General features: G+C 35.3%; 1 protein-coding gene across 1 annotated transcript; it reads left to right on the top strand.

Annotated features, from left to right (window-relative positions):
- Positions 1–25,884: 25,884 nt before the first annotated feature.
- Positions 25,885–60,863, top strand: LOC131060653 (BTB/POZ domain and ankyrin repeat-containing protein NOOT2). Its single transcript, XM_057993965.2, has 3 exons — positions 25,885–26,776; positions 27,619–28,961; positions 60,406–60,863. The coding sequence occupies exons 1-2, from the start codon at positions 26,336–26,338 to the stop codon at positions 28,591–28,593; spliced, it is 1,416 nt and encodes a 471-aa protein (XP_057849948.1). The 5' UTR covers positions 25,885–26,335; the 3' UTR covers positions 28,594–28,961; positions 60,406–60,863.
- Positions 60,864–72,089: the final 11,226 nt, after the last annotated feature.

Genomic DNA, 72,089 nt, shown 5'->3' with positions numbered 1-72,089 from the left:
CTTGCATGGAATAAATTAATTAATGCATTAACGTTTGACACTTTAAATTTTATTTGCTCTAATAATTAATAGTAATACCTTGCAAATCGTGTTAATATTGAATTAATAGATTTAAGAAATTAATTAAGTTATAAATGAAGAGGTTACAATACCAATGTAATGGGGATTGCCTGATATACCTCTACCTAGATGAATAATTATTGAATCAAGTAAATATATTAATATCTAAGTAGTAAAAGTTGATCTAATTAGTATTATATTTCACAACTAAAATTGAAAGGGCATTTGAGTGAATTTATTATTGATTTTTAAATTAATTGTTCCGTTTGATAATAGGTGTTATCGTATTTGTTGCGTAAGTAATATTCTTATTCTATTGCCTATGGGTTTCATTGGAACCATAAGGTTCCTAGTTAATTCTTATTTCATCGCTCACTTTAGGAACCCATTTTAATTTCATTTAAGAGTTCGTTTGGAACAACTTGTTAAATGGTCACATCTATTTAAGCATAGATTGCATATAATTAAGTGAATGAAAAAATAAAAAATAAAAAAAAATTGTTGTTTGTGTTTTTGCCCAAAAGTTTGGGTATGACATAGTGGATCCGACAATGGAAAGGAATGGTTGTTCTATGCTTTAAAAGAAGATGAATCGAAACCAACTATCAAGAATGAAGAAAAGGCCTTGATAGCAAAAGTTGAAGACAAGGATGAATGGGTAATTGATATTGGATGCTCACATCATATGACTGGATATAAAAGAAAAAATTTGTCCCTGCAAGAATACAATGGCAGTCAAGTCAGATTTGGAGATGACAAAGAATGTATGATCAAAGGTAGAGGTATTATTTCTCTGGATGGAAAGAATAACACTGATAATGTCTATTATGTAGAAGGTTTAAAGCATAATCTTTTAAGTGTTGGTCAATTGGTGGACAAGGGATTCCAACTTCGGTTTAAAGATAGAAAATGCAAAATCACTTACAAAGTTGGTTTAGAGATTGCAACTGGTACTCAGACTGGAGGTAATATCTTTCACTTGAACACTGGTAATAAAACATGTCTGATTGCTCATATTTATGAGAGTTGGTTATGACATAATAGGTTGTGTCGTGTTAATTTTGATTGTATTGTTAAGATCAGTTCAACAAAGGCAATTAGAGATATACCTAAGATTATAAAGCCTCATAATCAGGTATATAAGGAATGTCAATTGGGAAAGCAAGTTAGAACTTATTTTAAGAGAATACTTGATAAATCTAATGATGTGCTTGATTTGATTCACAATGATTTATGTGGTCCAACAAGGACTAGAAGCTTTCAAGGTTATAGATACTTCATGCTGATAATTGATGACTATTCTAGAATGATGTGGGTGACTTTTCTTAGGGAGAAGTCTGAAGCTTTTGAGAAATTCAAGATCTTTAAAGCAAAGGTGGAAACAAAAACTGGATTGAAAATCAAATATCTGAGATCAGATGAAGGCCTTCAGTTCACTTCTCATGAATTTAACAGTTATTGTGAGACAAATGGAATTAGGAGACAACTATCTGCACCCCGGACTCCTCAGCAGAATGAAGTAGTGGAAAGGAAGAATAAAACTATTTTGGATGCAACAAGAACCATGATGATGGAAACTGAATTGCCTCACATCTACTAGAGAGAAGCAGTGAGTACAACACTCTACACATTCAACATAGTTCACGTCAAAGGTGAAACCGGTAAGACCCCTTATGAATTATGGTTTGGACATCCACCTACTATTAAATATTTCAAAAATTTTGGAAGTAAATGTTATATCAAAAGGGATGATTCAATTGGGAAGTTTGATCCTAGATGTGATGAAGGGATATTTCTTGGATATTCAATTCAAAGAAAAGCATATTGATGTTATAACAAAAGATTGCAGAAAATTGTGGAGAGCGCTAATGTGAAAGTGGATGAGCAATACAAAAATCAATCTATATCATATGATAGGGAACCGACAGTGGAAATGATCATAAATGAACCAACAATGCCTCAACTGACACAAGACACTGAGATAGTTAAACCAATACAATCAAAAAATTCAACTGTGACTGATGATCAAAACAGTGAACCTGAAGTTCAAAAGACACCAAGGTATGTAAGGTTAAATCACTCTGAAGATCAAATCATTGGAGATAAGAACAAGGGAGTTATGACAAGAAAAAGATTGGCAAATGAAGAGGTATGTCTTATTGTAGACACCCAAAATTGTCCAGTCTAATTAAATAAATATTTTATTTTTATTTATTTAATCATCTAAGCTTAATTCTTCTATTAATTAAATAAATCTTTATTTATTTAATTAATTCATTTATCCTCTTCTAGCCTTATTTCTCATTTAAATAAATACATTTATTTATTTAAATTATCCTTTTCCTAAATTAAATAAATATCTTATTTATTTAATTGATCCCACTTCCTCTATTAATTAAATAAATCTTTGTTTATTTAATTAATTCATTAACCTTTTCTACCCATGACACATGTCATTCATCTCTTAATTCATACACTACCTCCCCCTCTCATTATTTTATTATTTCTTTTACCTACCCTCTAATCATAGCCGACCTCCTTTTACACCTCTCAATCTTATCCCTCCATTTCATATAGTGTCTTCTATATAAGAGGATATTTCCTTCATTAACAACCCTGGCTAATGAATTTTATGCACTTGACTACATTATGATCCTACTTGCAACCACATTCTGTTCTTTGTTGAGCTCTTGTGCACACATAAAATCTGAGAGCAAATATATCAAGCAAGATCAATGGAGATAGGAAGAATGGAGATCCAAACCCTATTGGACATGTGATGGTATAATCTTTGTGATTTCATTTGATTTGCATTGTCTTAGGTAATCTTCATATGTTATGGTGGATCTTTGTTGTTGTTAGGCTAGGGTTTTGTGGTTGAATTCATTTAGCCTTTCAATATCGTTATTATTTTTATCCATTTTCACCATATACATTTTGGCACGCCCTGTGGGACATGGATTTTTGTTAGATCTATGTTTTTTGCAGATTCTTCTAACCCTATATTGCTTTTTTGTAAAACAATTTGGAGAATAATCTTGTGCAGCTAGGGTTTTGGACACAAAAATCAAGATCTTGGAGAGATTCAATCATATCTCACAAACGGCTATGAAATGTTGCGCAAATTTTTTTTTGCAAGTTCAAGAAAGTATCAAGAGCTCTCAATCCAAAATTCAGAAATTTTGGTGCACATTTCATTTTCTATGAATTTTTTATGATTTTTCATAAAAAATTAATTTTGAGAGAAAATGAGAGAATTTTTTGGATTTTCTTACATTTTTGGAAATCTCTCATAATTATATATAGGATCTGTTCTTTTTTATTTTAATTTTGATGCAAAATATTTCCCTAAAAATCAGATCTTTAAAAATTAGGGTTTTCCTTATTTTGATCAGATCTCATAAACGGCTTTGAATTTTAACATAAAAATTTTTGTGGAGGTCAGGAAAAGTATTAGAAGAATTCAATAAAAATTTCAGATTTTTTGGATCATTTAGTCAATTTATATGAATTTTTTATAATTTTTCATAAAAAATTAATTTTGAGAGAAAATTAGCGAATTTTTTGGATTTTATTACATTTTTGGAAATCTCTCAGAATTATACATAGGATCTGTTCTTTGTGATTTTAAATTTGATGTAAAATAATTCCTCAAAAATCAGATCTTTGAAAATTTGGGGTTTGCATTATTTTACTCATATCTCACAAACTACTTGGATTTGTTGTAAAAAATGTTTTGTGCAAGTTTGGAAGACCATGAGAACTCTTCAGTAAAAATTTTATATTTTTTGGATCGATTTTGTATTTTATATGAATTTTTTATGATTTTTCATAAAAAATTAATTTTGGGAGCAAATTAGCAAATTTTTTTGGATTTTCTTACATTTCTGGAAATCTCTTGAAATTTTACAGGTGGTCTTTTTTTATGATGAATCAAATCTTTGAATTGGTCAACAAAACGCATTGTTGAAGGCCCCTATTTCACAAAGTCTTTTGGATCTAAAATTTACCTAACTTGTGTGCTTGCAGGAAGGGGTGATTATTTCAAACAATCCAAACTACTAATAAATCTTTGTTGCAAGTCCTTGGCAAGGGTTTTTGGATTTTTATTGTGTGTCTTGTTTTCATAGACTAGCAAACACTTCAATTGGTGCACTAAAATTGAATCATTGTCTTTTGTGTCTTGAGCAATAGGCTCTTTTTGTTTAATCTTTAGAGGGTCTGTCTTCCTGTGTGGTCATTAGGACTACTAGTGAGAAGAGAACGACCCAAGTGGTAGCGAGAAAAACCCACCTCTTCTGAACCACTATAAACAACTGTATTCATGGTGAAAACTATGAATAACGTGTGTTGATTAGTTCATACCGACACTATGTCTCCCCATAAAACTGTTTGATCAAATTTATTTGATCAGTTGTAGAGCGTAACCCCTACCGGCTAGGAGCCTTCTATATTTACAGAGCTAAAATTGTCGCATGTATGGCCATACGAGCGGATGCCCTTACTAGCACCTTTTGTTTTAGAATCCCAAATCCTTCTAGTTGTTGGGGCAGGAGGTCGAACCTCTAGTAGCGGCCCACACACATACAGTTCTTAGTAGAGATACAAAGTTCGTCACAGGGAGTTTTCGTGGGGACTGATGCTTGGCTGACCCGAGAAGTGAGTGCTGAGGGTGGAGCCAGTGAGGTCAAGCATCTAAGTATCCGCTCTGAATAGCATAGCCTCGAGGGTAAAACCTCATGTGGGATCAACAACTATTGTCTTGGCCAGCCATAAGAATTGTGCTTGACTTATTTTAAACATTCAAAACATTCAAGACCAAACAACAAAACATTGTGTCTTTTGTGTCTTCAAGTGTATGCAAAACATTTTTACATCAAACAACACACTTTTCTTAGAGTCATTTTGAGTCTAAACACTTGCAAACATTGAGTCCTCATCAACATTGTGTCCTCTTGTCACAAAAAACAATCAAACATTCAGATTTGGTCACAACTTCACAAATTGGAAAAATTTTACAGTCCAGCAAACAAGAGCGATCAGTTTCAGAATTCTTGAGCTTCCTAGGTTGTTTCTCCAGGTTTTCATCTAGCATTCAACTTGTCTTTGGGTCTCACAAAATCCATCATTGCTTTACACCTTACATTACATTCACATTTGTCTAAACTTGAGTCAAAAGGTCACTTCCTTGTCCTCATCATACTCTGTCAACACACTACATACAACAACATTTTGCTAAGTGGTCCCTCATCAAGGTCTATCACCTTTGGGTCTCATTTGTTTTTACTTAGAGTCAAGGTCAACTTACCTCATCAAGAGAAACTATCCTCTCTTTGGAAGTCACACCTACTCTACTACATACATACTTGGTCTTACACTTTGGACATTGCAAGTACACCTCAGATTCATTTACATTCCATCCAACTCTTGGTCTTCCATACTTTTTCCATTTTTCATCTAGTCTCACACATCTCGGTCAATACCTAGTTCATGGTTGAAACCCGTCTTCAAAAATATAGGAGAGAAACTAAAGAGGCTCAAGAGTCCGCAAACATGAGTTCTTATGAGTATGACAATGATATCTTTTTCAATTCTGATCATACTACATTACCTAACATGGATGCCTATAGAAACATTCCAAGTGTTGAGAACATGGACACTACAAACAACAATGCTACACACAATGACAATATGGACAACTTTTCAGTACATTCAGCAGATGTGGAAGAATCCATTATGGATCCCCATTTCAATCGATTGGTTGAGGAAATAATGAGGGATAGACAATACTTCTTACAAATGATGGCACAAAGTGGAGCCAAGATACCTCATGATTTTGACATGTCTCAAATAATGGAAAATCGACCTTTGCAACAACCTCACTCCAACATGGATCAAAGGAGACCTAATAGTGGAGGCAATAGAGGACCACATATGGTGCTTGACTCACCATCATCTTTGTTTCAAAAACCAGAGATCCCACATACACATGGTCAAGCATATGATACTCACCTTCGCAGACCATTATGGAAGTCTTATGCAGAAAGATATGCTCAATCACATACCAATACTAAGGATCAACCACCAAAGCAATTGGATATTCAAAGGCATGCTCAAAATTTGGACACAAGGAAACCCCGTGTCAAATTTGGGGGCAACACATTAGAACATGACATACCTGTAGAGTATGGTATACATGGACAAAATAGATATTTCGTTCCTCAACATGAATCTATACCAAGTGGTCCATATATGCAACATCACTATAGACCTCCTCCATATGAACATGTGTATGATCAATATCATCCATATATGCAACATGCTCCTCCTCCTATTGGTGCCTCAAGCATGGGGTATGGTCCAAGAAGTCGATCGCCACCTAAGAGCAATTTGGAGCAACAAATCAGGGACTTACAAAAGAAAATGGAGGACATAAATACACCGAAGCCAACATACACAATGAGAGACATATGTCCTTATCCATTTGACAAGAGCATTCCAATGCCTCCTTTTCCTACACACTTTGTGACGCCTAAATTTGATAAGTATAGAGGCAAAGGGGATCCTAAGGCACACATAAGACAGTTTTTCACAGCCTGCATTGAGGTAGCAACAAAAGAGACATATTTGATGAGATTATTCCCACAAAGCTTAGGTGATCAAGCTATGGAATGGTTCTTCCAACTTCCACCTGGCATTAAGTCATGGGGTGACCTAGCAGAGGCATTTATCCAACATTTCTCCTACAACATAGAGACAGACATATTAGTCACTACTTTGTGCAACACCAAGCAAAGGGATGGAGAATCTTTTTCATCATTTTTACAAAGATGGAGGAATCTAGCTAGCAGATGCTCCTGTGAAATTCCACAAAAACAAATGGTGGAGATGTTCACCCAAAATGTTAACAAAGACATTGGTTATGACTTAAGAAAAGCTTGTTTGTCCACCTTCAAGGACGTCATTGAAAAAGGCTTAGCAACAGAGAAGGTCCTAATTGAACAAGGAGTCATTAAGATATTCAAGGAAAATAAAGATGACTTTAAAGGAAAAGACAAGCCAAGATTTTGGAATAAAAACAAGAACACAGTCAATGATGGTGTTGTTGATGCCAATACAGTGCGACCCAAATTCATTTTTTCTGGATCAAGTTCTACAAACAATCAAGTGAATACTCAAACAACTTCCAAATCACGAAGGAAGTACACCCCATTGGGAGAACCACTTGAGTCAGTCTTCAAGAAGCTAGTGGCAAACAAGGTAATCACAGTTCCAGATTTTCCTCCATATGAACCAAAGGTTAAACCAAATTGGTGGAACGATGATGAGTATTGTGAATTTCATAAGAGCAAGGGTCATAAGACAGGAAATTGTCATCGACTGAAGAACATCATACAAGATCTCATTGATAGAGGTGACATTGAGATTGAGGGGCATTCCTCCAATCAAGAACATGACATGTTTAAGGAACCATTCCCAAACATGACAGGGGAAAAGCTAAAGCCACAGATGACCAAACCAACTATACCAGAGCATCCTACAACTATGATTCAACTATCAATCACATCTCGATGGACAATTATGTCTCTACCATTATCATCAAGGACAAAACATCTGAGAATTCTACCCAGAGACCCAGGATTGTCCTAAAAGGCATTGGATCTTCTTCTGAACCTACCTCTGAATATCATGTTACAACCCATCGAGGTAAATTTACTTTGCAAGGTGCTCCAGCTAAAAACACTGCTTCCTCATCAACCAAACTTGAGTATGACCTTGTAGAACAGTTAGGGAAGACACCCACGCTCATCTCCATCCTTGAGCTCTTACGCCTATCCCCCACACATAAAGCCATTCTTGACAAAATCTTGAGAGACACTTCTGTCCCTACGGATCTAAACGTGGACCAGTTTCAAGCCATGGTGGGATACCTTTCCATTCCACACTTGCTTACATTCACAGAAGCCGATGACACCTCCGTAAGTCAGCCACATAATGCACCATTACACATTGAAGCCTTCATGCACAAACATAGAATCAAACGAGTCCTGATAGATGGAGGAGCGGGTCTAAACATTTGTACATTGAGCACTATTAAACAATTGGGATATTCTGACAAAGCTGTGAATTCTACAAACAAAATTACTATCAAAGCATATGATGATGAAGAGCGTTCATCCAAGGGTACAGTCACCTTGCCTCTCAGAGTTGGGCTAGTTACAAAAGATGTGGTTTGTCAAGTCCTAGACCTCGATCTCACATACAACATATTGCTAGGACGTCCATGGACTCATGAGATGGGAGTAGTCCCATCTACATATCATCGATGTATCAAGTTCCCTCACAATGGAGTTGAAGTGACCGTCAAAGCTGACCCAAATCCATTCATATATTGCAACAATCTACAACCTAGATCAGAAATAACAATCCCAGTCAATCGACAAGCTATTCCTTCTTCAGCATATGTGGATCCAGAATCCTTGAAAGCTTATACATCAAAGCAAACAGAGATCAAAGAAAGGTTCAAGATTAAAGACCTGGGATGTGGTGAGTATATATTTCATGTTGATCAACTCCCACTATCTCCTAAGGTATTAAGTCAACAGGGACAATCTATAAACAATTTGCAAGGAATTGGGTGTGAACCACCTAGTGTTGTGGCTACTAAGTCTGAATGCAAATCTCCTCTAGTGGTGCAAGCAACTCTTGATATCAATAGTCCTAAAAGTGGTTCCAACAAAAAATCTATTGAGTGTATCACCAGCCCTCTTGAGAACTCACATAGCTTTACCATTTCATCCACTCATTCCATTTCTACTCCACTCCTAGACTTGGATCAACAAGAATTACAAAAGCCCTTACTCATTGGGGAGCAAAAATCAAGCTTTGAAAAGAAAAATCTAAAATTCAATAATAAAGAAAAGTCCTTTAGTCTAAATCAAAATCAAAAGCTATTGGACTCTACAAAAATCAAAGTCAAGGATAAAAATCCTATGAAGAAAAAAGAGAAAGAGATGATCTCCCCTAATATCAAAATAACTGGGGGCAAAAGTTCTACAATTTTAAGTCATAAAGCATACTTGTTGATCCTTAGTCTCCATCATGCTATCCTACTTTCACTTCTTTTCGCAATCATAAGCCTTCATAACTCATCCACTTGTTCCACAAATCCATTCCCTTCTAACGATACATCATGGACCTTTAATGGAGCTTCCTCAAAGGACTTTGTTATCAGGGATGCCCAAACTTCTTTAGGTGACATGCATATGGGCCTGTGTAGTCCACACACTAGTAATTCTATCTCAGTTCCTTCATCAAGGAAGATAGTCACTCGAGCTACACATCATTCAGTCAAGGAACAATGTAGCTACAATCATAAAGTCAAGCCTCGCACATTTGAGGTAGGCGACTTAGTTCTCAGAGAAAACTTCAAAAATCAGCAAGAGAGAGAGAAGGGCAAGTTCAAACCAAACTGGCTTGGTCCTTACATCATCACAACAACATATGGATCTAGGGCATATCAGCTCTCAACTACAGAAGGTGAACCTTTAGAGGATCCTATCAACAGCATGCACCTTCACAGGTTCTACACATAGCTCTTTGGAATATCCTAATTCAAAAATACAAAAAAATTCAAAATTTTCAAAAATACAAAAAAAATTCAAAAATTTCAAAAATACAAAAAAAATCATAAAAATAAAAAATCGTTACTTGGTGAAAACCTGGCAAACAGGTGCCTTGTGACACAAAAAAACATTGAAAAATCAAAAAAAGTAAAGAATAACATTTCATCCAATGGTGAAAACCACTTCGGTGGCGCCCTGGGTAAGTACCATGGTGAAAACTGAGTCACCAGCACCATGCGTAGAGACATTACTCCTCCCTCCTTCAGGATTCACTTTCATCCTTTCACTTTGCACACACTCACAACCTATTCATTCATAATAAACTTACCCATTCCCATCATGGCTTGTTATTGATCTACCCAAGATTGGTTAGCCATTCATAATAAACCTCCCTTTTCACCTCCCTTTCCATCCATAATAAATCAGATCCTATCTATGGCTAAGGCAAATCCTATGTCTAGTGATGGGTGTGGAACTGAGAACATCACATGTTTCGAGGAGTACAGTTTCTTCCAGCTTCCTTCAGTCTATCCGTGCACAATCCGCAATAAAGTTTCATCTTCTCCACAATAAAGTTTCATCTTCTCCACAATAAAGTATTAGTTTCATGGATTCAGTCAGTTTCAGATGAGACACAACAGCAACAATGGGCTTCAACAAAATCAAATCTTTCAACAGACTCAGACAACATTATGGTTTAGTGTTATCTATCCTTTCTGTGAAAGTAAACATTGTGACCACAATCAAATAAGACTTATACAAGTGACAAGAGACACTAAACTTGAGGACTACAGTGGATGTTGGTGTCAAGTCTTGGTTTTCTTTTGATTTCATCTTTTTTTTGGTGACATGTCTTTTAGCTTTTCTAGGATGTCTTTGACTAGAGATTCTATCTCCAGGATGTCTTTAACTAGAAAGGCGAGGATGGGGTATCGTCACCTATTTGTATTTGCTGTCTGTGGATTGTCTCTTAGTAATGCTATGACTTGTCCAAGGATATGAGGACATTGTGAGTCTAGTGTGAACTGGGGCATTCCTTGTTTGTGACTGTCTTATCTCCATGCAAACAGGTACAATGACTTTCTGAGTCGAACATATGCCTCGATTATCATAACCTACTTGCCATAATAAAGCTCAATGATGATAACGCACAAGAAGCTCTTTCACTTTCATATCTTCTGTCTTCCATCCCCCTTTCTTGATTGACTTCCATCATCCTTCTCGAGTCCGCATAGCCTGCTATCACATGACTGAGTATAATGACACACCAAAAACATTTGCATTTCATGTAGTTGCACCTGCATTACCACATATAAGCATTTCATACATACATATAGATATCACAACTGCATCACATCCTACACACAACACCTGTTAGCACAATTTACATTTGCATTGTCATATTCATCCACATTTCATACATTCACATTTGCATCATGCATACACATATAAAACATAAAAGAACAAAAAAAAAATATTGCATTGCATCATATACATATTTGCATCCATATCATAAGAATCGCATAGAAATATACATCACATAGGTACACATGCATATAGCTACTGCAAAGATGAATCATCTCATATATATATATATATAGAGTGCCCTGATAAAATGATGTCAAAATCATATGGCTACAATCACCCGCAGGTGTCTACATCATCATACAAAAATGGTACAATACTGATACATAGGGAGCCCTCTACGGCTATGATGAATTCCCTCCTTCAGAGCCACATGGACTCGACAGAGTCTGAGCCCTAGAAGGACCCGCCCCAAGATCATCTCTCCTGGCCCTTGTGTCCTCTGCAGCCACCCCTCGTGTCGCCCTATCCGGATAGAGGAACCCACTGATCACTCCTGCCAATACTACTAGTAGTGCTAATCCTGTCCATGTCATGGTATCCCATGCCACATGTCCCACCCTCATCTCCAATCCCAGATCCTAGAACGCTCATCTAAGGGCATCCCTGTCTCCATCTCGATCATACGGAATCAGCTCCCCATCGATCGGTATTCGCAAAATCCTATATACATCCTCAAGGGTGACTGTCATCTCACCCATCGGCAAATGAAATGTACATGTCTCGGAGTGCCATCTCTCCGTCAGCGCAGTCAGCAATCCCATGTTCGCCCAAAACTTAGGCACATACAGAATATGTCTCAATCCCATAGCCTCAATCGCAGCTCGGTCCTTGGCTGTCAACTTAGGTCGCAACCTCTGAGTCGATGGGAATCTCTCCCATGACTTCAACATAGGTAGGTACTCCTACAGTCACACAAATCAATCATCTCAGTCCTAGTGACACTCATTGTTCATCACAAAGTGTTGCTTCTATCCTAGTGGTACTCCCTGTTCATCACAAAGTACTACATGTTTGGCACTCCCTGTTCATCACAAAGTGCTGCTCACATTTGCACTCACTGTTCATCACAAAGTGCTGCTCATATTTTAGTACTCCCTGTTCATCACAAAGTACTATATCTTGGTACTCGCTGTTCATAACAAAGTGCCTTGATCTATCTTATCCTAGGGCCTATGCTTGAGTGAATCCTCTTGAGTAGTTTCCTAATTGGCAACGTATGTTCTATCATAGAATTGTCAATCCTAGCCCTATTTGTTATCCTAGTCTTCCCTAGAGGACTTGCTTGAGTGTATCCTCTCAGCAGCCTATCCAATCGACAGTGTATGTTCATCACAGAACTGTCGATTTGACCTAGAAGACACAAATTCACATTTTTGGACACAAACGCATTTTCCTGACATAAACGTGCATTTATTACATTACCTAGCATGCATTAATGACAACAATAAATGCATCAAAGTACAAGGAGGTTTTGTGGTACTTACTGGCTCTCCTGCCTCTGCTGGCCTCTGAAATCGGCAAACGCGATCGAATCTGTGAACCAATGCCATCGCTGCTAACTGTTGCTGCTCTATTTTCACTCTGCACTCTGCTCTCGTGGATGTGTAGATGACAATGAGGATGTATTTTCCCCCGTGGTCTATCTTATAGACTACCCTAGCCCTAGCCCTTGCCTCCCGAGTCAGTCTTCGTTATCCCATGACTTTGTCACTTTATCCGGTCAGTCCATTCTAGTCTTTCTTTCTTATCGAGAGATTGTCTGCGATCTTTCCAGATATTTTCATCCAATCTCTCGAGGGGGCATATCATTCCCATCTTGGGGCAACTTTGTATCAGTTCATATTATCTTCTTTGAAACAATGCCACAAGCCGCATTGTCTCAAAGAGGGGCAAAATGTAGACACCCAAAATTGTCCAGTCTAATTAAATAAATATTTTATTTTTATTTATTTAATTATCTAAGCTTAATTCTTCTATTAATTAAATAAATCTTTATTTATTTAATTAATTCATTTATCCTCTTCTAGCCTTATTTCTCATTTAAATAAATACATTTATTTATTTAAATTATCCTTTTCCTAAATTAAATAAATATTTTATTTATTTAATTGATCCCACTTCCTCTATTAATTAAATAAATCTTTGTTTATTTAATTAATTCATTAACCTTTTCTACCCATGACACATGTCATTCATCTCTTAATTCATACACTACCTCCCCCTCTCATTATTTTATTATTTCTTTTACCTACCCTCTAATCATAGCCGACCTCCTTTTACACCTCTCAATCTTATCCCTCCATTTCATATAGTGTCTTCTATATAAGAGGATACTTCCTTCATTATCAACCCTGGCTAATGAATTTTATGCACTTGACTACATTACGATCCTACTTGCAACCACATTCTGTTCTTTGTTGAGCTCTTGTGCACACATAAAATTTGAGAGCAAATATATCAAGCAAGATCAATGGAGATAGGAAGAATGGAGATCCAAACCCTATTGGACATGTGATGGTATAATCTTTGTGATTTCATTTGATTTGCATTGTCTTAGGTAATCTTCATATGTTATGGTGGATCTTTGTTGTTGTTAGGCTAGGGTTTTGTGGTTGAATTCATTTAGCCTTTCAATATCGTTATTATTGTTATCCATTTTCACCATATACACTTATTTCTCAAATTAAACTAGCATTTGTTATTGAACCTTGTAAAGATAAACATTGGTTAAAGGCTATGGAATATGAATTAGAAGACTTGGACTTTATTTCCCCAACCTAAAAATAAGAATGTTATTGGAACTAAATGGGTTTTTAGGAATAAACTAAATGAGGATGGTCAAGTTGTAAGAAACAAGGCTAGACTAGTTTGTAAAGGATATTGGTAATATAGATGAATTGATTGTGTGTTGCATTGATGTTTTGTTATTAATGTCAACAATATCTGTTATGGTTGGTTATCGACAGATAGATTTTGGTTACTGGTAGAAGATCTTGAACTAAGAAACCTTGACAAAATGCTAAGTGGTGTTGGTGCAACTTCTAGATGGAATTTAGGATGCAGAAGGTGACCCTTGATCGTGCCTCAATTGATTGAAGACATTGCTTTGGCGTGGTGGACCCAGATTAGGTCCAGTACCTATATAGGTTATGGACCGATATCATGTTAATGTGCTCTCTACATGTTATCGGGATGATTTATGGATTTCTTATTGTTGTTTCGGTCTAAACCCGACATGGCATGTCATTGTAATATGGATGTATGTAATGATCTTATTTTAATATATCTTATGTGGTCGGCCTAATTGGTTTAGGCCTTAGGGTTTGTATAAATTGATTTAAGATCTCATTGTAGATCATGGAATGGTATGGGAATGGAAATGTAATGATCGTGGTCGTAGAATTCAATATCATATGCAAAGGAGATTTGGTCGATCATAGGTGATCGAATTGGGTTTAAGTAAGAGGTCAAAGGCCTTTGGTATTGAGCTTAATCGGGACTATAATCAGGCATGGTAGATGCTATCTCTAGCAGTTCATTATTCTGGATTGTTGTCCAAATATCTTGAGGTGGATATAACCTCTCTGTAGTCAGTGAGACTCTTTTGTAATGAGAAGTACGCTCTAGGCAGTGTGCCTTCTTGCATGTGCAGGCCCCTTATTGTATCACATACTTTCTAGAGAAGTATCATCTGACCATGGGTAGGCTTCCCACCATGGTTTTCCCCATTACTGGGCTCTCGACGTACAAATCATGGTGTTATGGTTGCATTTTGTTAATTCTCTATTTTATTCTTAAGTTTTATTTCTTTCTGGTATCCTTTTCTACTATTTTGGTATTCAATGTCTATGTGCTCTGGTTAAAGGTTATTAAGTTGTTTTATCATAATCTGTCAACAACTGATTCAACCCACCCCTCTCAGTTGTTCACTAGTTATCCTAACAATTGGTATCAGAGCTTTGGTCCTCTTTTGTAGAAGCTTAACCACTTGAGGTAGATCCTATGGCAACTAATACTTCTAATCCACCGACAATTATTTTTAGAAGAGAATTCCCTAAGCTTGATGGAACAAATTATGAGATATGAAAAAAATGAATGGAGACGCATCTTAGCTGTCTTGGCAAGGCTATTTGGGAGATCACTGAGAAAGGATATACACCCTATGATCTGGCATCTGGCAATCATGCTCCTGCAGACCTGAACAAGAATATTGAAAATGATTGTAGAGCTAGAGAAGCCTTCTTGTGTGCACTTATTGATCAACAAATCATGGGATTGACTGATAAATCATCGACAAAGGTTCCATGGGATAAATTGATAACTCTAAATGAAGGTGATCCTACTATCAAAATTGCTAAACTTGATGGTTACCGGGTAAGGTATGAGAACTTGAAGATGGAAGATAATGAAAGAATTGCTACATTTATGGAAAGAGTAAATGAGATTGTCATGGGAATTCAATATTGTGGAGGATCTCTGAGTGAAAATGAAATAGTTTCCAAAGTCTTAAGAGCCCTTCCACCGGCTTACAAGATGAAGACAACTACAATTAATGGACTGAGAACAATGCCAAACACTTTAGTTAATAGAGACATTCTTATTTGGAAATTATCTGCTTTTGAGCTTGAAGAATTTGGAACTTCTAGAGCTACAAAGTTTGAACCTACTTTTCCTGCATCATCATCTACCGGCAAAAGTGATTGGAAAGGCTTATATGCAAAAGAATTGGAAGATATGATGAAAGATAATGAAGAATTTGAGCAACTTGAAGCCTTATTTGCTAGAAGAGTACTTAAAGGACTGGTAGGAAGTAAGTATGAAGGAAAAGCACCTTTTAAATGTTTTGCATGTAATAAGATTGGTCATTTTGCATCTAGATGTCCTGAAAGGAATGCAAGATTTGAAGAAAGAGTTAAGAAATCATTTGAGTCTAATCAGAACAGATATAGATTCAAGAAAAGTAAACAATTCTACATAGTAGATGAGGAAGGAGTAAGTGATGACTCTGAGGATGAATCGACAACAAACTCTGCTAGTGGATCCGGCCATGGAAAGGAATGGGTGTTCTATGCTTTAAAGGAAGATGAACCAGAATCAGCTATCAAGAATGAAGAAAAGGCCCTGGAAGCAAAAGTTCAAGACAAAGATGATTGATAGTGGATGCTCACATCATTTGACTAGAGATAAAAGAAATTTTTTGTCCCTGGAAGAATACAATGGCAGTCAAGTCAAATTTGGAGATGACAAAGCATGTATGATTAAAGGTAGAGGTATTATTTCTTTGGATGGCAAGCATAATACTAATAATGTCTATTATGTAGAAGGTTTAAAGCATAATCTTTTAAGTGTTGGTCAATTGGTGGACAAGGGTTTCCAGCTTTAGTTTAAAGATAGAAAATGCAAAATCATTAGCATAACTAGTTTGGAGATTGCAACCAGTACTCAGACTAGAGGTAATATCTTTCACTTGAACACTGGTAATAAGACATGTTTGATTTCTCATACTAATAAGAGTTGGTTATGGAATACGAGGTTGTGTCATGTTAATTTTGATTGTATTGTCAAGATCAGTTTAACAAAGGCAGTTAGAGATATACCTAAGATTATGAAGCCTCATAATCCGGTATGTAAGGAATGTCAATTGGGAAAGAAAGTTAGAACTTCTTTTACGAGCATACATGATAAATCTAATGATGTATTTGATTTGATTCTCATTGACTTATGTGGTCCAACAAGGACTAGAAGATTTCAAGGTGATAGGTATTTCATGCTGATTATTGATGACTATTCTAGGATGATGTGGGTGACTTTTCTTAGGGAGAAGTCTAAAGCCTTTGAAAAAATCAAGATCTTTAAAGAAAAGGTAGAACCAGAAACTGGATTAAAAGCAAATGTTTGAGATCAGATCAAGGTGGTGAGTTCACTTCTCATGAATTTAATAGTTATTGTGAGACAAATGGAATTAGGAGACAATTATCTACACCTAGGACTCCTCAACAGAATGGAGTAGTGGAAAGAAAGAATAGAACCATTTTGGATCCAACAAGAACTATGATGATGGAAGCCAAATTGCCTCACATCTACTGGAGAGAAGTAATGAGTACAACAATCTACACATTCAACAAAGTTCACATCAAAGGTGAAACCGGTAAGACCCCTTATAAATTATGGTTTAGACATACACCTACTATTAAATATTTCAGAATTTTTGGAAGTAAATGTTATATCAAAAGGGATGATTTGATTGGGAAGTTTGATCCCAGATGTGATGAAGGGATATTTCTTGGATATCCAATTCAAAGCAAAGCATATAGATGTTATAACAAAACATTGCAAAAAATTGTGGAGAGGGCTAATGTGAAAGTGGATGAGCAATACATAAAACAATCTATATCATATAACAGGGAACCGATAGTGGAAATGATCATAACTGAACTAACAATGCCTCTACCAATACAAGACACTGAAACATTTACACCAATACAGTCATAAAATTCAACTGTCACTGATGATCAGAATAGTGAACCTGAAGTTCAGAAGACACCAAGGTATGTAAGGCTACATCATTCTGAAGATCAAAACTTTGGAGATAGGAACAAGGGAGTTATGACAAGAAGAAGACTGGAAAATGAAGAGGTGTGTCTTATTTCTCAAATTGAACCAACATCTATTATTGAAGATTGTAAAGATAAACATTGGTTAAAGAATATGGAAGATGAATTAGATCAGATAGAAAAGAATGAGACTTGGACTTTAGCTCCCCGACGTAAAAATAAGAATGTTATTGGAACTAAAAGGGTCTTTAGGAATAAAATAAATGAGGATGGTCAAGTTGTAAGAAACAAGGATAGATTGGTATGTAAAGGATATTCTCAAATGGAAGCAATTGATTATGGTGAGACATTTGCACCTGTAGCTAGAATTGAAGCTATTAGACTATTTCTTGCCTATGCATCTTATAAGAACTATAAGGTCTATCAAATGGATATTAAATGTGCATTTTTGAATGGTGAACTTGAGGAAGAGGTATACATTGAGAAAAATGATGTATTTTCACTAACAGGTGATAAATATATGGTTTGCAGATTAAGGAAAGCTTTATATGGTTTAAAACAAGCTCCTAGAGCTTGGTATGCAAGGTTGGATAAATATCTTTTGAAGCTTGGTTTTACTAAAGGCAGTGTTGATAGTAATCTATATTATAAGATCACTGATGATGATATTTTGATTATTGAAGTATTTGTTGATGATATCATTTTTGGAGGAGAAGATAAATTGTGCATGGAATTCTCTAAAACTACATCTTTATCTATAAAACTAAGTATCTAAGGGAATTGTTGAAGAATTTTTGTATGGATAATTCCAAACCGATAAGTACTCCTATGGTGACAAGTGAGAAATTATCTATCAAAGATACATCTACACCAGTAAATCCGATAAGGTATAAGTCTATGATTGGTGGCTTGTTATATCTAACTCAAACTAGACCAAATATTATAAATGCAGCAAGTATTGTTTCAATATATCAAAATAATCCTAAAAAAATCATGAATGTGCAATAAAGAGGATATTCCGGTATTTGCAAGGAACAACATAATATGGCTTATGGTATTCTAGAGATAATGACTTCACTTTATGTGTATATACAAATTTCGATTGGGCAAGAGATACTGATGACAAGAAGAGCACTTCTGGTGGAGCTTTCTTTCTTGGAAAGAAATTGGTTTCATGGATCAGCAAAAAATAGTCATGCATTTCTTTATCTACTGCAGAAGCTGAATATGTTGCACCAACAACTAATTGCACTCAAGTCTTATGGATGAAGACAATGTTGAAGGATATCAAGGTAAATTGTAGTGAACCGGTAGTTATCTATTATGATAACTTTGCAGTTATTGACATGTCTAAGAATCTAGTATTTCACTCTAAGACTAAACACATATCAATAAAATATAGCTTTCTGAAGGACAAGGTGGAAGAAAAGGAAGTCAAATTTGTTTATGTGAACAGTAAAGAGCAGATTGCATATATATTCACTAAACTGCTATCTAAGGAGTCATTTGAGTATTTAAGAGATAGTTCAGGGGTATCTACCCCTTTGGCAAAAACTTAATTGATGGAGTAGACCATCAGTCCGATATGCATCATCAACTTTATCATTTTCTCTAGGTTGATGTAGTGGTGCTACTACTTAGGGGGAGTAGTCAACTTTGAGGTTCACATAATTTTGACATCTATGTCATATCTTTGGCATTGATGTCAAAGGGGAAGAGTTATATGTGAAAAATTCAGATCAGTTTCAAATTGGACTGCACTCCTCAGGGGGAGTTGCTGGGATTTTTCATTTTTTCATTGTTATATCTTCTATGAGAAATGTTTGGCACTTCTTGGCACTTAGATGTTTTCTTTTTCACATCTAGTGTTGCCATCAATGCCAAAGGGGGAGATTGTTGGCAATATGGAGGAATTGATTATGTGTTGCATTAATATTTTTTCATTGATGTCAACACTATCTGTTATGGTTGGTTACCGGAAGATAGGTTTTGGTTACCAGTAGAAGATCGTGTGTTACCGGTAAGGGTTTAAGGTTTTACCGGTAGAGCTTTCACTGAGAATCTTTGACAGAATGCAAGTGATGTTGGTGCAGCTTCTAGATGCAATTCAAGATGCAGAAGGTGATGCTTGATCGTGCCTCAACTGATTGGAGACTTCGCTTTAGTGTGGTGGACCCAGATTAGGTATGGTACCTATCTAGGTTATGGACTGGTATCATGTTAATGTGTTCTCTACACATTACCGGGATGTTTTATGGATTGGTTAATGTTGTTTTAGTCTTAAGCTGACATGGCATATCATTGTAATATGGATCTATGTAATGATCTTATTGTAATATCTTTTAGGTGGCCGACATAATTGGTTTAGGCCTTAGGGTTTGTATAAATTGATGTAATATCTCATTGTAGATCATGGTGGTGAAATGTGTGTCGTGGTCGTGGAATGAAATATTATATGCGAAGGAGATTTGGTCGATCATAGGTGATCAAATTGGGTTTGAATAAGAGGTCAAAGGCCTTCGGTATTGAGCTTAACCGAGACTATAATCATACATGGTAGATGCTATCTTTGGCAGTTCATTCTTCTAGATTGTTGTCCAATTATCTTGAGGTGGTTATAACCTCTCTGTAGTCAGTGAGACTCCTTTGTAATGAGGAGTACACTCTAGATAGTGTGCCTTCCTGCATGTGCATGCCCCTTATTGTACCACATACTTTTTGCAGAAGTATCATCTAACTATGGGTAGGCTTCCCACCATGGTTTTTCCCTTTATTGAGTTTTCCACATACAAATCATGGTGTTATGTAGTATGGCTGCATTGTGTTAATTCTCTGTTTCATTCTTAAGTTTTATTGCTTATCGGTATCTATTTCTGCTATTCTGGTATTCAATGTTTATGTGCTTCGGTTAAAGGTTATAAAGTGGTTTGATTAATATAATCTATTGACAACTAATTAACCCCCCTCCCTCTCAATTATTTGTCGGTTATCCTAACAGTTCTATCTTTTGGTTTAGTGATTGTGGAATTTGATAATGTGTTGTTGCATTGTGGTGTGGTCTAATTTTCATTCCTTTCCCCCACATGAATGCTTAGTGGAGACCTATTTTAAATTATGTTTCTTTATCTCCTTGGCCAACTTGTATAATATATTTTGGAGATCAATGTAATATATAAAGATCACTTGTAATTAAAAAGAGCAAAAGAAGGTTTTAGAAAAAGTAAGTTGATTATAAAGGGAAGATCTATCTCTTGCAATATGAAGTGGTTAATCAGTGTGGTTGTTTGCTAGTGTTGTTTGGTACTGATGGTAGTGAGCCTAAGGTTTCTTCTGGCATTGCAGCAAAGTGGCAGTTGTGTCTCTTGTGGTGCATTATTTATTTCTTCCTCTGGGAAGTGAACCCCCCTTTTTTTTTGGTGGTTTTAACCGGGCAATGAGCCCACCTGCAGTGAGCAATTCTGGTAGTGATCCATCTTGTAAAAATCAACTTAATCAATTTCACCCTAACAAGTGTTTTTATTTTGAGAACTAACATTTTTCGTGGTTTTTCCCTTCTTGGGGTTTCCACATCATATCTGGTGTCTCTTGTGTGTGTTCTTTTCATGATATCATTTATTCATGGTTATGCTATCTGAAATCAATATTTGTCTAATCTGTTTATGTGAAAAATGAAAAAAAATTTAATAAATAACTGATTCACCCCCTCTCAATTATCTGGAACAATCAAGAATTTATGTATGTATGTATGTATGTATGTATAAATGTATTTATGTATGCATGTATGTATACATATATGTCTATATATATGTATATATGTATATATGTGTATATATACGTGTGTGTATATTTAAATGTGTGTGTGTGTGTCACACACACACACACACACACACACACTCACACTCACACATATACACATATATACATACAAAAATAAATACATACACACACACACATACATACATACATATTTATGTATGTATGTATGTATGTATGTATGTATGTGTGTGTGTGTATGTGTATATATATGTGTGTGTGCATGTGTATATATGTTTATATGTGTCTATGTGTGTATGTGTATGTGTATGTGTATGTGTATGTGTATGTGTATGTGTATGTGTATGTGTATGTGTATGTGTATGTGTATGCGTATGTGTATGCATATGCATATGTGTGTGTATGTATGTATGTATGCATGTATGTATGTATGTATGTACATACATATATACATACATACATGCATACATACATGCATACATACATACATACATACATGCATACATACATACATACATGCATAGCATACATGCATACATACATACATACATATGTAGGCACACAACTATATGCCTGAACATAATAAGGAAGAGACAAAATAAACAATAATGCTCAACATCAAGATATAGATTTAAACCAGGGATGGTAGACCACTCGAGTGTGCTAGGGTGACAAGAAGACTCCAGGTCAACATCAACAAGAAAATGGAATAGACCTTACTCAACCAAGGTTGTGATACTCAAGGCATACATCTGGATTTTTGGACCCAAGACTCAACGACAATGTTCTTTTCCAATATATGCATCCCTCTCCTTGATAATGCTCTCCCTCCCTACTATGGGTGTTGTTATTCCTACAAACACTAGGTCACAAGAAAAGTCAGCTAGTCACATCTTAACCATTTTGCCAATTTCATACTATACTGCTAACTAAATAACTTCATTAATCATTCTCTTTTAGATAGCAACTTCATTCATAGAAGATAAACAATGTCATTGATTAACCAAAACAAAGCATAATAATCATTTTCAAAAATGAAGAGGGGTGTATCACATTTTTTGATTTGTATGTTCATTGCATTTTCAAAATAATAATAAGAATAAAAAAATAAAAAAAATCTTATTTTATGCATTGTGCGTGTTTAGATTTATATGCATTTTTACATTAGATTATTTTCTTTTATTGCAAAAGTTAGTATTTCTTTTCAATAATTTCAGATTTTTATTTACAAGGCTTTCATACTTGTGGTAATCCCTTTGCTTATGATGGTTACCCATTCGAGGAGACATGTAGTAGGGAAGAGATTTATGAGGCTCTTGATGATTTCCTTTATCCTAGAAGCCTTCTAAACCCTCCTTTTGTCAAAAATTGATCAACATAATCACTGTGACATTTAGTAGTGGTAATTTGGATAAGATGGATGACACTTTTGATGATGTCATTCTTACTAGATCATCCTCTAAATCTTCAAAATGCAATAACATGATGGTGTATGAGAATCCTCTTTATGAAGATTTACCTCCTCGATCTAACAATTAACCCTTTAGTAGTGATGATTTTTCTAGGTTAAATGATGTTCTTAATGATTTCAACTCTACTAGAAATCTTCCTCAAACAATCCTAAAGCATCCATATGTAAACGATTGATCAACTTGACAAATGTGAATGGATATGAACCAAATTTCCAAACACCTAACAAGCCTATGGTTGTTGTTAAGGGTGGTAGAACTCAAACCTCTTAACCTCTTAGTAAACTAGTTATTATGGTTCAAGGTGGTTATAATCATGATACTTTATACACTCCTAATAAACTGGTCATTATTGTGAAAGGAGGTTATGTTACTAAAAGTCCTTATGAATATGCCAAACAAATCACCCAAGAGAGTTACAATGCGGTTGCCCACACATATAACACAAGAAACAATAAGTAACCTACTACTCCAATTATTCCTTCTTCTCTTCCTATTTCTCAACCAATGCTTCCACCAACACCTCATCTCTCACAACATCCTGGTAAGGAGTATGACCTCATTGAACAACTTAAAGCCACTTGATTCAGACTTCATCTATACATCATGGACTATTCAAAGATGCCTTAAAGAAGTTAGATGTTTCACCTATTGTGACACCTAGTAATATATCTTCCTTGATTGATTCTATGAAGGAACCTAAAGTTAAAATTGTATTTTCTCAAAATGAGTTACTTCCTAAAGAGATTCAAAATCAATATGATCCTCTTACGATTGTTTTCCTTATTAATGATAATACTATGAGATGAAACTTAGTGGACAATGGATCTAGCCTTAATATTTTTAGGATTGATTTGTTGCTTAAGATTAATGTGGACACTTCTCTTATTCAACCCGAATCTCTTTCTATTTGTGGATTTGATAATGGTCCTAGAGCATACTTAGGTCTATAACCTTGCCTATTAAGGTAGGACTTGTTATTTTGCCTACACCTATCCAAGTCATGCCCGATAATCTCACTTATAATCCTCTCCTAGAACAACCTTGGATTCATGATTTGCAAGTTGTTCCTTCAACTCTTCATCGCCAAGTCAAATTCATATATGAAAACAAGATGTATACTTTGCATGTCAACATTAATTTACAAGCTTTCTTGCCAATTTCATCTAGTCCTAAATCTCCTTTACATTCTTTTATTTCTTCTCCTCTTCAAGTTGAAACACCATCTCCTTCTGAAGATACTTCTTCATCTAAAGAGGTACTCTTAGAAGACAATTGGGGGTCCTTAGATTTTACACCTTCTTTTGTGGGAGTATATAAAGTCCCTGCAATAGAGCTTAAGACTAAAAAGGATGATGATATGATGGAATCTAAGAAGCAATCAACTTTGCCTAAACAACTTAGTAACAATCTTGTGGCTACTTAAAATTTGCATACTTGTTCTTCTACTTCATCCACTTATGACATTGAGACATACGAGGCTCCACCTTGTCTTTCTAATATGGTATCCCTCTATGGTTTTGGTTCTCACATCCTAGCTAAACATGGATATAAAGGCAATGGTTGTGGCACAAATGAACAATGGATCAAAGTTCCAATAGAAAACCATCTTCATGAAACATCTTTTGGACTTGGGGATAATCCCTTGAAGCCCACCAAAGCATCTAAAAATCCATCTCTCAATGTGAATGTAATCATTTCTCCTAAATCTCTTCGTCTAGTGCATCCTCAACTAATTATTTATGATTCTAGGTCGCTTTCCCTTGACACCTTTTCTATAGATGATTCCTTAGCTAAGTTCTTAGGAGTTTATGATAATATTCCTCATTAACATCATAATCATGGATTTCCTTATTGTTTGAATGCGGAAGCATACTTTGGGAAATATGTTGAAATACAAATGATAATGAAGAGAGATTCGTGAATTTCCTTAGTTGATGGATGTTACACGAATATCCTAAAATATTTGCTTGGAATTATTTAGACATGATTGGCATTGATCCTAAGATTATGACTCATAACATTACATTAATCCTCGATGCTAAGCCTATTAAGAAAAAGATTAGAAAAATGAATCCCAAGATAGTGTTGTTGTTTAAAGCTAAAATAGAAAAACTATTGGATTTTGATTACTCTCCTTGGATTTTGAACATCGTTGTCATTGCTAAACTAGATAATAAGATTCAAATGTGCACTAATTTTTGAGATCTCAATAAGGCTTCCGTGAAAATGATTTTCCTCTTCTAAACATTCATATGATAGTTGATTCCGTTGTTGGTCATGCTTTATTATCCTTTATGGATGGCTTTTCTGGATACAATCAAATCTTCATTAACCCTCAAGATCAATATAAGATTGCTTCCACAACTCCTTGGGGTATGTTTTGTTGGGTTGTAATGCCTTTTGGATTAAAGAACATTGATGCCACCAATCAATATGCAATGGCTTTTATCTTTCATGACTATATGCATAAAATCTTGGACGATTATGTTGATGATATTCTAGCTAAGGTTTTGGGGAGCCTTTCAAAAATCATTGTTTGTCTTTTCTTTCCTTGACTTTGCTTGTTGCAGTTTAAGGGGTTCCTTCCTAAACCCCTCAAGTATGAGAATAAAAAATCGTGTCTAGGGTCGGGTCCCCTATTCCCACTTGATCGTTGTTCCAGTTTGTCTTTCTTTCAAAAAAGAGTCTTGTTGTTTTTGGGTTTTGGTAATTTCACTACTTGTGAGATCCCTCTTCTCCGCCTATAAGACTATTATGTAAAGTTTTCGGACCCTCTCAACTAATCAATTTTTTTTTTTCGTATTTGTAATTAAAGCTTGACCTGTTTTTTTTCCAAGGAAAAGAGAACAACTTGTAAAGAAGGTTAATCAAATGTTAGCAACTTCAGTTGTCCATTGATAAGTGCATTCCAATATCCTCGGATGCCATGACAAGTATGCATGGACCTAATTCAATAAAAGAGATGATTTCCTTGGGATCCTCTTGTCCCCCAAATGAAAGATATTTCGTGGGCATTGAGAGTGTTCTGCGCACTTTACAGTTTAGGTCGGCTTTACTCTTTTTACCCGTTTGTTTCCTAGTCCCGTAGAGTAGGGCATGGCAGATGTCTGCGTCGTAGGAAAGAAGAGTGCGTGAGAGATAATGGAGTGTAGTGTTAGAGGGGCCGCCCCGCCCAGCCCAGTCAACGGTTCTTTAAACTCTACACCTCTCATCTCAACCATTTGACAAGAATTCTAAGCGTTTGCCTGGCTTTAGGCAGGCAAGCAGGCAGGCAGGCAATTGAGCTTGTGTGGTTGCAAAAGACACTGGTTGACTCATCTCAGTGGTGGAGGGAACAGTCCACATCTTCTTCTTGGGGAAGAAACTCAGGCATTTTGGTATATGAGAAAGGAGAAATTTCCTGAGAGTGGGCATGAAGGGTGAATCATTTGGATTCGGAATAAGATAATCCATTGGGTAAAAGAAAAGGAAAGTGAACCTGATGAATCCAGAAGATCCATTGAAGAGCCTTTCATTAGACTACTTGAATCTGCTTGTCAATGGGCAGGCCTTCAGTGATGTAACTTTCACTGTGGAGGGAAGGCAAGTGCATGCCCACAAATGTATCCTGGCTGCACGGAGTCCCTTCTTCCGGATGATCTTCTGCAACAATGAGGCCATGAATGAGCAAGGTGGGCGAGGTGATAGTTCTTGTTCTCAGGTAATTCCTGTGGGAGTTGTTGGGTATGAAGTATTTATGATGGTCTTGCAGTTCTTGTATAGTGGGCAGGCGTCCATAGTCCCAGAGAAGCACCAAGGAAGGCTTAACTGCAGCGAGAGAGGATGCTGGCATACCCATTGTACATCTGCTATTCACCTTGCCCTAGATACGCTCTCTGCGGCTCATTTCTTTGGCGTCGACCAGCTCTCCGTTATCACACAGGTTTGCATTCACCCTCCTCTTCCTCTTTGTCTGAAAATCTATTAAAGATTTTGGTTTAAACAGCATACATTAAGCTTTGACTTGTTAAGATCGTTCATCTGAATTTTACTAAAGATTTTTACTTAAACAACACACTCTAAGCTTCTACCAGCACTCTATTATCACATAGATTCACATTCACCCTCTCCTCTTTCTCAGAAGATCTATCACAGATTTTGACTTAAACAGCACATGGCAAGCTTCAACTTGCTCTCATGTTCACATTCACCTTCCTCTTTGTCCGAAGATCTATTACAGATTTTGGCTTCTAGGGCACACTCTAAGCTTCAACCAGCTCTCTCTTATCACACAGGTTCGCATACTTTCCTCAGTGTCCGAATATCCATTACAAACTTTGACTAACACACTAAACTTTAACTTGTTTATATCATTCAATCACACTAACTAACTAGCTAGACCTAAACGTTTTTCCCTCTATAGGCAGAGAGCATAAAACATGGAGTTGGTTCAACCCGGACCATAAACTCTGTACAGTATGTTAAAATAAGCCTGGAGGATGTAGGTATAAGATTCGGTCCAACAAAAAACAGAAAGCAACATTGTAGGGAACTGATAACACATCGTAGAAAGCAGGCTTGGTTTATTCCACTTATGTCGTGAGGGGCCATATATAGATATAGGATGGCCCATTAGATTTGCTCTTCAAGACATTATTGTGCTGGTTTTCGCGGTGCATGATTTATAAACAGTTGATGAGTAAAGGAAAGTGAATTTTACTGTATATGAGGTGATAAACCCATTTTTGTTATTCTAAATCTAGATGCTTTTTTACCTTGGCACAGAAACAGCTAGCCAGCATGGTGGAAAAGGCATCCATAGAAGATGTTACCAAGGTGTTGATGATAGCGAGGAAGCAAGATCTGCAGTACCTATGGAACACATGCTCTCACCTCTTGGCCAAATCTGGATTACGCACTGAGGTCCTAGCAAGGCATCTCCCATCGGATGTGGTGGCCAAAATTCAGGAAATAAGGCTCAAATACTCAAACTATGGAAGACCCAATATTCATATATTGCCTAACAATGAAGTGGCCACCAGCAGTTCGATGGAGGAACAGAATATACGACGTATGCAGAGAGCTTTAGACTCCTCAGATGTGGAACTGGTGAGACTCATGGTGATGGGTGAAGGGCTAAACCTAGACAAAGCCCTGGCATTACATTATGCTGTGGCTAACTGTAGCAGAGAAGTGGTGAAGACATTGCTAGAACTAGGAGCAGCAGATGTGAACCACCCAAGTCCTGGAGGAAGAACAGCTCTACATATTGCCTCAGAAATGGTAAATCCAGACATGGTTGCAGTTCTCCTAGACCACCATGCCAATCCCAACGTCCGAACAGACAATGGTACCACTCCCTTTGATATCCTCCAGTCCTTGGCTTCAGATTTTCTGTCCAGAGCTGCAGGAAGTGGATCCATGCCCATCTCTCACCTGAAGCACAACAAGCTCAGGCTCTGTCTTGAACTCCTCCAATCTGCCGCCCTTGTCTTGTCCCGAGAAGAAGAAACTTCCATTTCAATGCAGCAGGAAACCTCTGGTTCTTCTTCTGTACCTGCGATGGCTCTTTCTCCCAGAAGCAGAATGATGCAGCAGGAACAGGAGCAGGAGCAGGAGCAGGATCATTCTGTCCGAGCCTCTAAGACGACCGACAGAAGCAGTCAACTTGTGGGTATGGATTCCAGAATGCTCTTCTTGAATCTCGGTGACCAGGCAGCCTCCAGGGATGATAATATGAATCCAACAAGGAGACTATAGTATCTTTTTCACCCATTTTTTCTATGAACCCCAAGATAATATGGATCCAGGGATGGTACTATGGACCCAACAAGGAAACTATAGTATCTTTTTCATCCACTTTCTCTATGAAGCCAAGGATATAAAGTATTAGTACATCCTTCTGCATGTTTTTCGTTCCTTTACAATGGGTTTTTGAAGAATCTTTGTTTCCCAAGATTGAAGAGCATCAGGTGACCAGGAACTCGGAAAGCTTTACAAAAACTTTGATTTTTCCTAGCTCGACTTTTGTTTTCTGTTTGCATGAGTCTTTCCTCGTTGAAGTCAGGAAACCATCACCAGAGAATCTCATTTCCTTGTCCAGGAGCTGCAGCAATCAACCTCATCAGGTATGATTGTCAATGGACCCATTTTCATCTTCGATTTTTCTGTTTCAGCTCAGTTTTGTGTTGTTTAAAAGATCTTAGCTTCAAATGGTTTTGCTTATATAAATGGTTGGTCAATGTGCTATTCAGTATATAAAAAAAAATCAGATTTCTCAGATTAAAGCTGTAAAATAGTTTGATGTCTTCATTGATCTCTTTCATTTAGCCTTATTTGAGTAAAACCTGTAAATATAACTATTAGTATTTGAAAACTAAGAGAACTCATTCTTATATGAAAAATTTGGAGGGTTTAGTTTATATAGTATATTTTAAGTTTTGATTTGTTTAGATGATTTGAGTTTCGCTCAAATAGCATATTTTAAGCTTTGATTTGTTTGGATGGTTTGGGTTTGGCTTAAATAGCATATTATAAACCTTGATCTGTTTAGATGACTCATTCAAAATCACACTAATAGGCGGATCCTATTGGAGAAGCTAGTGTGATTTCAGATGAGCCACCTAAGCAAATCAATTTTAGAGTGTGTTGTCTTGGTAAGATAGAGTGATCAAGATTGCATATTGACCTCAAGTAGTATCGTACCCCTAAAAGATTAATTTAAGTAAATTAAAAATGATTTTATAAATGTTTTACAATATTCTTTTATTAACTATATTTTAAAATTAATAATTATAATTTTATAATGTATAAGATCATATCACCATAAATGTAATTTAAAATTAGTTTTAAAATATAAGTTTTTTGAAGAAATTTTATATCAAATTATTATGTTAATATTCATTTTAAAGAAAAAATATATTATGGTAGGCAAATAAAATGAACTTTAATAAAATTGTTTGGGTCTAGTAAGCTAATAGAGAGTAATAAATGTAATCAAATATAGATAAAGAGTCGATAATGTTCTTGTTGATTTTAGGTACTAGATGAAGGATTATTAGTTGTAGGATGTAATCAACAATCAAACTTCAAGATATTATTGAATTACAATTATATTAATTGTCACGAGCCTCCCCAATAGGCATTCTTTGTTAGTCAATGGAGTTGCAACCATGATCCAAATCTCCTAGAGTAGTTTAGTCTCGTCAATGAGGGGTAAAAGTGGGTGTAAAATGAGGGGTAAAACTCAAAGTAGACATTTATTTTTCCTAATGTATACTCTCACTTTGGTGCACATCTAAACTACATGAATCATGCATGTCAAAGTAGAATATACACAAACATGGCAAAAATAGTATGGATGGTATCATAATATAAGTGATTTACTCTTTGAGTTGGAACAACTAGAATCTCCAATAGGACCTACAAGCATGATATCATGTAAAGCTAAGACATTGAGATTAAATATACCATTAATTAAACTATAAATATCCACAAAAGGGTAATAGGACTAAAGATAAAGCCTAATATGACATGCCAAGAAAGAGTGCTTATGCCATCTCTATTTTTAATTTTTTTAGTATAAAACTGTAAGCAACCAAAACCAATATCAAAATCTAAAATTAATTCTATTGTGAAAGAAATGTGTAATATAAGCATGCTTCTTTTAGGAAATAAATGTTGCATTTTATGTCTCCTATATTTTAAAACATTATTATTCCTATAACCATTATCAAAAATCAACCTCTCTTGATTAGGTTTATTGGATGCATGACATGAGGCACCAAGTGAATTGTTTAGAATAAAGAAGGAAGCATGATATGTAACTAGCAATCATGAAGATGTACCTAGATTCATCTCCATGACACATGAAAACATGAAGCATGTAAAATATAAGATATAAATAGAAGCATGATGTTAGCAAAAAGCATGGTGATGTAACTAAGTGGACCCCATGAGTCATTCAAGCATGAACTATATAAAGGTGAGATAGAAATAAAAGCATTATGTAAGTGACACTATTAAGGTGTTAGATTCAATGACAGTCCCAAAGACACCAAGAGGAGGGGGGGGGGGGGGGGGGGTGTGAATAAGTGTCTAATCGGTTTGCAGAATATATAACTTATTTACAACTTTGCATCCCAAAATAGTGTACTGGTAAATGAAAATTAATGCAATAAACATAAATAATAGAGACAACATAGAAACACACCATAACACAAGATATTTAACGAGGAAACCCGATGGGATTTGTGACCCACAATATTTACTCACTGGCCAATGAATAAATACTACTTACAATGAGGGGCCTGCACATGCAGGGAGGCCAACAGCCTAGAGCTCACTACTCAATAAAGAGTCACACTGACTACGAAATGGATTATCAAATCCAATACAATGTACTGCTCAAAACAACATCTCTAATGCCAGGTTTAGTACCAGTTTAAGCTCAGTCAATAACCAAAACCTTTGCTATCAACTATATCACCTTATACAAAACTGCCTTATCACACATTATATCTTTTTCTCATTACTCACATAAAATGACCTATAAGATCTCATACATATATGAGTCTTTTACAATATACCATGTCGGCTTACAAAAGGTAATTACATTACAAAACAATTCATATAAACAAAACTTTATCCCATGTTGGCTGGATTGTCGGTATGCTTTGTTGCCGATGTAATCTGAATGCCGCTGAAGTGCCTGTCGGTGCCGGTGTATGAAGTTTGTGATGCCGAGCATGTAGAAACCAATTGTTGGTAACTTTCCAGTTGTTTGCCAGATGGTTGCCATCAATGACAACATCAACTATTCTCATAAGAGTGTTGAATGCCAACATAAGGATGTAACTAAGTTAGTGCCTAGGATGAATACAAGCATGAATAATGTAAAATTAAGATTAAAATTATAAATGTAATATGACCCCAAAATTAGTGCATACATCATATTAGATTTTATTCGAGGAGAATAAATGGTGTAGTGGTCACTTATAACAATAATATAAGCATGAAATCCCAGTTGTGAATACAATAATATAAGCATGAAATGCCATGTGATGTAGGATAAAATATTGTCCCCAATTTCTCTCCATGCGAGAAAATAACATACAAGTATAGATTGGTTGTGTTCAAGAGTCATCATAGAAAAGAAATGTACATTAAGTTTTGTGTAAGATATGTTGGTGTCTTGAACAACATAGTAAGGATGGTATAGCATATCATCATAAGAAAGTACAATGTGTTAAGTGTGTTTGTGTAAAAATAGTATAGCATGTGCATGTAAAAGATAATATCATTATATGGCCATGCAATAAATTATATATAAAGGGTGTTCTTGCATGTTACATCCAATGTGAATATGAACATGAGTGAAATCAAGATGGCCTTATACCCAAACAATAATGTAAGTGTAAAAATAAAAGAATGTCAATAATTTCATCGTATAAGTGAAAGATCATAAACATCATGTATAATATGATTGTGCAAGGATGGCATAAACATAGTTGTATAAAATGCAATCATGAAAGTGATACCAAGAAAATGTCATGGATAATTAATTTCCACTTACACTAGACATAGTAAATGTATCATAGAATAAATAAGCATGTGTATGATATAACATATTCACAATATGTTTGTTCTTCAAAATGAGAGTAAGAAATTACTTGTCTTAGATCATAGTAACAATAGATTTACCCAAGTGGGAAAGCCAAGCAAAATATGGCATGCACGAAGAGGTAGACATGCTATTAAAGGTGAAATAGGAATGAAAAATGACATAAAAGGCATGAGAGAAGGCAAAGAGAAAGTGATGCAAAAATATTTAAGGTCAACAAGAAGGAACGCAATAGTCATGGCTCAATTATAAAGGCCAAACAAGAACCAGAGAGATAACAAAAGCTATATTTTTAGCCAACATGAATGAAGGTGAGATGAGGGCACTTGCATTGCTTTACATCAACCCATATCCCTAGAAAAAACAAACATATATATATATATACATATATATATATATGTATACATATATATATATATATGTATACATATATATATATATGTATACATATATATATATATATATGTATACATATATATATATATATGTATACATATATATATATATGTATACATATATATATATATATATGTATACATATATATATATATATGTATACATATATATATATATATGTATACATATATATATATATATATGTATACATATATATATATATATGTATACATATATATATATATATGTATACATATATATATATATGTATACATATATATATATATATATGTATACATATATATATATATGTATACATATATATATATATATGTATACATATATATATATATATGTATACATATATATATATATATGTATACATATATATATATATGTATATATGTATATATATATATGTTTGTTTTTTCTAGGGATATATGTTTGTATATATATATATATGTTTGTATATATATATATATATATATGTATATATATATATATATATATATATATATGTATATATATATATATGTATATATGTATATATATATATATGTATATATGTATATATATATATATGTATATATGTATATATATATATATCTATATATATATATATATATATATATATATATATATATATATATATATATATATATATATATATATAATAGTAATAATTCATGAAATGTGAAGAAAATTGCATGGCTACTTGTATCAGCATGCACCACTAAATGTTGCATTATATTATACACATATTAGGTACATGGACATGAAGGAAAATAAGGTGAATAAAATAAAGAAAAGAAAAGAAATCTGAATGTATAAAAAATATTATTTATTTAAATATTATCAACTTATAAAATTAGTGGACCATCATTGTCCAATAGATCCTCCCCTCATCCCAACCATCAACTACAAAATAACAAAAGTAACCATATGAGATCCAACTTGTGATGGACATAAATCAACATGTAAATTAGGCCCCTTAAAAAATATATGTTCTCAAGAAATTTGTTATTTATGTTTTGACTCCTCTAGTTTATTTTTCTTTTCTTCTTTCTTTATTATATTATTTTCTTGATCTCACATTGATGTTGTAGAATTTTATAATGTAAGTTGATCTTTTATTGTCACATGAGTAGATGTAGATTAATCCCCATGTGCTTAATCCTTTCGTAAGTGCAATCCAAGATGAAAACTTCATGTAGCTTCAAAATTGATTCATTGTTACATAATGCATTTAACATCTTTTAGTATTTTCTACATGTGCATGCTTGTTGCTTGTTACATATGTGCCCTATTTATACAACATGAGATATATGAGTAATAGTGTATAAATATTATCAACCTTTATAGTGAGTGGATCTATCATTATCCAATAGATCAATATCAACATCATCCAACTATTAAATGTAAACTCAATTAAAAATAACTACATAAGATTTATATTTTGCAAACCAAATCAACATATTAAGTATTTCTCTTAATAAATAAGTGTGCTAAAGGAACAATTTATTATTTAGGATTGGGAAGCCATGTTTGATTTTTATTTCTTATTTCTTCATTCTATTATTTATTATATCTTGCATTAAATTTGTATCCTTTTACATAATGTAGGTGGATCTTTTATCTTCACATTGGATGTATGCTTGATTCTTATGTAGTGCGATGAGATTTTCAAGAAAATATATTGCAAATTTTTCATACCTTGTTGTAGAACATTATTTAGTCTTTTCTATGTTCATGGTTGTAACTCTTTATGTTCCTTGTAGATACTATAAGATATATATTATATTATCCATAGAGCTTAAAGGAAGAGCATCGATTCTTAATAAACTGCCCTTATATTTTCCAAAATATTTTGAAGGGAAATCTTGGAGGAGTCAATAGTGATATGAGTGGTAATTAGACATGTGTATTTGTGGGTTGAAATGAAATTGTGGAGGAAGAGATGATGGGGGAAGGTTGGAAAATATGTTGTGAAGGTATGATAGGATGATGTTGGGAAATATATGTAAGATGAGACATAGTGAACATGGGAAGTAGGCATGATGATGAAAGTATGAAAGATAGAAGATAGTTTCCACAAAGAGGTTATGATGAGATGGTGGGGATAAATAGTATAAATAACTAGCATAAGAAATGGTAGAGGTAGGAATGGGAAGAGTATTAGATGATTGAGGTTGGTGTAGGATGAGGAAGCACATAGGAAGACTCTATTCTAGGTAAGATGTGGTCCATCAAGAAAGTGAATAATTAAGCCTGGGAGGGCATAATAGTGGGAGAATTATTAAAGTATGAATGGGTGAAAGTGGAGAATCTATATGAGAAAGGGAAGGGAGGGTATCGTCATTATGAACATTAGAACAATCACCTACCTGGATAAGAATCATAAGCACATTCATCCCATATTATTTGGTCATAAGCATCCTACATTGTTCATCAAGCAGTGTAGAAGGATTATATCCATCATCAATATTATTTATATGTTTCTTAAGGAGCTTGAATTTGATAATAATATATCATTCCTCATTTGATCATTTTGTGCAAGTTATGCTCCATCATCAAAATAATTTCCTCTTTAATACATACATACATACATAATTTTTCAAAAATGAAGCCTTACATTGATCCATAGTAGTAGAAGGGTTGAGTCTAAGGATACATCTAATAAGAAGTTAAGATCATGGAATATGCCTTGGGATATAGACCTAATACACGAATAACCCAAAATAAGAAAATTGAAATACAAAAATTTTACATTTAAGAAAATATGGTGAGAGTCATAAAATCATATAAAAAAGAATAAAAAGAGAAAGAAGGTTAAAACTCTAGGGAAAAGCACTAGTAGATTAAAAAATTCATATTCACCGAAAGAAAGGGAAACAAAAGGCACATGCTATGGTTAGTTAGCTTTAGTAAATTCATACAAAATAGTAAATACAACCAAACCTTAAAAAATAACTAATAATTTAATTGCAAATAAAATTGAGAGGGTTAGGATAGCTTAAGCTTTCATCTTGCTATTTTTAAGTAGACCATTAAGGATGATTTGCTATAGAATGTAATCAATGATCAAAATATGAGATATTCAATTAAATTAACACTATCTTGATTATCATAAATCTTCCTAAAATATTTAATATATTTTTATAGATTCAAACCTATGTTCTATTCCTCTCGGCATGATTTAATTTTAGTGACACAAAAATTTACTCTACTCCTATGAATCTACATGTAATGTGTTTAGATATAGGTGGTGCAGATGGAAGTGAGGAACCTTCCTTGTTATGTTTTCCTTAAACATGAGATCTTAGGTGCTCAAATTTAAAAGATAGCATGCAAGATGATGTGGGGGTAATGTTCATGTACCTTGGAAGGGATAGCTTAAGAAAGTAGTTAAATTTGAATTTGGAGATTGCACCTCTGGTCTTGGCTAAGGTGACAAAAAACCTCAAAAATAGATTGGTCTTGTTCTATTATGTTGGAATAAGTATAATATAGGTTAGGAATAGGATAAGGAGCAACTTAGACACAAGAGAAGGAAAAATGAGCATAATGACAATATTTTTATGACTAATTTAAAAATATTATAAAACAAAAACATATTTAAGAACAAAATAGTCACTTTATTCCTTACAATTATATATTTTGTTACTTAAAATTCAAATTATTTATTTGTATTTTCTCCAATATTTATCTCTTTAAACTAATTATAAATTGTGCTTATTTTATTAAATATAATTTAATTTTTATTTTTATAAACAAATTTACATAGACAAATCACAATTTATAGGTTTTTTTATGAAAGAATATATATATTATTAATCTTAAGTATTACATTCAAAATAATATTTTATGACAAACACTAACCAAATATCATAAGATTATTTTAACATATATATGTTAGAGCAAAGCTCTTAAGTCAAGATCATGACAACTACGACTTTCATAGTAGAAAGAGAACATATAAATCACTAGGAAATGATATGATATTGAGATGAATAAAATGATCAATTTGAGATCTACTTATATAGACATCGGTGAGAAAAAAAAAAAGAACCAATGAGATGCAAGGGTAGGTACAATAACCCTACACAATTTGCTAAATGCATAGGTAATAATAATAAACTCTACTTGCTCACCTAGAAAAGCATAATAAGACTATGTGCCTAAGTTGGACTTAAGCACATAAATAAGAAGTAAACACCTATTTACTCCAACACCCTGCCTTAAGTGCAACTTAGGAAGATAAATGCAATATGAAATGGTTCCTGTCAACGAAGGTCACGTTAAGTACTCATGTACAACTAATCATGCAACTGATCTCTTACAAATCAAAGAAGAAGAGAAAAGCACATGAAACAAAACTTCTCTCCAAAAACGCATTGATGCAAATCATATGTAAGTGAGGAATGAATAATATATTGAGGTATCAACCACCAATTTTGTGTGTGTGAGTGATAATTTTAACTTAAAATTGTGTGTGTGTGTGAGTGTGATAATTTTCAATTAGACTTTGTTTACGAACAACCCCTCTTTACCCTCATCAACCTTTCTTGAATGGCACATGCTTCCTTCAAATAAGGCAGACTATTTTCCTTAAAAACATGTCCTTTCAAACTCCTTAAGTTGAATGTTGAGATATCTTTTCCATCAGCCTAGTTTGATAAGATAGAACATGTTCTTGAATCATAAGATACACAAGTATTTTGGCTTTTTCTTTTATGTTGAAGTTTCTTACAATGTAATCGTAATAGAAGTGTGAAGTACAATTCAGATATTTAGTTTTCATATTTTTTTGTCACTTATTTATCAATCGAAATGATTATCCAATCTCTAAATATACAAAAACATCATTATCCTTTATACATTATAAATATATTATAATAGATTCATCTAAATTAATAGAATTCTTACTTTTTTTTCTGTCTCCGAGGAGAACAAACACTGACTACCCTAAATAGTATGCAATAGTATACGAGTCATAAGATTACTACTGGAAAATTCTGATGCCTTGCAAAACAAAGTTATTGGGTTACACCAAATATTAAGGATCCGTTTAAACATGCGTAGAATTTTCTCTTGAGAATAGATAGATGGTAGTGATCGTCCAAGGAACTTGTACGTAAAAGTAGTAAATAATCATTAATTCTGCTTGTTGAATAGTTAAAAATAGCCATTCTCATAAGATTTATTTCCCTGGGAGAACAAGAATAAGAACTTATTATAATTTCATAGTGTTGGCATTGAAATTGGTGTTCGTCGCCAATCTTATTCCAGCCAACCAGCTTAAATTTTACTTCGTTAAGAACCATATCTGGCACAAATCCTTAATTTATATATTTATTAGTCAAAATCCATAGTGGATATAAATTTGGAATTGTTTTTTTTAATTATACTTACTTTCCTTAAAGCTCATAACTAGTATATATATATATATATAGTCTTACAGTATCAAGCTCATCACTGGTATATAGTTCACACATTAAGAATGCGATCACTGTGATAAGTCGCCAACCGAGCTAGTTTTAAAGGATTGTGCTCACAACATGAATAGTTATAGGGGCAGATCACTAGTATGTAGTCCACACGTTAAAAATGCAATCACTTTGATAAGTCGCCAACCAAGCTAGTTTTAAAGGATTGTGCTCACAACATGAATAGTTATAGGGGCAGATCATAAACAAGCTATCACAACCACTCAAATATTGTTTGGTTGAATTTGATACAAAGTTTAATTTTAAATGTTTTTCAGTTATTTTGATTATAATTAGAGGACTTTAAAGAGTGGTTTTTTTTTTTTTCAGATTACAAATTATAATATTAATTTAATAGCTTTCGCAAATCCATTTAAATATAGAAAAATATTTTTTCATATTAAATATGAGATTTTGGTTTAAAATGGTTTCAGCCAATTTAAAAATAGTTGAGAATTATAATTTTTAAAATACAAATTGTTTTACGATCTTTATATTATTAGCTAATAATTTTGAAGGAATGCGATCTTAAGAAATACATGATTGTGATATATACTTAAATAGAGTTTGTTTTTATTAGATTAAGTAAGAAAACAAGGGTCTCATCCCTTAATGAAAAATATCCAAACAAAAAATAAAATAGGTCTATAATGATCATATAATAGTTCAATAATACAAAAAGTAGAAAATTTAAAAATAATGAAAACAAAAAGAAGAAAACAAAACATTGATTTTTTAAAAATAAATATATATCAATGGACCCTTGGTCTATCAGTGAAGTTGAATGGCTCCAAATGAGCCCACCATGGATCAAGCGAATTTGGCGGCTTCGGAAATTTTAAAATAGCCCTTATGTTTGTCAACTTTGAACTTTCTTTATGATTTGGATTTTAATAACTTGATATGAAGTAGTTTGAATAAGAAATAACAAATTGTAATATTTAAAAGTTTAATTCTAGAATAATTTAATTAAATAAATAATTATCTTGAAAAGTATCAAGTCTAATAAATATATATTAAAAATACATATTTATTATTTTTAAGATAAATAAATAAAATTAATTAATGATAATTTTTAAAATAAAATCAAAATGTATTTATATATTAAGTAAATTATATTATATAGATTTAATAAGATTATAAGTTTATAAGTTTTAGAAAATTATTTTAAATAATAAATTATATTATTTTATTATTCATAATAATTTTTATTATTATATTTTTAAATATAAATGATATTTTAAAGATCTAATTATTTTTTAGTAAGATAAATTAATTTGATAGAATAGAATTATAGCTCCATGTATTAAGTGTACAATATCATATATATCACAATTATAGCAATGAGTTTCTAAATATTTGTAAGACATGATTGACACTTCAGAAATACATTTCATCATTCAAAAAGTTGAAGACCAATAATCATAAAGATGGAGTGCATACTTTCCTATTGAAGGACTAGGCATATTCCTCTGCCCCCCAAAAATCTACCTTAATTCTATGTTTTGTTTGTTATTTTCTACTGTTGGTTATGTTGGCATCTTGTATGAGTCTATTTTTTTGCGTTGGTGTTTTTATTTTTTAACCTTTATTTATATTACTTTCAATCTTATTTTCTTATAGATTTTGATTAATATAATAAGGTTGGGATCTTTGTTTCTCACTATAACTAATATTAAATATATGTTAGAATAATGTAAAAAAAACATAATCTGTGGAATTTGTGGAAAATTTAATAATTACAATTGATTGATTTTATTAAAATCAAGACATTATACATAGGAAATGGGATATATTAGACCAAACAAAATTGATCTTAAAGATTTAAGGTGGTGAATTCTGAGGAGATATTAACATAAGCTAGAAGTAGAGATCAAATTATTGAGTGAAAATTTAGAAAAGATTGTCCAACTTATTAATCTTAATTATCTATTAAAAAAAAATTATAACAAACAAATATAGAATGAAAGGTAGGCTCATTTTTTATATTTATATCATTATTTTCTTTCATTGTGTGTTTAAATCATAGTTGATTTTAGTCTTGTATGTTTATGTTGTTAGTTATTATAAATTTTTGATAGTTTTGTCTATCAAGTATAATATTGTAAGAAGTTCTAGACCTTCAAAAACCTCTTTTTTAATTCTTCAATGAAAAAATAAAGATATTATTTTCTTTTTTTTAATATCCATCTAATCATAATAATGGTGGATAAATATCTTTTTCTATTAATTTATTTTGAGATATCCACTTTCTCCACATATTTTAAAATAATTACTTTATCAACATTAATACATATTTTTCTATTAATTTATTTACACATATCCACTTTCTCCATATATTTTAAAATATTTACTTTATCAACAATGACAAACTAAACCACCAGGTAGACCTTCAGTTTGTGTCTTCTATGGGCAGTGTTGGTTTTTTTAGTTGTCAACCAGTTCTGGTTTCTTTTTGTTAGTTGGTCTAGTTGATGGGTGTTGTCACTCCTCGTGAAACACTTGGTCTTAGCATTATGGTTGTTATCTAAAGGTTCAGGCCTAGCCCATTTTATCTAATCAGAATATTAGTTTCATTAATATCTATATTAAATATCATAGAAATATGGTGTTCATCCATAAACAATTAGCTATAATCTTCATATCATATGCATTCTTCTTATAGTATCTAACTCATTCTTTGATTGATCTACTCATCATCTTCCTAATGCATGTAATACCATGAGAACAATTAGATGCAATATACAACAACATTTTATTTTAGATCTAGTTTTTCCTTGGTTGACATAACATTTCTCTCAATTTATTAATGTCCATAACTTGGTAGATTTATATTACTCTTTCAAATTTCAGAGATGTACATATACTTAAATATGGAATAATGTCTACATTTATCAAACATTGTTTATACTTTTCCTCTAAAAACTAAAAAGGTTTCTATTTTAAAATTTATTTTAATTAAAAGGGTATAGTTTTAAAAATATTTTTTCTAAAAAGTACTATACAAATATAATTTTAGATATTTACTATTAAAAATTAATTTTTAATACAGATAATATTTTTTAAATTATTAAAAAAAATTGATAATATATAAATTTAATGTAAATAGGTTGAAATATAGTTAGTATAAAAAATAAAATAGCCCTAATAAATTAGAGAGGTTAGGTCCAAATTTTTGTTTACAATAATGTGATGTGTCTATATTAAAAGAATTGAAATTTCAAATTTCAACATGTTGTTTCATAAGTAAAAAAAGTTGTGAAATATGGGTGAATTAGACACTTAAAAACCTAAAATAACCAGATCTAAAAGAAAAAAATGTCAAAATACTCAGGTAGTACCATATAACCATTGAAAAATTCTTCATAAATTAGTTATTTATAATATTATTATAAAAAGCTACATACATGGTAGAAGGAAACTTGTTTCATCTACTATGTTTTATCAACTATATATTTTATAAATTTGTCTTGGAAATGTATTTGAGATTATTCGTTAATGAGTTTACTTAATAATTTACATAAATAAATATTTTAGTTTAATAATTATCATGGTTTAAAACTCGTAATAATATGTAAGAAGAAAACTTTGATGGAAAAATGGCATATAATTCCCTTTTACTTCTTCATAGTAAACTTACTTTTGTGACTATGATATAAAAAATATCATTAATATCCAACTTATCTTATTTTAGACATAATTTGACCTTGCCTTTAAATATTAATAGTCAATAAACCAATCCTAGTTCTCAATGGTGTGAGGTTATTTATTATAGTGATTTATGATAACCCTAAACTAGACTATGAACTTAGATCTATACCTTAGATAGACTTCTATCATGACCGTACACCTCTAATCTAAACTTTTCCTTACTTTTGGGACCAATCCTTTTAAATTTTATGAGTACCTATTAACTTGTCTACAAAAACATTTCATGTTGAACATCTAGGATCTTTTATAAGTTTAAGGATAGTCATTTGATTCCATTAGTTGGTTTCATTGAGTCATAATTAGAAATCATTACCATAGACAATTTGTATTACCATTACATTAGAAACACAATCATATGAACATCCTAAACACTTGCATACTTTCATGGAATTTCTTTTCTTATTGTACATTACTAAATGACAAAACCTATTATGACTTAGGAGGTCAATTTTAAGTGAGCATGAATTGAGGAGTGTAAATGATAAGATAATGTCTATTTAAAGGAAAACCATTACAAGACAAATATGTAGGAATAGAGTAGAGTGAAGTTGTAAAATGAGGATAACATAATTCATGGAATATATATTTGATTCTAGAATCTAGATCTTGATAGTTGAGAACATTGTAGATGAAAATATCTATCACTGATCACATCAAATTCAGCAAATATTTTTAAGCCACCTTTAACCCTCTCATTTACATAAAATGCTCATGAGCCTAGCTCTTAGTTGATTCAATTCTAGTATTATTTTTTGCAACAAATTACTATAACTAAACACGTAAACTAATCATAAAGTGTACTTAATTTCTCAAGATTTTAGTGGCCCCACATCCTCCAACAACACCTTTTTTTTCCCCTTAATTTCCTTCCATTTTTATCTTTAAATCAAATATTTCTCTACTTTTCATATCTATTTTCTAGATTTGATTTAACTTTTTTCATCTTCTAATCTACTTGTTTAACTTTTCATTGATTTTTTTTTTAGATCCATCTTTGGGTTTCTTTTATTTCTATATCTTAGTCATGGTTTACAATCACCCCTTATCCTTATCTTATATTTGAAATCATTTTAAAATCATATTCATATGTTCTTAAAAAACTACTCATTTAATCTTTTGATCCTTGAGGTAACCATCCTTTTGCGTGTTCTAAGGATTCATTGTTTCAATGTTTTTAAATTTTCATATTTCAATGAACTACTTAAAAATATTCCTTCTATATTAGAGGATTTAACTTAATTTATTCATGAAGTTTGTGATTTATGAATACACCTTCCAAAATTTATGATAGTGAGTTATCTCTATGTGTATCAATTAATTATATTAATATATCTAGGTACCATGAATCATTTGATGATCTGCTCAATAACTTTTAATTACTCTTCAAGTTGATATACCTCAATGATTATAATTATTTCATAGATCTAATTATATTCATTTCTCCACATCCCTTAAAGCTCTAATGCATAGACCTATCAATTCATTATTTATTAATACACTATTTCTTACTATTTCTAATTAGTATTCAATGAGAAAATTAGTGATAGTTATTTAACTAATGCCATGTTTTATCTCCTCCCTCACATGATGTTTCTAGATGCATAATGATAATGATATTCCACACATAATTCATGATCACATGATGTGTGTTGTTGATAATTTATTACGTCATGTAGATCAATCCATATTATTTATATTGTGCATATTATCAAATACCCAATAAATGATTAATTTAGTAGAAAAAAATACATGGCATATATTTACATGTTAAACAATTTTCATTTTCCTATTATGAAATCAAAAATCATGGTATTTTCCTAAGATGAATTTAAGTTTAGATATTATAATTGATGAGTGATTATAATTGTTTGGTATATTTAATTCTAGCCATACTTCATTCATCTCTCAAATTCATGTACCTTCATTGTGCAATTTATTCATTTCACTAAATTGTGCAATCATGGGTGATTCTATTTTTTCAGCATTTACTATTCATTTTAAGGGAGGTTATGAGCCCATATATGCCCTTTAATTATATCTCATTTTTAGATACTGAAATAATAATCCTATTACAAAAACTTAAATGTTACTTCTCATGATGCATTATAATTTGAAGTACATAAAATACAAATAGATCGTGTTGTCCCATGTAAAGTTGTTTATATAGAAATATATGATAAAAAAGGTATTTATTGTCCTTATTTTTAATATTCATATATAATTTTAGCATAATTTTAAACTCATTGAAAATGAATCTATTATAATATCATCTTATCCACTTAGTGCTCTTACCCACAACAAAATTCTTAATAACACTTCTCATGGGCCATTTTTACATGTAAGGGTGTTAATAAATGCATGCCCACTAATGATCCCAAATAATCATCCCTAAGATGTTCTTAATGCTTGTAAATGAATCTTCCTTTGCATAATTATGATTATGATCATATGGAAAGGGATCCAAAATTATCTAATGCTCTATTTCAAATGATATCAACTCCATACCTATGCCCATTTATGAAAAACTGAAAAGAGATGCCAAACTAGAGAATATATTTGTTACTCTCTATCTAAAGATGATGTAAATTTGATTCTCAATTAGGTCTTGAAACGTAGAGGGATGGTTGTGTTTGTGCGAAGGCTTGCAGGTGGCCGAGCTAGGGTTTCACGACCCTAGCTTGCGAGAAGTGCGGGCGCAGGCTCGTGCGAGGGGAGGGAAGTGCAGGGGGTCCGGGGTAGCGGCATTGGGAGGTGTTGAGCAGGGCTTGGCGGCGATGGGTGTGAGTGGGGTTCCGTGAGGAGTGGTGGCTACGCGGGGGTGGGATTCTCTTCTGCTGCAACTCGGGTAGTCCCGTGGGATAGAGATATCTAGCGGGTCCACCGCTTTGTGGGTGCATGGGAAGGGAGTTGCCTAGGGTGCTGAGCCTCCGTGAGGGGCCCTTAGGGGTGTGGGTCTTTGGCCCTCTGATTTTTTTTATTTTTATTTTTTAATTTTTGTGCCCGAATGGTGAGTTCTGGTGGTGAGACCTCACAGGGTGCTCCAGCCATGGATTTCCGTGCTGCAGTGGGTTCAAAACCCCCACTTCAGAGTATGAAGACTTTCAACAATAATCTATTCTCCTCCGACTCGGGGTTTGGGAGTGCTGACAGCTCTCGCATGATGAAGGTTAATGGTTGCTTGGAGAGATGCAGTGAGAGGCCGAAGCTGATCATCCCTCCTGAGATAATAGCTGAAGACATTGAATATTATTCAAATCACTCGCTATACTGTAAGTTTTTGGGAATGAGGGTTTCCATGTAGTTTTTGGAAAACTGGGTGCAGCGAACTTGGGCACCAGAAGGGGAAATGGAGATTATGCTTTTGGCAAATAACTACTTCATGGTTACTTTCAACTGCATGGAGGATCGCAATAGGGTCTTTGAAGGAGGCCCTTATTTTTACAACCAAGTGGGATTATTCATCAAACCTTGGCATGCGGGGTTTAATCCTTCAGAGGAGCTCCCAAATAGGATGCCAGTGTGGGTTCGGTTACCACATCTTCCAGTGGAATGCTGTCGGGAGGATGTGCTATGGATGCTTGCCGCTTTGCTTGGGAGGCCAGTGGGATTCTCATCACAAACTATGGGGAGAAAGGTAATGACCTTTGCACGTATTTGTGTTGAAATAGATCTCAGTAAACCCTTGCCAGATGCTATAGATATGTGTGCAGGCTCTTATTCTTGGGTTCAACAGTTAGATTACGAGACTTTTCCATTTTGTTGTCGTTTGTGTCATGAGTATGGTCATTTATAGTGGAAGTGTCCTAAATACAAACCGGTGGTGAGACAACCTCAACAGTCAGAACCGAGCCTTGATAGGGCCGAGAAAGGGAAAGCTGCCATGCCAGCTGTGGTAGAAGGTGCTGATGGTTTTGTCTCAGTTAAGACAAAGAATAGGGACAAAGGACAAAAGAGGGCCTTATAGGAGAGACGTGAGGAGGATACCTTTAACTGATTTGAGGCCTTGGATGACCTGAGCCATTAGGAAGTAAATCCGGGGTTAACCCCTCTAGATTAGGGCGCATTAGGAGGCGTTCCAGAAAGTGTAATGGAGGAATCTACCTAGGCCCTGCTAGTGGTTGGAAGCTAGCAGATGGAGATGGACTAGTTAGTAGGGGTTAAAATGGGCTTGGCTCCTGGTATTGAGGTGAATCTAGCTAAGGGGGAGGGTTCTCCGATTGCTTTGAAATTGGAACCGACTGGGGTTAAAAGTAATAAGTCCTCTGTTCACCTAGGTCTGCATCAGAAAGATATTAAGAAAAGTGCTTCAGAGAAGAGCTCAAAGGTTGGCAGAAAGAAGGATCTGGATAAGATCAAATTGATGGGGGAGAATCTGGTTGAGTCAAGATCAGTGAAGACTTTGGATTCGCACTTTTCCAACCCTCCTAAATGATTGTGCTCTCATAGAATGTAAGGGGCTTGTGTTGGGATTCCCATAGATACTGAGAGGGGGAGGTGAATCAGTATCTAACCGGTAATAGAATTTTCTTAATTTAAAACATGTAGAGCATATTAATACTATGTACTGGTAAGCAGAAAGTAATGCAATAAATAGATATAAAATCAACCACATGAAAAACACACCATAACACAAGGATTTAACAAGGAAACCCGGTGTGGGAAAAACCTCGATGGGATTTGTGACCCACAATATTCACTTACTGGCCAATAAGAGAATATTACTGCTACAAGAGGGGCCTGCGCATGCAGGAAGGCCAACTGCCTAGAGCTCATTGCTCAAATACAAGATGGGAAGTCTCATTGACTTACAAAATTGGATTGTATAAATCCAATGTCATGTACTGCTTCAAAATAGCATCTATAATTCCAGATCCAGTACCAATTTCTGCTCTGCTTCTTACATAAACCCTTAACCTATAATTCGCATAATAGTTCTGCCTTATTTCGCCTAATTACATTTCTCTTCCTTACTTCATTACAAAATGTTCTATAATGTTCTCTCTTATATAAGAGTCATTTTACAACTTGCCAAGTCGGCTTACAATGATTTTTACAAATAATAAACAAAATATATTACAACAAAAATCCTGTCGACCTTTGTGCCAGTATGCTAGCTTTCACTGTCGGTGCCGGTGACCTGTGTGCTGGTGTAGAGTCTGATTTTGCTAGTGTTGGTGGAATACCTTGCCAGTGTCATAGGATTTTAAGGTTGCCATCAATGACAAAACCTTCGATCACCTACAATGTCTCATTGGAGTGTGCATATGCCAACAATCTCCCCCTTTGGCATTGATGGCAACACTCATGAGAAAATTTCAAAACTTGTAATCCAAATATGTGTACCAAAAAATATTACCAAAAATATGTGAGCTCCCCCTGAGCAGATAAGTCTTTTGCTGATTATTTTCTCATACTACTACTCCCCCATTGGCATCAATGACAAAGGTTGTCAAGGTGTCAATAGAGTTGTAGTTTTCTATCTCAACCTTGTAGCTGGGTGGTTACAATTTGAAAGAGATCCGCCAAAACCAAATTTATGCTTTCCATAAACTTCTTATTGTCTTTTATTGCTGCCTTTGTTCTTTGAACTGTACCAGTGAGGTGCTGCATATGCTCTGTCGGTGTTTTCTATCCTTATACTAATGCCTCAGATATTTCCTTTCTCAAGGATGCTAGATAGTCCAGTCTTGGACTTAGTCTTAGTCTCAGATTTTTAGCCTTATTTATTATCCTCTCCTTTTCTCTCTCTAGATTCAATAGTTCTGCCTCAAAACTAGTTACCTTTTGCTCAAAAACTGATAATGTATGAGGTGAATTACCAAAATTGTCTGCAAGTTTATTTATTTCTTCTTGTATCTTGCTCATTTTCTTATCTATGTCCACTGTAAAAATGTTTGTCTTGCAAGTATCTTTGTACAGAGTTTTAAATTCCTCCAATATGTTACATAGTTTCGGTAGAAGTGTGTCAAACTCCGTAGTACACTTCTTTATTTGATCCTCAAAGAATTTCTGTTTTTCAATTTCCAACCTGTCTTTTAATGCCTGTTCCTTTATTTGTTCAACTATCACTGTGTTGTCAGTAATATACTTTGACAGAGTGTCAAGTTGACTCAAAGAATCCTTATTATCTATGTTGCATTTTGGAGCTATCATCCTCAAAATTGGGATTGTGTCATCTATAGCTTTATAAGCTTGTGAACTGCAATCAGTTATTTGTAGCCTACTGAGGAGGAACCAACATTCTGAATTCCGCCGGTGGAGGAAGTAACCATGCTTGTAGTGACCTCTGGTAGGTCAGTCTATGTTTCCATTTCCTTAAGCAAGGGTTTTTGTTTTTCTCCTGTTGTCGATGGCACTGTTTCCACATGAACCTGTTCCTGTTCCAGAGCCTGTTGTTTTTGTCTTTTCCTTACAACTCTTTTGAATTCAACTGGCATGTCACTCTTTGAAGAAGTTGCTACCGATGAAAGGTGATTTTTTGGTTGTTGTGCCTGTAACTCATCTTCAGTGATACCGGTTTGTTTCGGTACATCTTCTTTTATAGCCTTAGCCTGCCTTGAACCTTTTCTCACAGTTGCTTCTACTTTCTTAACTCTCTTCTTAGATTGAATTTGGCTTTCAATGGTCTTAGCACTACCAAATATTTCTTCCTTAGGTTCATTTGGTGCTTCCAGAAGTGCTTTAGCATATGTTTCAATGATGTGGTCATCAGTCTCATAGCCCATCTCAGTAACCCAAATTGTTCTTGGGATATCTGCTTCCATCCAGATCTCATCCTTTTTAATTACAAAACATATATCATTTTTGTATTTGTTAACAATTTCCTGTGATAGTTTGATTCTTTTGTTCATTCTGGCCTTTAGTGCTTGAAAATACTCATTGATATTATTTTCCTTGTTTTCACCCATGTTGTTGAATACGTTTGATAATTGTTTTCCTACCGGTATGTCAAATCCAAAATTCTTGTTGCCTATACCGAGCACCTGTTTGGTTATATGTAGCATTAAGAATACAAGTAAATTACCAAATCTAAAAGTTCCTTTCTTATCCTTCTTGATCTTCCCTAAATTGTCAATTAATTCATCCTTTAGCCATTCACATACATCAATTTTCACAGTTTCTTTTACCTTGTGATGTGCACTTTTTATGCATAAACTGGAAACTGAGTTAAGTCTATTTGCATGTGTTGCTTTGTATCATAAAATCATGCTAACAAATCTAACATTTATATCGGTCACATCATTAACCCTTAGAGACCTTCTGTCAGATGTTGCACCAGTTAAGTTCATTACCAGGTCATTTGAGACCACCTTTGTTTTGTCTGGTCGGCTACCGGTGGAGGGTAATCTTGTTACAGCTTTCACCGCTTCCTTGGTAATTTTATGGATTGAATCTAACCAAAAGAATGCACCATGTACTCTGCTCAATACTATCCTAATAACTTCCTTGGGGAAATCCGGAATGCTGAGAATTTTTGTGAATCCTAGGGTTTCAATAATTTAGTGTTCAAGTTTTACTCTACCAGAATCATCAGAGATAACAGATTTGTACATGTCCGTAATTTCTTCATCTCCCAATTCTTCTATATGGAAATGGATATAGATTCTAGGGTCTTTTGCATAAACAACTCCTTTGGGAATTTGGGAAAAAGCACCTACATTGTCATCCTTTTTAGCTATCAGGGGAACTAGCTGAAATACAGGCCTAGGGCGTTTGATTACCTCGACTATAGTAGGGTTTGCTATGAATTCAGGTGCAGAGGAGGATGCCATGTGTAGCATAGGAGTTCGGAAATCATCACAAACAATTTAAAAACTAATCTAGCTCAATCACGAAAGCTTAAATGTAATGATCTATCCTAAACACACTCAATAGAGACATGAAAATGAAACATTTAAAACTAAAGATTATGCAAACCAGATGTAGATCTAAATGCTTCCTTCATGCGGCTCCATTGTTCTTCTTTCTTCTCCAAATAGCTTTGTTGTGGATCTCACCTACTAGTGCATGATCATGATATGAAAGCAAATAGACAAGATGATTGCCCAAGAGTACTCGAAGTGTGATTGATTAGAAATTCAATAATCTGATTATTCTCATTCTCATTAGCCAAGATTGAAGAAATTCATCCAATTTATAGAAAAATTGGAGAAAAGACAAGATTAGCATGATTCAATTCAAATGGAAATTGCAAATCAATTATGTCAATTATGACAAATTATGACAAATTATGCACTTTCTATGCAAAATTTGTTGATTGATAATTTATGACAAATTATGACAAACTTCTATTTCAAAAATTGATTGATTGTCAATTATGACAAATTATGACAAATTGACATGTCATTCCCATGAAATTAGGAGAGAAATAGGAGGAAATTGAAATTAAGAATTTAGAAAATTAGAAAATTAGAAAAAGAGGAATTAAGAAATTAGGAATTAAAAAATTGATGAAAATTAGAAATTAGGTACATTAATTAATAATTTGTCATTTATTAATTAATTCACAAAAAGAGGAATAATTAGCCAATTAAATGAACATTTAATTGTGACAAGAAGACTTAGGATAAATAAATAATTTATTAATCCTAGAGAGAGAAATGACAAACAAGGTTAAATGATTAAATCATGAAACCCTAGAAGATGAATTAGCAATGCGAGAATGACAATTAGGTCTTGATTGAAGATAATTGATATCGATCATGATTTTGAATTGATAAATGACCAATGTGATAAATGATTTGATTGGGAAAATGCGCCAATTGACAAGGAACAATGACAAATTGATCCAAATTGACATAATTGAGACAAACAACTATCGATGACAAATCGATCGCAAAATGACAAGATTGACAAGAGGACAAGAATCGATGACAAAATAGATTGCAAAATGACAATATTGAAAATGACCACGATCAATGACAAATCAATCGCAAAATGACAAGATCGAACATGACAACGATCGATGACAAATCGATCGTTAAAACGACAAGATTGAAAATGACAAGGATTGATGATAAATCGATCGCCAGATGACAAGATTGATAAGAGGACAAAACCCTAATTAGGATTGACGATGTCCAAAATGATGACAAATGAGCACACACATTGATGCGATAGGATAAGATCGACCAAAATCATGATTGAAGATTGTTGTCGACAAGACCAAATTCAAAGGCGAGATGAAGGAAGAATGCAGAAGAAAGACTCGATACTCGCAAATGATAAAGACCAAGTGCGAATCATAGGAGAAATGTAAATGCGACGCAAAAACCTAAAATGAGGCAATGCGCAAATGTTAAAATATGACTCCACAAGCGTTGACCATTTTTAGGTGTCTACACCATGATTATAAATACCCTTTTCTGCCTTAGGAAGGATTGATTGCTGAAGTGCTTCACCTCTTTGCTCAAAATGCCTTAGCTCTAGAGATTTCATGCTCTTCGAATGTTTGAATGCTCAGTGAAGTGAAATGGAGCCAAAAATATTAATTTATAATGTCAATTTTGCCAACTACCACATTTAATGCTTGTCAGTTAAGTAGCCACTTAACATATCTGCCAGTATAGAAGTAAATTCAACTTCTTACCATCAACCAAGGGAATAATAGCATATGTCTCATTGATTGCCAAACCCTCAAGAAAATTTCTTCAATTTGATGAAGAGACTCCTATTGGTAGAGTGCTACTCTATTCTGCCGATGGAGTGTTGCTTGGTTCTACCGGTGGAGTAGTATTCTTGTCCACATTCATTTCTGATTTCCTGATCCATTTTTTTGAAAATTCTTGCTTAACTTCTTCAACTTTTTCTTTTCCTTTCAAACTAGGACCTTTGTTGTCTGCCAGTGATCCTTTACTTCTACAAAATTTAGCAATATGCCCAATTTTGATACATGCATAGCAAGTCACATTATTCTTCTGAATAGCTTTCCCATAACCTATGCCGTTTTGTGTTCTGCATTGACTAGATAAGTGTCCAAATCTTCCAGAAACATAACATCTCACATTCATTCTGCAATTCTCAGAGTTATGACCAACTTTGTTGCATTTTGAACATTGACCAGTGGGGGTGTTGATATTCTGATAATTTCTAGATCTACATTGATTCTCTCTATGACCATACTTGTTACAGTTAAAGCATTTTCCACTAAATTTATAAGCAGTAGGTTGTCTTACCGGTTTGCTATGATCTTGTGTGTTTGCAATACCAGAGCTTTCACCAACTTCAAAGCCAATTCCAGAAGTGTCACCTTTAGGTTTTTGATTCTTCAGCAAGTTACCAAGTTCCTCTGAGCTTTTCTTGAATTTCTCTTTATGTTAATTTGCAGTATCTAGTTCTCTTTCTAAGACTTCTTTCTGCCTCATTAGTTCATTGGAGTCATTCTGAGTGTGCATCAGATCTGTCTTCAATAAATCATTTTCATAACTGAGTCTTGTGTTTTCATTTGCAGCATCACTTAGTCTTCTGGTAAAATCTTCTTCATTCTTCTTTCTATCTTCAATTTCTTTACAAAATCTCATAGTCATATCTCGCATCTCATTATTTGTTGTCATGTTCTCTTGTTTCATCTTGTTTATCATATCATTAAGAGTTTTTTTTTCATCATTCTCATTTTGCATCTTTTCACAAAGTTCTCTTCTCTTGTTTCTTGAAATAGTAAGATTTTCTTGAAGTGCTTGAATAATATCTTGAGTAGTCTTTAGATCATCTTCAAGTTTGATATTTTTCAGTTTTTCTGCATCATAGTCTGAGAGAGCTCCTTCAAGTTACTTCATCAAATTTTCCATCTCTACTGGTGTCAAGATCTTCCTCAAGTTGTTAGGGTACTGAAAATAGAGGACCAGGATCTGATACCAATTGTTAGGATTCCCACAGATACTGAGAGGGGGGGGGGGGGGGGGGGGGGTGAATCAGTATCTAACTGGTAATAGAATTTTCTTAACTTAAAACATGTAGAGCATATTAATACTGTGTACCGGTAAGCAAAAAGTAATGCAATAAACAGAGATAAAATCAACCACATGAAAAACACACCATAACACAAGGATTTAACAAGGAAACCTGGTGTGGGAAAAACCTTGGTGGGATTTGTGACCCACAATATTCACTTACTGGCCAATAAGAGAATATTACTGCTACAAGAGGGGCCTGCACATGCAGGAAGGCCAACTGCCTAGAGCTCATTGCTCAAATACAAAATGGGAAGTCTCACTGACTTACAAAATTGGATTGTATAAATCAAGTGTCTTGTATTGCTTCAAAATAGCATCTATAATGCTAGATCTAGTATCGGTTTCTACTCTGCTTCTTACATAAACCCTTAACCTATAATTCACATAATAGGTCTGCCTTACTTCGCCTAATTACATTTCTCTTCCTTACTTCACTACAAAATGTTCTATAATGATCTCTCTTATATAAGAGTCATTTTACAACTTGCCAAGTCGGCTTACAATGATTTTTACAAATAATAAACAAAATATATTACAACAAAAATCCTATCGGCCTCTGTGCCGGTATGCTAGCTTTCACTGCCGGTGTCGGCGACCTGTGTGCCGATGTAGAGTCTGATTTTGCTAGTGCCGATGGAATGCCTTGCTGGTGTCATAGGATTGTAAGGTTTCCATCAATGATAAATCCTTCAATCACCTACAATGTCTCATTGGAGTGTGCATATGCCAACAACTTGAACAGCGGCCCTAGACAAAAGGTTGTTCGAGATTTGATTAGGAATCATTCACCTGATGTCCTTTTCTTGCAAGAAACTAAACTTTCAGTGGAACGTATGATGGGTCTCATGCCAAAGTTGTGGGGGCGAGGCGAGTGTCAGTGTGTTGGGGCAATTGGGTCCTTGGGAGGGGTGGCCTATCTTTGGAACCCTTTAAGGCTCTGCCCTGTTTGGTGGGTTGCCTCCAGGTCCTCGTTATCCGGGGTGCTATCTAGTCTTGAGACTGGGGAACTCATCTTGTTTTTGAATATCTATGCTCCCACTGATCTTTAGGGTAAGAAAAACTTATGGTCTCATGTTTCTGGTATGCGAAGGTTGGCCCCCTTTCATCCTTGTATTATGGAAGGAGACTTCAATGCCATCCTAGAGTTGAGTGAAAAGAAGGGGGGTGTAATGAGATTGGAACCTTCTTCTTTCCTTTTCCAGGATAGTATATCCTTGGTGCAGCTAGTAGACATCAAGCCTAGCAATGGTTTGTACACATGGAACAATAGGAGGATGGGAGAGAATTAAATTGCTGAATGACTGGATCACTTTCTGGTTTCTTGCTTTTGGATTGGAGGGGGGTGGTCCACTAGTTTTGAGATTCTTGATTGGAGAGGGTCGGATCACTGGCCCATTAAGCTGGTTTCGTCTTTGGCTCGGGTAGCCCGTTCACCTTCCTTCAAATTCCAATTTATGTGGCTTCGGGACTCTTCCTTGCAGGTTCTGGTTGCGGACTGGTGGAGGAAAGGGAGGCCGGCCTTTGGCACTGCCATGTACTCTTTTGCCAAGAAGCTGCAATTTGTTAAGCTTCAGCTTAAACAGTGGAACCAACAAGGTTTCGAGAACATTTTTCATGAGAAGAAAGCTACTCAAAGGGTGCTGAATGAAATCACCAGTGAAATCAGAGAGCATGGGTTATCTGAGGAATTGCTTAGAGAGGAAGACAGGGCTGTCAAGGTGGTAGAGAAATGGGAGCTTAGGGAAGAAATATATTGGAAGCAGAGAGCTTGTATTGACTGGCTAAGGGAGGGGGACAAGAACACTGCTTTCTTCTTCAACTCAGTGAAAGCAAGGAGACACGGAAATTCCATCCCTGTTCTGGTTAATGATAGAGGTGAGCAGTGCTTATCCTTGCAGGAGATGTCTAGGGAGGACTCTCAGGGGGAAACAGTGGAGGAGAATCTGGTTCTAGCGTGCATCCCTCCTCTTGTCTTGAGGGAGATGAATGAGAAACTTTTGTGTCCTATTTTGCTGGAAGAACTGGAGAGGACTGTCTTTCACATGAGGAAAGGAAAGGCTCGAGGACTAGATGGGTTCTCGGTTGAATTCTTTCAAGAGTTCTAGGATATTATTAAGCTGGATTTATTGGAAGTGGTCCAGGAGTCCCAGAGGAATAAGCAGATGCTTAGGGCATTGAATGCTACCTTCATTTCTTTAATCCCCAAGAGTGAAGGGGCCGACCGGTTAGGCCAATTCCGCCCTATCTCTCTCTGTAATGTGATTTATAAGATCATCTCTAAGCTGATAGTGGATAGATTGAAGAAGTTCCCAGGGAATGTTATTTCTGAGGAGCAGAGTGGGTTTGTGGAAGGGCACCAAATTATGGATGGGGTGGTCATTGCCACGGAGACCATTCATTCTATGGAAACCTCCAAGGCAAAAGCTATGTTTATCGAGCTGGATATGGCTAAGACATATGATAGAGTTAGGTGGTCCTTCCTTCAGAAGATCCTCGGGGCTTTTGGTTTTGTTGACAAGTGGATCCAGTGGGTTATGAGTTGTGTTACATCCACCTCTTTCTCTGTGCTTATCAATTGGGACCATACTAAGTTGTTTGGTGCTTCTAGGGGTCTCCACCAGGGGGATCCCCTCTCCCCTTACTTATTCATTCTTCTTGCTAAGGGTCTGGGGAGGCTGATTAAGCAAAATGTGGGCATGGGTACCATTCAGGGGTGGAGATGGGGTAATGACTTGCAGCCGCAATCTCACTTCCAGTTTGTGGATGATACAACCCTTATGGGGCTAGCTCAGGTCAACGAAGCTACTAATTTGCGTAAGGTCCTGGATGTTTATCTTGCACCTTCTGGCCAGTTGATCAATGAGGATAAATCTTCTATCCTCTTTTTCAACACTCCTGAATCTATTCAAAGGAGGATTGCTCTTACCTTGAGATTCCAAGTTGGCTCCCTGCCCTTGACTTATTTGGGTATTCCTATTTCCCCTGGCAACCCTCCTAGGGAATCGTGGCAGGGGATCTTGGATAAATTCCGCTCGAAGGTTGATCACTGGACTCATAGATGTTTATCCTTTGGGGGAGGGTTCAACTGATTCAGTCGGTGGTTCAAGCTCTTTCGATCTATTGGTGTATGCTTCAGGTGGCTCCTAAGTGGTTCTTGAAGGGTTTGGACTCTCTGGCTAGGCAAATCTTATGGGTAGGTAACCTCTCCTCTTCAAAATGGAGTCTGGTCAATTGAGACCTGGTGTGTAGCCTGAAGCAGTCAGGGGGCTTGGGTTAAGGCAGTCTATTCTTTTTGGGGAAGCACTTGCAGCTAAATTGTACTGGAGGTGGTGTGTTGAGAAGGACCGAGGCTGGGCCAGGATTTTGGCCAGTAAATATATGCAGAGGATCCTAATGGAGGAAATCCCTAGATATCCGCTTGAAGGAAAGGGCTCATCGATTTGGTACACTCTCAAGAGGGGGGCCTCTCTCATTAAGGTAGGGTTTTTTTGGATTTGTAGAAGGGGGGAAGAGGTCCTTTTCTAGAATGACTCTTGGGATGGATACCCTCCCATCCTCAATCAGTATCCTAACCTTGGAAACCTGGGCCAGAGGTTTTTGGAAGTGGGATGGTCAAGGGTGAGTGACTTTAAGGTTGTCTATAGGTGCGGTCGACTGGATTTGGAGCGGTGGAAGACTCCTAATGAGTGGCCAGTTGTTGGGATGGTGGAAGAGTGTGCTGAGTTGTAGGGCATTTTGGCGAATAGACACTGTAGCTCCCTTAAGGGTAGGGATGGGCTTGCTTGGTCTCCAAATCCTAAGGGCATTTTTTTAGTGGCTAGTGGATACTGGGAATTGTTGAGCCGAAGACTTGAGGGAAGAGAAGTGAACTGGTGGAAACAAGTGTGGAATAATGCTTCTTGGCTGAAGTGTAATTGCTTTGCTTGGACTTTGGCCTGGAATAGATGTCTAACTTGGGACAATATCTGCAAGTGGAGATTCTTGGGGCCTTCTATCTGTGTTTTGTGTGGTAATGGAGAGAAAGACTCCTCACACCTGTTCTTCAGATGCCCCTTCTCTATGCTTATCTGGCACTATTGGTGGGGGGTGTGGAAGCATCCTTGTGTCCATGTGGATTCTCTGGTGGAGTTTTGGAGCAGTTTGGGCAAACCTCCTATCTCGTCCTCCTTCCTCCAGACTGTTTGGTTTATTCGGCCCATCTTCATTCTGTGGTAGATCTGGCTCGAAAGGAATAGGAGGATCTTTTGTGAGGCCAAACTGTTTGTTCAACAAGTTTGGAATAGGATCATTGCTATGATTTGGGAGACAGTGGAAGCCAAATGTGAGGTGATCTTCCCGCTGGGTAGAGATGAGGCAGCTATTGTGAGTAGGCTTGGCTTGCAGGAGGTGTCTCCTGCCTCTGCTTGTGTCAGGAGAGGTAGACGGGCTACGAAGAAGGTGCAAAGGGTGGGAAGGTGGATACCCCCTCAGGATGAGTTTATCAAGATTAACATTGATGGTTCATCTAGAGATAACCTAGGCCCTGCTGGAATAAGTGGTGTTGGCAAGAATAGCAGGGGGGAGGTTGTTTTCTTCTTTTCGGTGCATAAAGGGTGGCAGTCTAATAATTTTATGGAGGGTTTTGCGATTCTTTATGCACTTGAGCGGGCTTTGGAGTTAGGTTGTAGGAAGGTGATTTGTGAATCAGATTCACAAATTGTTGTTAACTTGTTGTTAGAGCAGAAGGTGAGTGGGATTCAGTGGCAGTTGGCAGGGATTGTTCAATAGATTCTCCAAATTAGCTCTTTAATGGAGCAGGTGTCATTCACCCATATTCCTCGGGAATGGAATGGAGTGGCTGACTGTTTGGCCAAGTGGGCCTCGGACCATGATAGTGATTGGAAAGTTGAAGGTTGGGAGCATCTCTCTAGGGCTTACTGTCAAGAACTGCAGAAGATTTTCACTGAGGACATGGGTGGTTTTGAAGCTGGTTGATCTGTGGCTGGGTTGGTAGTTCTTTGTTGGGGCCTCGGGGCTCTGGCTCTCTTTGTAATGCTTGAGTCTATTTTTCAATAAGGTTTTTACCCTTTTATTTAAAAAAAAAAGATGATGTAAATTTAATTTCATATTTATTTGAAGGTAATTATTTTATGTTCATTTCAATGAAGTGGATGATGAAAATACACCTTGGATGGTGCATGTTGACACGAGACCATGGACACTCATTTATGTTTCATGGAAGCTTTTTCTTTTTATGTATTTTTCTATTTTCCTTTGTGCTTTTCTTATAGATTTACAATGATGCAAACTAATGCATGTCTTCTCAACATATTTATTTTGATAAAAACAATTTTTTCTTAAATTTTTCATTGATGCATTATTTCTCTACTTTTCCTCTCATTTTCATCTCATTTTCATCTATATTTATGATCCTTTTTAGTACCACTAACTTTACCTTTTTCTTACAGTATGTTTCTTGTGTTTATCTTTTTTTACTTCAACAAAATTATTTGTTGGTCTTTTTTAAATTTGTGGAACTTTCCATGGAAAACACCAAATTGCTTAGATTTCCCACTTAAGAACATTCATAAGAACTTTCATTCATGTAATTCTTCATCTCCATTTGAAGAGCTTATACATGATACAATAGTTTTATGAAAGATTGTGTTAGTAACTTTCTTATAAAGAATGTTTATTTTATTAAGTTTAATTACATTGCTCAATGCCTCTTATAAGAATACTTCAAAACATCCTCAATTATATATAGGTTCACTTCTAAAATAAATTAGACTAATCAAAAGTAGATTGATCTTCTAGATAAAAATATTATAGTTTGGGAATCTATAGAATGGGCATGAAACTCATACCAAGTAGTTTTTAAAAAAATTACTTTGATAAGGTACAAGAAAATATTGCATGTCATTATCTTGTCTATGCTTTGAGATCTTGGTGCTAGTACTAAATTTCTCTATTTATACAAATGTTATTTGTAAATGATCATGTGTTCTATTATAATCAATGACACCAAATTTGAGTAATTTGAACATCTTAGAACCATAAATTAAGTATGTCCCTTAGCATCTAAATACACTTTATACCTTACTACCAACCCTGATTTGTCTATCTTCTTTCTAATTCCATATCTCTAATTTCGGTTTATGGCATCTCCCTTCCTATTATTGGCTCACAATAGTTTGGTTTGAGGATACACAAAATTAAAAAAATAGACTCTGGAGTTCCTCAACAAATTTTTCTTGGATTTAGGTTCCAATATCTAAAAGAGAAAAGATAAGTGTTATATGTATTCATTTTCACATATAAAATAGCTTGGCCTTAGGCCTACTCGTGAAAGTGTATTAACCATCTGAAATTTTTAGATTTAGAGTTTTACCTTTTTCTTTCCAATCTTATATATCATCTTCATGGAAATACTTCATTGAGAGGATTTAAAATAAGCTCTCCTACTAGATAACAAAGCTGATCTTTGTTTTTGGCATGTTCTAGATATTCTTTAAGGATTTCTCAACTACTCATGTTTACTTCTCTTGTTGAGAGCCTTCTAAGGATTTTTATCAAAGTTCAAGAAATTTCTCTTAGTCAATTTCTTTGAACAGTGTATTATTAGTTTTTATCATGTAGCCTACTATTCTCTCCTTCCTAATGATTCTAGGGGTTTGGGCTTGACTTATGTATAGTGTCAAGACACTACTCTAAGACACTACTCTTTGTGCTACATGAGTAACTAGGTTTACCAAAGGAGATTAGAATCTAATTTTTTTTCCTCAGGAACTACATCTACTAAGAATTTCCTTATGGTTAGACAACTTGGAAGAACATGGGATTGCTTACCCTATTGATTATTGCTATACCCATCAAGTTTGTTGGGACTTTTGTGGCCAAAATTTTTAAAGATATTGGAAATCCATTCAGCCTTGACTTATGTTTGATGGATATGGCTTCTGGAATGATATATTTATTAATCAATGGTTTCTTTACTGCTCTTCTGTGATTACCCTACATGGATTCACTCTTTCAAGTATTTTAAAAGAAGCATTTGGACTGTTCCTAATCAATTTTATAAGTCCGCCTCTTCTTAGATTTCACAACTTGACTCTGAGACCAAATATAACTTGAATAATGAAGATAGGGAATCGAAATTATTGAGATAGTGCCTTATAGATGTAGCATAGTATTAGAGGTGTGGGTTTAGAGCCAAGTTGGTTGCTCTTCTTCCTTACAGTGTACACGGGCTCCATCTTCAAGGTAGGTTTAAGTCCTGTAAGCTTCGATTTATTCCATGCACATCGTCAGCTATTTGGTTACTGATTTCAAAGTTTTTAATTAGATTGATTGCTTACTAATTTTAATCCACAACATCGTTGTATTTATGAGAATATATTGAAGTAATCTATCAATGAATGTGCAGACATTTGAGGCTGGAAGATAAACACAACGTGATAGCACAAGGAAGAAGACATAAACGCAGTTGAAAGGAAGAATGATAAAAATTTGGTTTTGTTGCAGAAGAAAGAGGTGAAATGTAAGACAAGACAAGAAAAACTGGAAGATTATGTGGACTCGGCTTTCACACTTCAACAGATTTAGAATACATTTAAATGGCTACTCAAGAGTTTAGTGAACATCTGAATAACGGATGGATGGAGGTTCACCAAAGCTTCAGATTTCATTTTAGTGTACAAAAGTAATATTAACGCTGCTAGAATTAGTTCAATATCGCTGATAATTTTGTTGGATAATTGCTGTTAGAATGATAACGGACTTGATAAATTGCTTCATAATATTTAAGTTCTCTAGTTTTTTGTTGACAAGATGGTTATCAGATAGTTTATGAGAATGCATCAATATTTTTTAAAATTTAGTATCAATAAGTTTTCAAAATGTCTTAGGCTATTTACTAAAGAAAATCTTAAAGAGTTTTCATCCAGTTTATGATTTTTAATAAAATCAAATTTAATAAAAATATGGTTCTATATTACTTTCTTATAATAAATAAGAATTTAATATACTTTTAAATGAATATAATCATTTTCACATTGCTTAGAATATTTCTAGGTAGTAGACTAATCTTGCATTCCAAAACAATTTATATTTATGGAATTGTGGATAGAAGAATTATGTTGGAAAAAAGTATTGAGTAAAGACTTGAAATTAGTAGTCTGTTTTTTTTATTTTTTAAAGAGTTTTTTTAAAAAGTTAAACATTCTTAATTTTTATGTTGTAATTATTATGTTTTAGTATGATTGAGTTTTAGAAAGCTTTATATCAATTATTATTATTATATAAAAGGTATAACAAGGGTTCTTATCTCTACAAAAGTTCAAAGGAAAAGACAAAATCAATTTTAGACAAGGAATCAACATGCAAAGTTCAATTAGAAACTGCAGTGGCAATTGAAAAATAGTAAAAAAAGAAAGAAGAATAACAAGTAGAGAAAAAAATCCAAACACAAAAGATCAACTACTAAATAGGAGAGCATTTCAATCCACAAAGACTTGAGACAACATCCCACTCTTCAAAGATCAAGTGTAACTTAGCATCTAGTGAATTGGTTTCTCTGCTAGAATCTTCCACTACAAACTTCTCTTATGAATCTAATTTTGTTCTTATATTTCTACATAATCTCCAAACTTGATAACTTGTGCATTTTAGGCTCTCTACTCAAACTAGACATATTGCTAACTAAGTCTATCTCATTGATTTTTTTTGTTAACATTCTTTGTTGAAGAACAACCATCTTCTTTTCATTTATATAACATATATTGCAATTTCTATACTTCTTCATATCATATTGGCATCATGTTTGAAGAATCTCTCCATCATGTCTTGGTTATAAGGATCATTTATGAATGATTGGACACACGGATAGAGGTCGGTTTGATCAACAAGTTGCTCCTATTTGGGTTGAGGATCTTCAATGAAAGGGTCTCTATACCCAGGCATATTATCATTACTGCCTTGGACAACCATCTTTGCCTTTTGGGGTTGAGTCAAGAACATGCACGAGTAACCTTAGGGATGATTTAGAATAAAGTTTGATTATAGGACTTAGCAAGTTTTGATTTGATGTGGATGAATTTAGATGGTCCTCAGATCGGGACGAGATTGATTTGATTGGAATTGCATCTTAGTCCTTGGATTAGGATTTGGGTGAAGGATTAATGATGTTAACCACACGCTAGGTGACAACCAAGCTAGGTAAAATTTAGACCCTATAATAATGATCAAGTCCTCTCCTAAATAGGGTAGACTAACGCCCCTAAGAAAAATAAGACATAAGATAGGGGTTTGAATCAACCCACAATGATTAGGCAAAAGTACTTGGGGGAGATTCTTTCCCAAGCACAAAAGATAATAGATTGATTGATTAAGGATGAGGGTTTAAATCAAACTTTGATAAGGAATTAACCTTTTGAATGATTGATTGACTTGGATTAGGGTTTTGATTGTTTGGATTTGAAGTTGGATTGTTTGATTGGGGGGGTGCTAAGTCCTTGAAAATGAAATGATAGAAAAGATCAAGAGGGGTGATGATGATTATGGAAGAAAGAGGACAATGTTACTCTAGATACGTGATTGGTTGGGAAGGCAAATAAGACAAGTAAATACGGCCACCCCTATTGATAGATTGTAAAAGGCCTGACATCTATTGGAATGCACGTTCCCTTAGAGACTCCTTATCAAACTCATTGTTGCGACCACAAAGGTAATCACGAAAGCGATGCAAGAAGGTCCTATGTTTCAACAAGAGTTTGCTATTGATATATAGGAACTTGTTACGCTTGAGGGTTTGCTTCAAACTAGGCTTCTTCTTTTTTACTTGATTGTGGATTGACCTTTTAGGATGTTTGGTTGGTGTGGGCATGAAGGGAATTAGTGGATTGGAAAATGATTTGGACTTGTGAAAATTTGGTTTGGAAGGTTATCAAATGTTTGGAAAAATGTTTAGAAGATGTTTGGAGATGGGTGATTGTCAACTACTCTTGGAAATAGCACATCAAGCAAAGTATACACATTGGCCAAGTGTAACGCTTCAATGATGAGCGCGAAAGTGATGGGGGCCTAGATTAGCCCAAACAGATTTTATAGGTTTTGCACAAATGAAAACATGCTTTAAGACATACAACATAAGACTGGAAGGTGGAAACCATTCAATATGTCTTTCACACAAGCAATACCTCAAACAAGTAGACAGATAGAGATTCTGGTAGCACTGGCTCCCCCTTATAGTGCACTCACTTCTCGAGCATACCTGATTATCTTACCCCAAACATTTGAGGATCTATTATATGGGTAATTCCTGTCTCATCTTGAGTGGGTACATGAGAGGTAACTTCGGGGTATGATCTACACCCCCTGCACTATGAATGTGGCATTTTGGGCTACAAATCAAGGTTCTTAGTGTAATTTACGAGGAATCACCAATCCAATGACGGATTCTTGAAGAAAACCACTTAAGACTCTAACTAAGCTTATCCATGCAAGAAGGGCCCCCACATATGTCGAATTCACTCAGCACTTCAGCCGCCTGACCAACTTATTTATGGAGCGGCTTCGAAAACTCGCTCAAGATCGTGCCGAGAGAGTACCTTTGTGGGGTGATGAAATCTCCAATCAAGAATACCCCTCACTACAATATAAAAAGTGTAAAGCAGAAAATCGCGATCGAACCCTAGTTGTTCTCCTCTCTTCCAACTCCGAGGAGAGAGAAGGGAGGTTCGCTAGGATTCGATGGTTTTCACTTAGGGGAGAGACTTTACATTCAAAAGAGGGGTTGAAACCCACAAGATCTAATCCCACACAATGCAAGATTGGATGCTAAATGTGTTTCAAGGGTTAAGACAGCAAGGCTACCCTCTTTTGTAAAGAATGTTGATAGGAGAATTAAGCTAAGCATGCATAGAAAGTGATAAAGATTCTCTTATAAACTGAGATAGGAATACAGTATGAAGCTGCGGACCTGGAATTAGCAGTAAAATGTCGATACGGCGCTGTCCTGCAAATTTGAGCAAAAGTTGTCGGGACGATGGCGCCCGGCGCCACGGTCCTCCGAAAAATCCGCGAAACGAAGGGGGATCCGTTCGTCTCTGCACAAGGATTCCAGATCTTCAATTTCAGCCGCGTACCTGCAACCTACACACAGAAAAGCGAAGACGATTGGGGGGTTAGGGATTAGGGGTTTGCCTTTAGGTCAAACCCCGGTTTTGGAATTAACCAAGAAATGAGCAAGTGCTGTAAATGTAAATGTATGTAAAACAAGTACTAATACCTTGTTCTAAGGATGTTTGTATCCTTATGTGCGAAGGTATAGATGTTGTATGTTGTATGTTGTAGCATGTAGTATGTGATCTCCTCTTCAATGGTTGAATCCTTGACTTGAATGCAACACTTAGCCTTGAATGGAGACTTGAAATGATCAATTGCTTGAAGGAATGCTTGAATGCTTGAATGCTTGAGTATAGTTTCCACGCTTTTACACATATCCTCTTCATGCCAAATGAGAGAGAAAAATGTAGTTTATATACTTGTCATTTAGGGCTGATAGACTGATTTTCCCGACCTTAGGCCGACCAGGAAAGTTAATTTCCAAATTGCAAACAAAAAGACCCGAGACCCCTTAGGAGACCGGGCCCAAAATAGGACCCAGGGACCAGGGCGCTGGGCGCCATGGTCCTGGGGACCAGGACGCTGGGCGCCCTAGTCCTGAAGGACCAGGGCGCTGGGCGCTCTGGTCCCACCTCCCGGGACAGTAGGGTGCAAGGAGGTTCAGGCCAAGGTGCTTGAAAAATGCAGTTTTCAGTGTCGTGAGCAAGTTTCAGGGTCTCCATTCAGGTTGCGTGTTGCGTCACCATCATGAAGACCGAAATGCAGTCGAAATTGCAAGTGTCGCAATTTTAGGACGCTACATTTAGCCCCCACTTTAGCGGGAGTATGTATGCTCATACTTCCGGTAAAGTACAAGGAAACAACATTGAAAGACTTTCACCATGTCAAGGAGGCAAGATACACCAAGCCCCCAGTGGACTAAGGATCTTACGACTTCGATTGACAAAGTAAAAGGGAAGATCACAAGGGAGAACCATGACTGTCAGTAGTAAGGCTCCCTCACTATAAGTCATGCAAGAAAGATATCAAAAATTTTCAAGGCAAGGCTAAATTTGCCAAGAAATTTTCAATTATCTTGAAAAGATATGAACGGGATGTATGCCCCCCTACGTTAAAGCGATCGCACACGCCTCACCGGGGGTGATTGTTTTAACGTAGTGATACATATAAGAAAATGAGAAAGGAGCACATTATTGCAAGGATTTAGCCCCCAAGTGTGAGATAAACCCAAGGATAATAGACACAAAACACAAAGAAAGGTGACTTCGCTTTCCTCGGGGTCAGTATGCTGTATGATAATTCATGTATATATATCATATGTATGTATGCATAATTGTTCTTCATTCCCCAATCAAGGAAGGTCACCTAGAAGAAGGGAACACATGTGTCTTTTGAGTCAACATGAGAGAGACCGAGAGATCTCAATGCTTTGCATCATCCTCAAGTAGACAACACCAAGGACAACAAATAGAAGAATGAGAATAACATATAGAAGAAGTAACAAAAGAGAGGGGGAGAGAATCTGCTATGCTAATGTAACTAGTCTAGCATGTCATCTACCCCCCGATCTTGCTGATCAATGTTTCGGGAAGGCAGGGAACACGCTAGAGGAGGAACATCCAACACAGCAGATGGAGCTATCACAAGATCCAAACAAGGGCTATGTTCATGTTCCGAGCCACATTGTTCTTGTCTAGGAGCTAGGATAAGTGCTTTAGAAAATTCATTAGATAAATGGTTATCGACATCAACAAGTTCATATTCACTATCAGAAGCAAGAGGAGTAATATTTTCATCATGAATAACATTTTCATCCATATCATCATCAAGATTTATAAAAATAGGATCTTTAACTCGCACAGGATCAAGACCATCATGCATCTTATGTTTAGGAGATTTCGGCTCAATTTCCAGCTGAGGAGAAAATGGAATCATGCTTGTTGAAGGTGTTTTTGGAGATTGCAAAGTTTGAGAAGCAGCTGCCTGAGCTCTAAGACGATGCTTTCGTCGGCGTTCACGTGCAGAACGATTTCGTCTAGTCTTAGTAGGAAGTGGAGAAGACTGAGGAGGAGGAATGTTCTCATCCTTAGCACTTGGGTGTTTAGGTTGTGGTCTCTTAGGCTGGATAATAGGAGAAGAAGAAGGTCTCTTCTCTCTATAAAAAGGAGGAGGAACTGCTCCATATAAAGGAGGAATTTTTGGTTTAGGGAGAAGACCAAGTCCATCATGACGAGGAGGTATAGGTCTACTCTTAGGAAGTTTATTAGGTATAGACATAGTCACATCCATAGGGATGGGTTGAGAATCTTCTTGAGGAAAGACATTAGTTTTATCTTTCAAAGGAAGAACTTCCTTCTCAAGAATGATAGGAATGTCAAGCTTAGGTGTTCTAGGTTCACTTAGAGATAGGATCATATCTGTTTTCCACTTTTGATAAGATTTGAAAAGATGATCACTTCGCGGAGGAAGAGATTGGAATGGTTTAGGCCAAAAGTAATCAAGAGGAACGCTAGAAGTTCTTTCAGCTGGTTTAAAGAGACTATGATTGACAGTAACAACTTCACCATTATGGGGAAATTTCAAACACTTATGAATAGGAGAAGCAATAGCTTTCATGGAAGATAGCCAAGGATAGCCAAGCTTCACACGAAATTGTTCGGAAGATGGAATAATAGCAAAGTTCACATCAAGAGATTTGTTATGGACCTCAATAGGCAATGTAATAGAACCAATTGCAGGAGAAGAAAATGCATCAAATAGTTTCACAATCACATCTGTTTTGTCATAGATCACTTGATTCAATTGCAAAGTAAAAAGAAATTCTTCAGTAATAACATTAACCATGCACGAAGGATCAATAAGCACTCCATGGCAAGGTGTATTCTTAACTTTTGCAACTATGTATAAAGGACCATCAGGTGCCCTAATGGTTTCACTGGAATCAAATGTGATGGAAGGTTCTTTAGGGATTTCTTGCTGCTCTACAAAGTTAATCACATTCGGAGTCACAGACACAAGACCATCAGATGAGAGAGAGGAATCATTAGCCTCAATTGCATTAGAGGTATGAGAAGGCAATGGATCAGTGAAAATCTGAATATTTTGGTTAGGAGGAGCTACAGATGTGTTGCCTTTATCATTCACACCAGAAACAGAGATAGTATTATTATCAATCAAATCTTGAATTTTACCCTTTAAAGAAAAACATTTTTCAGTATCATGCCCAGGCTGACGGTGAAATTGACAAAAAGATTTGTTATCAAAATAAGGTGAAGTAATCTTTGCAGGATCAATTTGTCTTATAGGAGGAAGAGTAAGCACATTTTGTTCCAATAACTTATTCATAATACTATGCAATGATTCATTCAAAGGAGTATACTTTCTTTCTTTCTTGAAAAATTTAGAAATAGGAGGCACACCTGATGCTGCATTCACATTGTTGTTGATGATGTTTTCATTGAATTTGATGGAATCTCTGTTCGGTTTAAACTTCCCAAATGGTTGTTGACTGCTGTCACCCTTATCACTCGGAGCCATAGGATGTGATTGTTCCATTTGACTCACAGTCAGTTGATAATTGTGAAGAGTGGCGCACAACTGTTGGAAAGAAGTAAACTCAGAAAACAGAAGTTTGTCTCGAATATCTTTTTGTAAATTAGAAATAAAGATTCTTTGAATATCATTGTCAGGTACTAGAAAAGAAATTTGAGCATACAAATGCTTATATCTACCAATGAAATCAGTCACTTTTTCTTTAACACCTTGTTTACAATGCATTAAATCAATCAAAGTAACCTTAGGACTTATATTGTTTTGAAATTGTTGAATGAAAGCATTTGCAAGTTGTTCGAAAGAAGTAATAGAATAAGAAGGCAACGAGCAATACCATTGTAGGGCTTTGTCTCTTAATGTTCTAGTAAACAGTTTTGCAAGCAACCTTTGGTCATAAGCAAAATCGGTACATATTGTTTGAAAAGTCTTAACATGTGTTAGAGGATCTCCTTTACCATTATAAAGTTCCAAATGCAGGATTTCAACATGTTTAGGAGGGATAGCTCGAACAATGTCAAGAGAAAGTGGGCTCACAACATCAAATGTGGGCACACTAAACTTAGATTGATTCATAGAGGCAATTTGTTGCTGTAAAGAAGAGACAGTTTGTGCAAGATTGTTAATGGTCACTTCAGTCGAAGAGTTCATATTGGATGTGTTAGATTGAGATGGAGGTGTTGTGTTATTGAAAGAAGGTAAAGAGTAAGGTGGTGGGACTCTATGATAATTAGTCATAGGAGATGATTGGACAGGAGGAATACTACAAGGAGGGATGGAATGGTTAAATGAATTGCCCCCTTGCGTCATGTTCATTTGTGGAGATATAATAGGGACACTCATTGAAGGAATGAATGAAGAAGTCGGATTGAATGAAGGAAGAGGGTTAATTGAAGAAGAAGGGTTGCCCCCATGACTAGTAATCACAGGAGGAATGTCTTGTATAGAAGTAGCCATGATGTTTGATGTAAAGGTAGGTATACTAGCAATAGGAGTTGTCAAAGGAATAGAATGATTGACTTGAGTAGGAGGTTGTGTATAACCTAAATTTTCAGCACAACTTTTCATAGGCATCACATTCGAATCCACAATGTGTGCAATACCACGCAAAATATCAATTCCATTCTTATCACTTTGAAGCATACGTTTTAGACCCTCAATTAAAGGAAGAGCTTGACTATCAGGGTATTCTTGAGACATCCATTGTCGAAAATCGTCAAATTGGTTATCCAATTTCGAAAGTTGTTCTTCAGAAACCTCATGGAGAGCTTCTTCATCATTAGGAGGATTAGAGGAACTACCCATGTCCTCGTTAAAAAGGCTATTCAAATTAGGTTCCATCTCCTTAGTAGTTAAACCTTGGAAAGACTTAATTCTAAGGCTTCGTCTAACGGGAATAGTGTAAGTAGGGCTTATTGTTGTAAAACTCATGCACTAGAAAGAGAGAGAAGATTTTGAATTTAGAGGTAGCAATTTTCAGTAAAATCAGCCAATCTTTTGGATTTAAGCTGTTAAATGCAATCACAACAGTCTCCCGAAATTTCGGAAAAAATGCCCAGGACCGTGGCGCCTGGAGTGCAACACGGTCCTTGCAACTTTTTTTGAAATTTGCAGGGATGAAAGGTATGATGATTTTAAAGCTAATCTGAAAAAATTGAGTGATTTTACGATCTGTAGATAGGCCAAATTAAAGTTGTAATCTCGAAATTGAACCCTATCAAGATTGTCGAAAAATGCAAAAATTTGAATTTTGAAAAAGAGAGGGAAACTGAAATTTTGAATTTTATGATTTTAGAGGGAATGTCAAGAGCAATGCAAATTTTGAAATTTAAAAATTGACTCAATTTCACGCAAAATTCAATTTTGAAAGCGGAAATCAAAGTTGTTGTAATTAAGCACTTAATTTCAAAAGTCACAAAATGCAAGAATTTGAATAAAGCACTGAAATTTTTAATGAATGATAACACACTATTCAGATTTAGGACAGTGAGAACACAATTTTGACACAAAATTTCAATTTCAATGATTTTTAAATGTTTAGAAGCCTTAATCCAAGCAATCACAAGACCAACTTTGACTGTTATTTTGAAGGTGTTAAAATTGATAAAATCAGCCAAAATTCTAGATTTTAGCAGGAAAATACAGTAAGATCTCGCTCCCGAAATTTCGGGAAAAATGTCGGGGACGATGGTGCTCGGCACCACGGTCCTCGCAACTTTTTTTCAAATTTTCAGGGATGAAAGATATTGTGATTTTATTGCGGAATCCAAAGTTACAGCTGATTTGAAGATGTTTTGATCAGTGAAATTGTCGGACAAAGGTTGAATCAAGAGGGTTTCAAAAATTAGGGTTTTGACATTTAACCACTTAATTTTCAGAATTAAAGCACAAATATGAATTGAAAATTTGTAATAGAAGGGCAGATCTGAAACAGGCATTAACATTTAGACATTTCGCAGGTTCAATTACTAAAAAGAAAATTTAGGGTTTTTATGCAATCACCTCTAAAATTTTGCAAAAGATCAAACATGGAAATGTAATCAATTTTTTCAGATCTAAGCATGAAAAATCAGAAAGGATGTTCACGTCAGGTTCACCAAAATGTAAAGCAGAAAATCGTGATCGAACCCTAGTTGGTCTCCCCTCTTCCAACTCCGAGGAGAGAGAAGGGAGGTTCGCTAGGATTCGATGGTTTTCACTTAGGGGAGAGACTTTACATTCAAAAGAGGGGTTGAAACCCACAAGATCCAATCCCACGCAATGCAAGATTGGATGCTAAATGTGTTTCAAGGGTTAAGACAGCAAGGCTACCCTCTTTTGTAAAGAATGTTGATAGGAGAATTAAGCTAAGCATGCATAGAAAGTGATAAAGATTCGCTTATAAACTGAGATAGGAATACAGTATGAAGCTGCGGACCTGGAATTAGCAGTAAAATGTCAATACGGCGCTGTCCTGCAAATTTGAGCAAAAGTTGTCAGGACGATGGCGCCCGGCGCCACGGTCCTCCGAAAAATCCGCGAAACGAAGGGGGATCCGTTCGTCTCTGCACAAGGATTCCAGATCTTCAATTTCAGCCGCGTACCTGCAACCTACACACAGAAAAGTGAAGACGATTGGGGGGTTAGGGATTAGGGGTTTGCCTTTAGGTCAAACCCCGGTTTTGGAATTAACCAAGAAATGAGCAAGTGCTGTAAATGTAAATGTATGTAAAACAAGTACTAATACCTTGTTCTAAGGATGTTTGTATCCTTATGTGCGAAGGTATAGATGTTGTATGTTGTATGTTGTAGCATGTAGTATGTGATCTCCTCTTCAATGGTTGAATCCTTGACTTGAATGCAACACTTAGCCTTGAATGGAGACTTGAAATGATCAATTGCTTGAAGGAATGCTTGAATGCTTGAATGCTTGAGTATAGTTTCCACGCTTTTACACATATCCTCTTCATGCCAAATGAGAGAGAAAAATGTAGTTTATATACTTGTCATTTAGGGCTGATAGACTGATTTTCCCGACCTTAGGCCGACCAGGAAAGTTAATTTCCAAATTGCAAACAAAAAGACCCGAGACCCCTTAGGAGACCAGGCCCAAAATAGGACCCAGGGACCAGGGCGCTGGGCGCTCTGGTCCCACCTCCCGGGACAGCAGGGTGCAAGGAGGTTCAGGCCAAGGTGCTTGAAAAATGCAGTTTTTAGTGTCGTGAGCAAGTTTCAGGGTCTCCATTCAAGTTGCGTGTTGCGTCGCCATCGTGAAGACCGAAATGCAGTCGAAATTGCAAGTGTCGCAATTTTAGGACGCTACAAAAAGATGGGTGTTGTTGATTGCTTTTACTCTTACACCCAAGATCCACGAAGGCGAGGGGAGAGGATACTCAAGTGCAATGGTGGGTCCACCCAAACATGTGTGCAAGCACACAAAACATGGAAGACACTTGTTAATTTTAATCCCACATGCGAAGGTTTTCTAATCTAAAATACAAAAAAAAAAAACTAAGCTAGTGATAAAAAATTGTCTTTGACAAGCGGTGCTGCAAGAAATAGTTAGTAGTCTGAAAATGCAGTCTTGGACTCAGGAGAAAACCTACAAAAACTGAAATTAAGATCAGTAACAAAAACCTCCTAAGGTTACAGCGTAGATGCTGAACCGCAGGCGTAGACACCAAAGAGCATGTGCAGACGTTAACACATTTGCGCAAATGCTGAAACAATCTACGCACAAACTGCTAGAATAGAAAGCAAAAAACAACAATTTTTTTTAAATTTCAAGTGTGAATTTTAAACCATCTCGGATACAGGCGTTGATCCTAAGTGCAAAAATTAAGCATCTGCGTAGATGTCAATGTAGGAAATTAAATACTAAATAGTTAGTTGAAATTTGAAAAATTGAAAAATTGAAATCAAAACTAAGCAGGCTTTTTCTGGTTCAATGTATAGATG

Source organism: Cryptomeria japonica, chromosome 1, assembly GCF_030272615.1.
Source record: "Cryptomeria japonica chromosome 1, Sugi_1.0, whole genome shotgun sequence".
NCBI lineage: Eukaryota > Viridiplantae > Streptophyta > Pinopsida > Cupressales > Cupressaceae > Cryptomeria > Cryptomeria japonica.
Note: the sequence above shows the minus strand (reverse complement) of the source record. Positions and strands in the feature narration are given on the sequence as shown.

Bases quoted from the DNA above. Each gene is read 5' to 3' on its own strand.
- LOC131060653 (XM_057993965.2), top strand. From the start codon at position 26,336: ATGAATCCAGAAGATCCATTGAAGAGCCTTTCATTAGACTACTTGAAT. The intron at 26,777-27,618 runs GTTTGCATTCAC...ACCTTGGCACAG, and splicing joins AGCTCTCCGTTATCACACAG to AAACAGCTAGCCAGCATGGT.